General features: G+C 43.4%; 3 protein-coding genes and 1 pseudogene across 3 annotated transcripts; all 4 read left to right on the top strand.

Moving 5' to 3' along the window:
* Window positions 1-6315: 6315 nt before the first annotated feature.
* Window positions 6316-8481, top strand: LOC133378006 (disintegrin and metalloproteinase domain-containing protein 20-like; annotated as a pseudogene).
* A 6619-nt stretch (window positions 8482-15100) lies between these two features.
* On the top strand, window positions 15101-17185 carry LOC133378005 (disintegrin and metalloproteinase domain-containing protein 25-like). Its single transcript, XM_061612792.1, has one exon. The coding sequence runs from the start codon at window positions 15101-15103 to the stop codon at window positions 17183-17185; it is 2085 nt and encodes a 694-aa protein (XP_061468776.1).
* A 5831-nt stretch (window positions 17186-23016) lies between these two features.
* LOC133378004 (disintegrin and metalloproteinase domain-containing protein 20-like) lies at window positions 23017-25296 on the top strand. The gene has a single exon (XM_061612791.1). It carries the CDS (start codon window positions 23017-23019, stop codon window positions 25294-25296), a length of 2280 nt encoding a protein of 759 aa, XP_061468775.1.
* A 24064-nt stretch (window positions 25297-49360) lies between these two features.
* LOC133378003 (disintegrin and metalloproteinase domain-containing protein 20-like) lies at window positions 49361-51529 on the top strand. Its single transcript, XM_061612789.1, has one exon. The coding sequence runs from the start codon at window positions 49361-49363 to the stop codon at window positions 51527-51529; it is 2169 nt and encodes a 722-aa protein (XP_061468773.1).
* Window positions 51530-60948: the final 9419 nt, after the last annotated feature.

Here is a 60948-nt window from a genome sequence, read left to right as displayed (position 1 = left end):
GGTCTTGTTTGGTACCTTCAGATACATGCCACTTTGTGCATGGATGTACTCAGCAACCTGTGCTGACTGGTTCTGCTTGTGTCAAGAATAGCTAACTTTGGTCAAGCTAAAATGGTTCAACCAGAGGGAATTCTGGGAGCTTTGGGGATCCCTGGGACATTCGGCTGGGGAAATCCAAGGCTCAGTGCTAGACAGACAATTTACAAATGTCAGGAAGATGCAACTGAACCTTATCTGTTATCTCTTATCTCTTTCCTGCGATCAAAGTCAGGAAAAGTGGGCATTGCAGATCAGGACCCCTGGGGGTGGACTGTCTAGCCCCCCTTATCTTCAAAGAAGGTGCTCACAGAAGGGGCCTCAAGGATGGCTAATTGGCCCCCCTCCTTGTTGCCAGCAAAACTCCATAAAAATGAAGGGTGATCCTTCAGTTGGTTGTTCCCATTCTTGCTCCTGTCTCCATTTTTAATTCTACGTCCTGGACCTGCCTGACTTGCTGTTATGCTGTTAGGAACCCAGTGTTGCTGAAGTGAGTAGGGATAGATGTAAGTTTAATTGCTATTGTCTGTCTGTATCTCTCACTATTGTTATGCCTAAGTATCTCTTGTAGCCTGGCTAAGGGCAATTAGCTTTTAAGAAAACAAATGCTATTATCTTTTTGTATGTACCTTTCTTTTCTTTTAAATAAATTACTCTTTTCTTAATGATGTGCATTGCTTGGAGCTAATGATTCTAAAATCTAGTCCATGATTGCTGGATGCTACTGACTACTGTTGAGCAGAGGGTGTAACAATAGGTCTGCTCTAGGATCTCAGTTAGCACTCTGAGGTCCCCTTCCTCAGAACAGAGAACTACAAAGAGGGGTGGTGGCAGTTCTACCATAAACTAATCCTGGAAGAGGGACAGTTTGCCTGGGAAGCAGTGACCCACAGGAGTTGGGACTGTTCTCAGAAGCAAAGAACCCCCTTGGGGTGCTGAGGTCAAGGGACCCCAAGGGGGTGGTCTTTGACAGCTTGCACCACAACTTGCTGCACTTTCCCATCAAGGAACAAAAGTGTTTCTTGAAAGAACCAAGAAGACTACTTTTGGAGGAGTCAGAAAGCATGGCCTCTATGTCTTGTGTTGCCGCCAGGTTGAGGGTGTGGCTAGCACATCTCTGGTGTGGTGGTAAAAGAAAATCTTCTCCTGGGTCTGCAGCTTCTTCCTCTGCCTCAGGTCCTGTGTCCAGGATCTCACAGATGGGCATAAACTCCACTTCAGCCTCTTTCTCCTGGTTATCACCATCATAATTTGCGCTGGTGTCTGCAGCTTCTGCTGGTTCTTTGGCCATCAAAACTTTGAACGCTTTCACAAAATTGGAGCCATTGTCTGTAGTAGTGCACATAACTTTGTTGTGAATCCTGTACTGCATATGCACATCATGCAGTGCTTTTGCAAGGACATCATATGTATGGCACCCCTTCAGACGCTTGCAGGTCAAGGCCCCGACCTCACATTTCAGGGTATTTGGGTTGATCCAGTGGGCTGTTACCCCAAAGTAACTCTTCTTACCATTGGTCCAACAATCTGCAGTGGTTGTTATATATGCCATAGCATCCATTCAGTTTGCAAGAATTTATCTCATGTGGCATGCTCTCTTCTCAATTCTGACTCTCAGAGTCTTGGCACATGTGATGGTGAGATCTTTTGGGAGTCCAGTGCAAACCAGACTAATGAATGATGGTTTGTCTACAGTATGAAGTGGTAATGTCTCCTCTACAATGAAATCAATGAGTTTCCTGTCAAGATTGCTCTGGGTGACAGCCTCTCTGCTGGATCCCCACCTCTCAAAGGTTGTCTGCTGCTGCTTCAGCATTTTGGAAGGAGGGGTGTCATGCATTGGTTTAGGATGGCCACATCTCCTTGCCTTTATTGCATCTTCAATTGCTGTCAGCTCCTCAGGCTGAGAACAATTGAATATATATACCCTCTGAGGAAGAAGAAGATACACAAAGCATGAATCCAAGAAAAAATGGAAGAGGCACTTCACAATTTAAACATAAATAGACAATGGACATGCTTTGAGGACCAGCATAACAAAGACTCACCTCTAAATGTTTCTTCACATTGGATGTGGAGGAAATAGCTGGTCTCAGAGTTTTGATCCTTGGAAGGCAGTAATTGCATTGTACAATGGCATTTCTCCCACTCTGCCTCAGACAAGTACAAGCTTTCTCAAAGCCAAACCATGGAACTTGCTGTTCTGCAGATGTAGCTGTTGGCAACTGGCACTGCTTCATGTTGTCCTCCTCATGCACAGAGCCTCCCTTGTGAATGTCACTTTCTAGTTTTGCCACCTCAGGATCAACAAGCTGTGACTCAAGTGGCTGCATCAACTGGCTGTTGCTCTCAGCAACAACAACTGCAGCAGACTTGTCTGTAATAAATAAGAGAGATTTAGATAATGCTCCTATGTGGGTGAACTTCAGCTGTGATGCCATGTGCAGTGTCCCCCCCCATCTCTTCCCCATCCTGCAAGATCCCCCCAGTCAGAATGGAAGTAAGCAGGTTGATAGCACAATTAAAAGAGATCTTCTTTGCATAATTTTTGCTCACTGAATAACCCTGCCTGGGCCAGTCACTCAGCCTAACCTACTAGTGAGAATAAAATGGAGGGGGGGGGGAGAGCCATGTACAATGAATTGAGGTAGGATTTGAAGATGGTGATTATGATGATAATAAATATGCAGCATTTCAAATTAATTCTGCATGAGAAGCATTCCATGCCAAGCTTGGAACACCGAGGAGCTATAAAATGTAGGCAAAAATACTTTTAACAAAATGCCATTTATCCTTTATATCTATGTATCTATATATAATTAATAATATCTTTTCTTTTATATATATGATGTATGTAAAGCATTTTTGCTCTTTCCCTTTTCTTTTTTATTATTATTGTAGTACTACTTTGTCATTTTCTTTTCCTTAATAAACATTATTTTAAAATATTATTAATAATAATGATAATTAATTAATTCTGCACAAGCCTCTATGTACTATTACAAAATTGCCTATAGTGGTGGTGGTGGGGGCATGGATGGTTTGAAATGGGTTTGCTTTGGAACTTTGGAAGGAAGGAACTATATGGAACAAACTTCCCCTGCCAGCAACTAAAGCACTTGTGGGGCTTGCCTGCCCAAGGGAGGAGGGGAGGGGAGGGAGACAGAGACCACCACTCATAGCTTCCTGCCCCAAGCCAAATGCAACCTCCCTCCCTCTCTCAGCCAGCAAGCGTTGTCTCTCGCACTCTCACTGCAAATGCAGCAAAGTAGCCAGGAAGGTTGGCAGAAGCCGCGCTCAGTGCAAACACAGCATTAACATGAACACTCTCTCTCAGCCAGCAAGCATCGTCTCTCTCACAATTCAACCAGCTCCCAGACCCTGCCCTATCACCAATAAAGGCACATGTTCCCAAGCAAACATTTTCCCCTGGGATGCAAAAAAAGTTTAAACATTGCAAATGCAGCAAAGTAGCTAGGGAGGGGGGTGGAGGCTGCTTTGTGTGCTAAATGCAAAGAAAGTATATATATATATATATACACACACACACAGTCTCTCACCTCCACAGTTCTTTATCTCCATTCTGCTACCGCCTTCTTCTCCTCCTTCATCCACATCCTTGCCCTCTGGCTGCTTTCTCCTTCCACTCCATTCTTCTCCACCACCATCCATTTTTGAAACAATTTTAATTTTTCTCTCCACTCCACCTGCATCTTGCTCTCCACCTCCTTCCTCCTCGCCTCATGGTTTAAATGGCCTAATGTACCCATGATAAACCCCAGACTTCCATCTGCCTATTTTTTAAATACCTTGCTCACTGAAACTCAAACTCAGGACTGTAGATGCTGCACAAATTCCAAATGAGTGTGTCCCAAAGGACACCAATTGCCTTTAAAGCCTTCTTTACCACTGCCAAAATCTGAAATCAGGTAAGAGGTGCCTGAAAAGAATTCCCTCAGCAAGCCCTCTTAAGTGAATGTAAATTCCCAAGGACAAAGAGCTTCATCAGCACAGGGGACAAGCTAAATAACAGCTGGTCAGTCTTTGACTGATGCAGTTTAATTGAGATGCCTGCATCAGAAAAAGAAATGTCCTCAAAATTAAGGGCCCTACCACACCTGTCAAACGTAGAAGCAGCTAAAAACCCACAAATTCAAAAAGGCCCATAAAAAGCCAAAAAGAGCAGCTGATTTAAGCAGACTCACCTCAAATTTTGAGGAGCACAAAGCCCTTAAACTCTTGTGCGAGACAATAAAATCTCAGGGGGGACTGGCATCCTAGCATTAGGTTGCTGAGGGTTTTCCCTGGTTCACCCCTCCAGCTTTTTCTTGAGCCTGAACTCCCTAGATATAGAAAATCTAAACTTGGTTTTAGAAAGAAAAGCCAACTTATAAAGGGATCTGCTTGCCTTCTGCCTAAGCGCAACTACATAACGTACTTAGCAGAAATAGGCCAAGTGTCTGCCAAATCCTCCCTGCTCCTAAAGGCATTAAACTCAGTAACAGCCCTATTATAACTGGTAAGGATGACTGAGGCCCAGAGAAGCCTCGATAGCCCAGCATGCCTTGATAATCCAAGCTACCATAGACAGGCTGGCATGCTGTCTGGTTTGGCATTGGCCCCCAGTGCTAAAAGTTGAAAGTGCTCCACCTGAAAATGAGACAAAGAATCAGTAATCTGCTCCACCTGAAAATGAGACAATGAATCTGAGACCTGGCACAGGAGGAGTAACAAAAAGAATATTAGGGCTGTGTACTGGATTCATCCAAAGCCCAAAGTCAATCAGGCCACTTCAGGCAAAACCAGGCTTTGGCCAAGTTGGGTTGAGAGACAGCTCCGGATTGCCCCAGGATGGGCCATCAGAGTGATCCAGGACTATCAAAGATGTGGCAGGCAGCAGGAGGAAGAAGGAAGAGCAGGTGCTGTTTGCAAGATGGCTTTCAAACAGTCCACCACTGTGCTTTGGCTATATATGCTTCTTCCTGGCAGGGGAACGCATGCACACAGCCAGACTTAGCAGGACTAAGCATTGCTGTCTGCATGGATCTGCTTCGTCAGCCAGTTCCCCACAGGGAACATGCTGGGAAAGCAGACCCCTGCAGGTTGAACCCTCCACTCACCAGATGGTGAACAGAGAGTGCAATCCTGCTCAGGTCTGCTTCACCAGTGTGTTCCCCATAGGAAATGTGCTGGGGAAGTAGACCCCAGCAGGATCGAACCCTCTGCTCACGTTGAATAAAAGGTTCAATCCTGCTCTCTACAGTCTGGTGGCAGGGGGGAGGAGATAGAGTATCTTTTTCTTCACCTACGTTCCTCCTGAACGTATATTAGCATCACTCCCAAATCGTTTTGGGGCTGCATCCGGGTCAGGTTGGCCTGAATCAGGTTGGGGCAGATCTGAAGTCCTACAAGGAATGTGCTGGGGAAACACACTTTAGCAGGACTGGTGAATGGAGGGTTCAATCCTGCTAACTACAGGAGTCTGCTTTGTGAGTGCATTCCCCCCAAACCCCACATTCCTTCAAAAATCACATAACAACAATGGTGGTGGTGGTGGTGGTAATACTTCCTCTCAAGAAATATTAGTGGGGGAAACCTAGCAAGTAAAATAGCCCCCAAACCCCACAACCCTTCATACAACAACTCCTCTCAAATAGCCAACCCACCCCAACCCTGTTGCCAGTAAAGGGGGGATAGAAGGGTGCTACAGTACATACCCAATGGAGGGAGGTGTCCATACCAACCAACAGTGCTCATCCTAACAGGGCATGGGATCAGTGTGAGGTAAAGTTTATCCAACCAAACCCCCATAAAATAGCCCATAAAATGCAAGACCAAAATCCCAAAGACCCCAATGAAACTACAGCCAGGGAGTGTGTGAATTTGCCACCAGTATCATGGGTTCTTACTACCTCCAAATGGCTAACTCCACACCAAACTAAACCAACACAGCTAGGAACAAGCCAGCAAATGGAGAAACAGGAAGCCCTGACACCTCCACAGCTGACACGAGGAGGGATGAGCACAATAGTCTTTAGGGTTGTAATAACCACCTTGAAAACTTCAAATATCTTTCTATTCTTGGTTGACATGAATCATTTAGATCCATTCCAATCTGGGTTCAACACTTTGGAGACAGCCTGTCTCTCTATGGTCAGAATCCTCCTCCTTCTCTAACTAGCAGCCTTCTTCCCATGTATGGACCACAATTCGCTTCCCTGTCATGAATGATAGGAATAAATCCAGTGCTCTAGTGATTTCTTTCAGTTGCCAGACAAAATGACTAGTCCTGCATGGTTGCTGGTGTTGATCACATGGAATGTTTTGAGTGAGACTGCAGGTCAGAAACCACCACAAGGTTTTAGGTATGCATCTTACAAGGTGACCATCCCAAGGAAACTGGCCCCCAGATATGGACAACGAGAACCCCATGATGTCACCTACCTGCTGAAGATTGTGGGGAAGCGCCATGTGGTGCAGCTCAGGCAGAAGAGGGGCTTTGTCCCTAATCACTTTCCTGTCTTCACTTACAGTAAGGAGGGGGACCTCCAGGTGGACTATCCTTTCATCAGAGATGACTGTTTCTATTGTGGTTTTGTACAAGGCAAGCATTTCTCTCGGGTCACCCTCAGCACTTGCTCAGGGGGACTCAGGGGTGTGTTGCAATTAGAAAATGACACCTATGAAATTCAACCTTTGCCATCATCTACTAATTCTCAGCATGTGGTGTATAGGTTGGAAGAAAAGGAGGGTGCTCTCCGCATAAGTTGTGGACTAACAAAGGAAGAGCAACGTCATCAAATGGCCATGGTCAAAACCACAAAGATTATAGCAGTCCAAAGTACTGCTAGAAGAGATTGGTGGGCACACACCAGGTATGTGGATCTTGTAATTGTGATAGAACATGAACGATATGTCAGGTTTGGCAGAAATGAAAGTCATACTGCTATACAAGTTCTGGATGTCATCCACACTGCAAACTCACTATATGAGCCACTTTCTGTTGAGCTGTCTATAGCTGCCCTGGAGATATGGACAGAAAGGACCTCATAAAAGTTATTAACAGCATGGATGAGACACTTGAGAGTTTCAATTGTTGGAGAACACGCTCATTAGTTAAGACGTATACAGAATGATGCTGGTCACTTATTTTTTTATAAGAATTTTGGAGGTACGCTTGGATTAGCATACATAGGAACAGTGTGCAATAGGTATACGGCATCTGGTTTAGAAGCATATCTGACTTCCAGTTTGTTCCAGTTTTCTATTATATTTGCCCATGAATTAGGACATAATATTGGCATGCAACATGATGGAATATACTGTACTTGTGAACGGTATGAGTATATTATGGCTGCAGTTCAAGCAAACACGGATAAATTTAGTAATTGCAGTTATGATTACTTCAAGCTAAAGAACACTCTCTGTTTGCTAATTCCACCAGACCCTGATAAAATCTATAAATTTGCATACTGTGGCAACAAAGTAGTGGAAGCTGGAGAGCAATGTGACTGTGGTTCACTTGTTCAATGCAAGTTGGATCCATGTTGCCAATCTAATTGTATGTTGAGTCCAGGTGCCACTTGTGCTTTTGGACAGTGCTGTGCTAAGTGTCAGTATCTTCCAGCTCATTCTGTTTGCAGAGAGAAGGTTAGCAGATGTGATCTTCCTGAGTACTGCAATGGGACTTCAGAGTGGTGTCCTGAAGATGTTTATGTACAAGATGGCGCCCTGTGTAATGATGGTGCATACTGTTATCAGGGGAATTGCACAACACACAATGGGCAGTGCAAAATGATATTTGGCAAGAAAGCAACAGGTGCTTCAGAGATATGCTTCAGAGAGATGAATGCTCGGGGGGATCTCTTTGGCAACTGTGGCCTTAAACATGGAACCTATAAGCAATGTAATGCTGAGAATATTCTGTGTGGTCGAGTCCAGTATGAAAATGTTGATGAATTACCTCCTTTGCAAGAACATAGTACCATAGTTCAAATGAAAACTGAAAACAAGAAATGCTGGAGTACAGACTATGACAGTGGAATGGAGATACCCGATATTGGAGCAGTGAGAGATGGCACCCCTTGTGGCACTGACAGGTTGTGTATTAGTGGGGAATGCACAAGTGTGTCCCTCTTGAAATATGATTGCAATGTCACAAAGTGCCATAATAGGGGGATATGCAACACACAGAAACATTGTCACTGTGATTATGGCTGGGCCCCTCCTGACTGTCTCAAGGAAGGGTATGGGAGCAGCATTGACAGCGGCCCCGCACCATCACAGAAGATTTGGAGTCATAGTCCTGGCAGAGCAGGAATTACAGCAGTAATTGTAGTTGTCCTTTCTGTTGCTGGTGTTGGTGCTGGTCTGAGTATTTATTTTAGGAATAGACTGAGAATGCACCTTTTAAGTCTAAGCAGAAGAGTCCATCATACACAATAAATAAGAAAGTCTGGAGTGAATCACAGAAATAACCAATAGACAATGTGTCAGAATTAGAGGAAACAATTGACAGTATTATGCTGATACGTATTTGAGTCTCAAAGCCTTTGACTTTTTTAAAAATAGCTTTTTCAAATTAAAATTGTTTCCTAGGCACACCAGATTATGAAAATCTTAAATGCATCAAAAGGGAAGAACTATGGTATATGCTGAGACTTCCTCTGTCCTATAACAATGGATCCCAATTTTTTTCCTCCACAGACCATGAAAATTTCTGATGGTCTTTGCAGACAATGATTTTTCTGTCTGTTGTAGCTATTGTAATGTGCTGTGCATCATGCTGCATGATTTTTAATTATATTTTTATTGCTTCCTTTCTTTTTATAATGTATTTTATGACATTGCAATTTGTATTCCAGAGAACCTAAATGATAATACAATAAGATACAATATAAGAAATAAAAGAAGCAATAAAATACCTGTTTATGCTAAAAAACAAATAAAATAAAAGAGACATGAACATCTCTCAAGGCTTGTTAGAGATTAAGAACATAAGAAGAGCCTGCTGGATCAGGCCAGTGGCCATCTAGGCCAGCATCCTGTTGTCTCAGTGGCCAACCAGATGCCTGTGGGAACCCGCATGCACAACCTGAGCACAAGAGCACTCTTCCCTCTTGCAGTTTTCAGCAACCGGTATTCAGAACTAGGGTTGTGTTCTGTATTTGGCCAAGGCTGAGCCCTAAGCCAAACTGGGCCTCTTTGGAGGCTTTTGGGCCTCGGCCGAATCGGGTTCAGATAGCCCTGGATCACTATTGGTCAGTTACAGTGGCCCAGAGTGATCCAGAGCTATCGGTGCAGGGCACAGGGGGCTGTGAGTGACAATATCCAACAATGGACACCAGCCTCTGGAAGGAGGAGGCCGTGGAGCAGCTGCCAAAGAGCCCACTAACCAATACTGACCACTTACATGGCTCTGTGACAGTCTTCTCCTATGACGTCCTCTCTTCAAAGCCAGTGCATGAAAGAAGAGTCTGGTGTTAGGCAGGCCTAGGCCTTTTAAGGTCTGGCCTTGACTCCGTCCTGCTCAGGCTCTTGTGGGATCACCCAACATTGCTAATAATCCCATGACAGCAAGCACGGGGGGGGGAGGCAGGAGGAATCTCCCCCCATCACTCCAGGGGCTGCGCACAGCCCTACAAATGCACCTCGCACTGGGTGTGAAGTAGTTCTTCTGCAGTGCTGGTTGTACCTGCCTGCTCTTTGGGCAGGGGAAGAAGGAGACGTAGATTCTCCTCGCCCCCTTCTGACCATATGCTTAATTTTAAAAACCCTTAGCCCAGTCCCCCAAATAACTTTGGGGATGGATTCGGGGTAGGGTGAGTGGTCCCATCTTCAGGACAAGGCAGATTGCCCCTCCTTTGGGGCCCACAGATTCAGGCCACAGGGTAGATCAGGAGGACTGTACAAAGCCCTGCTCAGAAGCATATGGAGATTATGCATAATGGCATAAATGTGATTATGCATAATGGCCAGAAAACAAACAAAATTCAGTTGATATGTGCAGATTCCCCAAGGAGATTATGTACACTGACCAGGAAATAAGCAGAATTCTCTCTTCATTGACAAATTATGTGCACATTCCGCTTGAGGCCTGGGAAATATGCACAATGGCTAGTTATTATTCACATTAAATTATTCACGTGTATGGTTAGGGGTAATATTTGTTGTGTGGTTCATGAAGAGGAAATTGTGCACATTTTCTGACCACTGTACATAATCTCCAACAGGCTTTGGGGAATGTGCATATCACAACTGCATTTTGTACATTCTCCTAAGCACATTCTTCAGAGGATTGCAGGAAAAGGAGAGTTTTAAACTTTCTCTCCTTCTCCCAAGACCCAGATGAAAATGGCTTCCCCTGTCCCTGCTGTTATTTAGCTTAGGAAAGGGCTTAATAGCAGCGTGGGCTCAATTATTATTGGATTTGCAGGGAAGGCGAGAGTTACCCAGCAGAGGAAGAGTTACCTAGCAGGGAAAAGAAGTCTGGGAGTGAAAGAGTATGAAGTGCCTCTGCCCACTGCTGACTGATTACCTCCAGAGAAATTCAGTAGGGCTGTGTCTGCACCCCCAAACCTGATTCGGGGCCTAATCTGGTATTTTGAAGCAACCCTGATCAGACCTAGGTTGTTCCAGGGCCAACCCATACATGGGCCCCAAACCAATTTGGGGGCTTTGCACAGTGTTTAATGAGGGTTTAAAACCCTAATTAAAATGTACTTGGGAGGGGGAGGAGATATATGCTGGTTTCTCGCTGTGACGAATTTGCCACAGCTCGCTGTGACGAATTTGCCAACCACTTCCAGAATAAAATCTCTTGCATCCGTCAGGACTTAGACTCCAATGTTATAGCAGTGGAATCAAATGAGGTCTCCGGAGCACAGTCTGGTCATATTTTATTGGATGAGTTTCAATTGGTGCAGCTTGAGGACGTTGACAAGGTGCTTGGACAGGTGCGTGCAACCACTTCTGTGTTAGATCCTTGCCCCTCTTGGCTAATAAAAGCTAGCAGGGATGGCACTGCCGGCTGGGCCAGGGAAGTGATTAATGGCTCACTATGTGAGGGAGTGGTCCCGAACTGCCTCAAGGCGGCGGTGGTGAGACCACTTTTGAAGAAATCTTCCCTTGACCCAGATAATTTGAATAACTACAGGCCGGTGGCAAATGTGCCATTCCTGGGCAAGGTTCTGGAAAGGGTGGTTGCATCCCAGCTCCAGGCACTCTTGGATGAGATCGATTATCTGGATCCATTTCAATCGGGTTTCAGGCCCGGTTTTGGCACGGAGACGGCCTTGGTCGCCCTGTATGATGACCTTTGTCGGGAGAAAGACAGGGGGAGTGTAACCCTGTTGATTCTCTTTGATCTCTCAGCGGCTTTTGATACCATCGACCATGGCATCCTTCTGGGGAGGCTTGTGGATTTGGGAGTTGGAGGTACTGCTTGGCAGTGGTTCCGCTCCTATCTGGCAGGTCGTCTCCGGAAAGTAGTGCTTGGGGAGCACTACTCGATACCCTGGGCGCTCCAATATGGAGTTCCGCAGGGATCAGTTCTGTCCCCCATGCTCTTTAACATCTATATGAAGCCGCTGGGTGCTGTCATCAGGAGTTTTGGAGTACGTTCTCATCAGTACGCTGATGATACGCAGCTCTACTTCTCCTTTTCATCTTCTTCAGGTGAGGCTGTCAAGGTGCATTGATAATGGACTGGATGAGAGCGAACAAATTGAAGCTCAATCCAGACAAGACTGAGATGCTGTTAGTAAATGGATCCCCTGACCAGATGGATGTTCGACCTGTTCTGGATGAGGTTACACTCCCCCTGAAGGAGCAGGTGCGCAGCTTGGGAGTCCTTTTGGACCCGTCCTTGTCACTTGAGGCGCAGGTGGCCTCGGTGGCACGGAGTGCTTTTTACCAACTTAGGCTGGTAGCCCAGCTACGCCCGTATCTGGACAGGGAACACCTTGCTTCAGTTGTTCATGCTCTGGTAACCTCGAAATTGGACTACTGCAATGCACTATACGTGGGGCTACCCTTGAAGACGGTTCGGAAACTGCAGCTTGTGCAGAATGCAGCGGCCAGATTAATAACTGGGACCAAGCGGTTGGAACATGTGACACCGATTCTGGCCCGCTTGCACTGGCTGCCTATATGTTTCTGGGCCCGATTCAAGGTGCTGGTTTTAACCTATAAAGCCTTACACGGCATGGGCCCGCAATACCTGACGGAACGTCTCTCCCGATATGAACCTACCCGTATACTGCGCTCAACATCGAAGGCCCTCCTCCAGGTGCCTACTCAGAAAGACTCCCGGTAGGCGACTACAAGAAAGAGGGCCTTCTCAGTAGCGGCCCCCGAACTATGGAACACCCTTCCTGACGAGGTACGCCTGGCGCGTACATTACTATCCTTTCGGTGCCAGGTGAAAACCTTCCTCTTTACCCCGGCGTTTTAGTATTTTTAGTATTTTTAGTATTTTAATATTTTAGTATTTTGTATTTAATGTTGTAAAGTTAGTTATATGTTCATCTTTTTCTAATTACTTTTTGACTTGTATTTAATGGGTTTAATTATGTTAATCTTAGTTTTTGCTGTATGTTTAAATTGTTGATTTGATGACCAGGTGGTTTTAAATTGAATGTAAAGTGTTTTTATTTGATGTACACCACCCAGAGAGCTTTGCTATGGGCGGTATAAAAATTGAATTAAATAAATTAAATAAATAAATAAATTCTGCTTGCCACCAGACCTCCACCCCTTCTGACAGCTCTGGATAATTCTGGTGGACCCAATCCAGGGCAATGTAGAGCTATCTCAGCCCACTCCAGCCAAAACCCAGGTTAACCTGAATCAGTTCAGGATCCAGGATTCAGCCAGAGCCAGTGCACAGCCCTAGAATTCAGCTCTTGGTAGAAAAAAGGTTGTTCACTCCTGCTCTCATTACTGTAAGCATTTCAGTACTCTAGGACTGGATGTTGGCAGGTCAGAAGTATTGACTACTACCTCTGCAGATATTTAATTTCTCCCATTACTCTAGAGAGATGCACTTTATACGGAATACATAATATTGAGGAAAGCTCAACTCAAACTGCTTCAAAAACTCTTGTCTTTCAAAGGCTTATTCAGTCTCTAAAAATATTTAAGTCACTGGGATTTTAAACTTAAGCACTATTACATTCAGTGTTGTCATTCATTTTTTCATTGGCGATCACTTGTGGCCGAGTAAGATTGTCTTCCAAGATAAGGTCTTTAACAGTGGGTCCGTAAGTGACTGTGGAGGCCAATTCTGGATCCACACAGCCTCCCACAGTGAGGACGTAGGTTTCCAGATGGAAGATGGTCGCAATGAGGATTTGTTTGACGTGCCTTCCGCTTAGCTCGTTTGTTCTGTTCACCCAGTATTCGTGCTTCTTCAAAGTCCACAGCACCTTTGATAATGGCCGACCTCCATTTGGGATGTTCATGTTCATGATACATTTTTTTAGATTCGCTTTATGAACCTCTTTAAACCTCTGTTGCTGTCCACCGATGTTCCGTTTTCTATCCTTAAGTTGGGAGTAAAGTAGCTGCTTTGGACGACAGTGATTAGGCATTCGAACAACATGGCCAGTCCAGTGAAGTTGATGTTGAAGGATCATTGTTTCAACATTGGTAGTCTTTGTTTCTTCCAAAACGCTAACATTAGTCCGTCTGTCTTCCCAAGTAATTTGCAGAATTTTCCAGAGGCAGCGTTGGTGGAATCTTTCAAGAAATTGGGAGTGGCGTTTATAGATGGTTCATGTTTCACCGGCATACAGTCAGGTCGGTAGTACAATGGCTTTGTAAATAAGCATTTTGGTCTCCCTGTGAATATCCCGATCCTCGAACACTCTACGCTTCATTCGGGAGAATGCGGCACTCGCAGAGCTCAGACGATGTTGAATTTCAGCATCGATGTCAGCTTTTACAGAGAGATGGCTGCTGACATAGGGGAAGTGATCAACATTCTCCAATGTCGCACCATTAAGCTGGATCGATGGTGCTGCAGAGGGACTAGTTCGCACCTGTTGATGAAGCACTTTGGTTTTTTTAATATTGAGAGCCCAAGCTTTCCATATGCTTCTGCGAAGACATTTAGGATAGTTTGAAGATCTTTCTCTGAATGTGCAGAGACTACATTATCATCGGCATATTGAAGTTCTGTGACAGAGGTTGACATTACCTTTTTGCTTTCAGCCTACTGAGATTAAAAAGCTTTTCATCTGTTCAATATATGATTCAGTGTTGTACTACATTTATCATTAGTAAACATTGTGGTCCAAATCATGTTTGATCTTGATTAAGGTATTTGAAAGTAATTCCTACCTATACAAGACCACTGTTTTATCTGTATCTGGCTTCAGGATGAGTAGTATTCTACTTTCTAAACATGTTTGTGGAAAAATACCTTTTTCAAACATTAGCAAGAAAATATTTATAAGCACTAAATATCAAAATCCAGTTGCCAAATGTCAGCTGGCACCACTTACATTTGAGGTTGTTTCTCCAGTTTACCTTCTGTTATTATTTCATTTGCATCCGATATTCCTCTGACAAGAGGCGGAGTCGGCTTCTGTGCATGCGTCATATTTTCACCTCTCAGTGCTATAAGGAATGCTACAATGACTCCCAATATATTAAGTAACAAGCTTACAGGAACCTGCTCTAAATGCATGCCACATCTCTTTTGTTACTCTGTAGACAGAATTTTAATTATCTTTCACTTTCCTGACCTTTGGTCCTCAAATTTCTCTGTACACCTTTCTCTTCTTCCTGCAAGTGCGCTTTCAGCCAACCACCCTTCAAGCACCTTTTCCTTCCTACACATTCTCTGATATTATCTCCTCATTCTATTCCATCATTGATCCTCCAAGCTCCGCCCACATTCCAAAGGTAAATCTACTCACTGTTGCTATGGTCAGAATCCTCCTCCTTCTCTGTCTCACTTGCAGCTTCCTTCCCATCTTGCCACAGCTCCACCAGCAGCTATAGAAGAGTTAAGCAGCCATCTTACATAAGAAGCCAGAGTAGAGTGCTCTCAGCAGAAATGACTAGCAATTCTGCCAGCTTGCTGGTACTGATCTTATGGAGTACCCTGAATGAGAATAAAGGTCAGACACTGTCAAAAGGTTTTAGGTATGCCTCTTATGAAGTGATCATACCTAGAAAGCTGACTCCTGGATATGGACAACGAGAGCCCAGATATGTTACCTACCTTTTGCAGATTGAGGGAAAGGGCCATGTGGTGCATCTCAGGCAGAAGAAGAGCTTTGTCCCTAAAAACTTCCCTGTTTTCACTTACAGTAAGGAGGGGGACATCCAGGTGGACTATCCTTTCATCAGAGATGACTGTTTTTACCATGGCTTTGTACAAGGCAAACCTTTCTCTTCTATCACCCTCAGCACATGCTCAGGAGGACTCAGGGGTCTATTGCAATTAGAAAATGAGACCTATGAAATTGAGCCTGTGCAGGCATCTTCTACTTCTCAACATGTGGTGTATAGGCTGGAAGAAGAGGAAGGTGCTGTCCACATGAGGTGTGGGCTCACCAAGGAAGAGCAAAGTCATCAAGAGGCCATGATCCAAAACACAACGAATATATTGACCCAAAGTGCTGCTGCAAGACGTTGGTGGGGGGACACCAGATATGTGGATGTTGCAATTGTGATAGAACATGAACGATATGTCAAGCTTGACAGAAATGAAAGTCGTATTGCTATGCAAGTTCTGGATATTATCCACACTGCTAATTCACTCTATGAACCACTTTCTGTTGAGCTGTCTATAGCTGGACTGGAGATATGGTCAGAAAAGAATCTCATACAAATTCCTAACAGCATAAATGACACACTTAAGAATTTCAATCTTTGGCGAAGAGACTCACTGGCTAAACATATAAAGAATGATGCTGGTCACTTATTTCTGTATAAGAGTTTTGGCAGTACACTTGGATTAGCATACATAGCAACAGTATGTAGTACCCTTTGGGCATCTGGTGTTGAATCATACATGACTTCCAGTTTGTTCCAGTTTTCTAACCTATTTGCCCATGAATTAGGACATAATCTTGGCATGCAACATGATGGAATATACTGTACTTGTGATCGACGTGCCTGCATTATGGCTGCAGTTCAGACAAACACTGATAAGTTTAGTAACTGCAGTTATAAAGATTACTTCAAACTAAGGAATTCTCATTGCTTGTTAATTCCACTAGACCCTGATAAAATACATAAACTCACATCTTGTGGCAACCAAGTAGTGGATGATGGAGAGCAATGTGACTGTGGTTCAAAACTTCAGTGCAAGTCAGATCCATGTTGCCAATCTAATTGCATGTTGCATTCAGATGCTAGTTGTGCTTTTGGACTTTGCTGCGCTAAGTGTCAGTATCTTCCAGCTCATTCTGTTTGCAGAGAGAAGATTAGTATCTGTGATCTTCCTGAGTATTGCAATGGGACTTCAGAGTGGTGTCCCAAAGATGTTTATGTACAAGATGGTGCTCCATGCAGTGGTGGTGCATATTGTTATCATGGGAATTGCACAACTCACAATAGGCAGTGCAAAATGATCTTTGGTAAGAAAGCAACAGTTGCTTCAGAGGTTTGCTTCAGAGAGATGAATGCTCGAGGTGATCGTTTTGGCAACTGTGGCCTTAGCCATGGAACTTATAAGCGATGTAATGATAAGAATATCCTGTGTGGTCGAATCCAGTGTGATAACGTTCATAAATTACCTTCTTTGGAGGAACACAGCACCATAGTTCAGATACCCATTGGCAATAGGAAATGCTGGGGTACAGACTACCACAGTGGAATGGAGATACCTGATATTGGCGCAGTGAGAGACGGCACCCCTTGTGGCCCTCACACGATGTGTATTAATGGGCAGTGTATGAATGTGTCCCTCTTGAGGTATGATTGTAATGTCACAAAGTGCCATAATCGGGGGATATGTAACACTCATAAACATTGTCATTGTAATTATGGCTGGGCTCCTCCAGATTGTCTGAATAGAGGCTATGGTGGCAGCATTGACAGTGGGCCCCCTCCACCACGCAGGACTGGCTCGAAAGTGGGAATTATTATAGGAATTGTATCTGTCCTGTTTCTTCTGTTGGTGTTGGTTTAAGGAGAATGGACTGAGAGATTAGTTTAGAAGACTGAGTTGAAGACTCCATCAAGTTGAATCTACAGAGGAGTAAAATCCACAGTAGATTATGAAAGTGAACGATGCAAATTGTATCAATATTGTACAAAGGAAATAATGGATGTTATTTTGCCAAACATACCTTTTGAAACTGAAAGCTCTTGATTGTTATTTTTAATATTTTAATGCTTTTTATGATGTTAATCTCCTTTGCCCATCTGTTTATGAAAATTTTGGATTTATCCTTTTGCATTATATCAAGGGTACCTATTCTAATCCTTTGAAATGTATTCTACTAGTTCCCTGTGGGGGGAAACATCTGTTTTCTGAAATGGAAGACTGCACTTTGAGTGAAAGCCCAGTTTACAAGTATCACTCTGTTTCCACAGAAACCTTCTTAAATACTGATGCTATGGGAATAACCAAGACCCTATTCCCAAATTACGCTGGTAGACCAGGCGTAAGATCAAAAGCAAAATCCCATGTGCAAAACAAAGTTCTGCCGTTGCAGTGATACCATGCCGGTCTAATGCTTGCAATAATACTGATAAGTGGGACAGCTGAAACGTTAATGTTCTAATGACATAATGTAAAGGAGCTACAAGAGTACAAATCTGCAATTAACGAGTGCAAAAATATGGGCAGAACAATCCTGTACTCACATTAAACTAAGACCAGAAACACACTGTTGCTATACTGGTGAAATATTTGTCCTAACCAATACATACTCAGTTTAGGAGGAAGGGGAAAAGCACACCAGCAAGGGTTTTTTTTAGAGCTGTGCACCAGATTTGGCTAGGGTCCAAGCCAAATTGAGCTCATTTGGACATTTTCAGGCCTCGGCTGAGTTGAATTCTGACAGCCACAGATCTCTATGGGTTGGGGCATTAGGCAGGAAGAAGAGGCAGCCGTGGCTCTCCTTCCTGCCTGATGAACAGAGGCAGTGATCCTCCAGGGGTGCGTGTGCTGTTCTGTAAGGATCGCTCCTTCCTGCGTGATGCTGTCTTGCAGAGGGCTTTCCTACTTTGCAAAACAGCATCAAGAAGGATCACTCCCTCCACAAAGATTTGGCAGGGGAACAATTCTGTGGGGTGCTGTTTCATAAAGGGCTTTCCTGTAAGAAAGCCCTTTAGAGAACAGCATTTCATGGGCTAATCTGAACCCACTCTCGGTCAGGGGGGAAGGGAAGGAGATACAGTGTTTCGATATGTTTAATTGGGGGGGATTACCCTAATTAAACATGAGTCCAGCCCCCCAAACTTATTAGAGAGTGGCTCTGAGCTGGGGTCAGTAATCTACGGGTTGGCCTAGGGCAGGTCAGCCTGCTCTCTCCCTCCCCCTCCAGACTGGGGCCACAGAATGGATGGGGGGGACTGCACAGCCCTAGGTTTTTTTAATGCTAAAATAGCAGGCATGCCCCTGGGGAACACCGATCAGGGACTCTGCTGGTGATGACATCCATATGTTGCCCACACATGGAGGGCCAATGAAGTTATGACAGCAGAGACATCCCTCCCCTCAATACATGTCCTGCATCAAAACATGCACAAGATCACGCTAAAGTACCCCCATTCTATCAGCCCCAGTGCCACAGCCAACAATGATCCCATTACTCCAAGTCTTACAGGCAGGTGTTTGAATCTTACACACAGCCCTTCTGTGACAAAGGTTCAAGACTGACCCAAAGATTGAAAGGTTAGCAGCCAAGGGGAAGGGCCAGGACATGCAACAAAGGCAGCCATAAACAGAAAGTGACAGCAGCAGCCTCCAGTGGCTTACTCCACAGGGCAGTTGTGGGGAACCTGTGGCCCTCCAAATGTTATTAGACCGCCAACTCCTAGTCAAGGATGATGAGAGGTGTCGTCCAGGAACATCTGGAGCTCCCCATCTCTGCCGTAGAGCATGGCATTGAGAAGTAGGAGATGGGAGTTGGAGCCCCACCAGGAAAAAAATGGCCCAATCATCTTTTCCATGTCTTGTGCGCACGCACACACACAGAGCCATGTCAGAGGCAAAAGAGGAAGCTCCAAGATCTGAAACCCATTCTGCAAGTACCACAAAGTAATTCTCTAACCACTTAGCCACAGTAGTAGAAGGATATCCAAAACATCATGGAACATTTGCCTCTTCCCTCATACCACCTAACCATAGATCCCAGGAACTCAGGGGCTGCAGGAGGAGGCCTGGTCTGAGGAATTACTAATATTTTACATTGGGGTGGGGAACAGGATGTGGCCAGCAGGCCAGATGCTGAGCTCCTCCATGCCACTTGGGTTATTGTGACAGGTGGGGTGAGTAAGAGGGGGAGAGCCTCCCACACTCAAGTACATTTAAATGAATCAGGTGGAATACTGCATGAATTAATAGCCTGATCCCTGCAAACTCCTTTTGGTCGACCCCTCCCCCAGCAACCCATGTGACCAACTTTCCCTTGCTATTTTGCACAACAGGCCAGCCCTCATGGGTGGCATCCCAACAGATTTAAATGTTTCTCCTTTTCATCTTCTCTCTCCCTTCTTCCTCACACGCACCTCTTTGACATCTCACCTAGGATGTGATCCGGCAAGGCAATAGCAACGACGAGTGATTGACCAGCAGTGGAGTGTCTGGTCTTGACCAACAGAAAGCTTACGTGCCTATGGGGATGAGTGCCTCTTCTGTGGGTGGGAGACACTGCTTCCTACTGTTGAGGAAGAAGAGTGTTAGATCACTGAAGTTTAGGAAAGACACAGCATTCACATATGGCAAAGGAGATGGGGGGAGAGACCTCGCCAGGTATAAACATTATACACTTCAGACAGTGTGCAAAGATTTTTTAGTAAAACTTTTAGGGATCTTTCTTGATTTTGAAATGTTACTTGGGTCACACACTGTTGTGGCTATCTCTCAACAATGATTCCCCCTGTTTCTTATTTATTCTGTTTGAATTGATGATGGCACCTTTTGATATAGTGAGTTTATTTGTGATATTTGTCATTCAGTGATTTGAACAGTTTCTGTAAAGATTTTTTTATAAGAAATAAACACACATGTAAAAGCACTAACCCTCTAAATCCAGTTGTCACACATCAGCTATTTGATATTGCTTCTACAGTTTACCTGCCACTACTATATTAAATATTAGACAGGCACCATCTCTGTTACCTTTTCGGCACCTACTGAAAAACTTCCTCTTTCAACAAGCCTTTGAAGTAGAGACCTTATCCCAGTCTGCATCTGTGTTGGAATTGCTTTTTTAATGCATTTTTTAACTTTTTTTTTAAATGTCTTTAAAGCTTTTTTAAAAATGTTTTAAAGATGTTTTGTTTTAATAAGTTTTTAATGGTTGCTGTATTTTAATATATTTTGAAGTCTGTTTTTATGATGTTTTAAAGTGTTTTATGTCTTTTTGTTTGCCGCCCTGAGCTCCTACTGGGAGAAAGGGTGGGATATAAATCAAATAAATAAATAATAAAATCAATACTGTGCCTTGCATCCCACATCTCCCTGCTGGAGGCTATGCCAATGGGTGAAGCTTTAGAATGGGGGCGCTTTTTGGCTCCATGGGATAGATCCTTATCAGAATCGGCCTCCTGGGCCAAATTTGACAGGAGGTTGGGGCCATTTGTCTCTCAGTCAAATGATATCATTGTCTGGCAGGCTTTCTTCTGCTTTTTAGCCCAAATTTAAAAGGTGGGAGGGGCTATTCACCTGCCAATCACATGATGTAATTGTCCAGCAGGCTTTCTTCCATCGCTTAGCCCAGTAGTGTTGGTGACAGAGGGTCGGGTGGAACAAAGGGAACAAAGATGGTGACAGTGGTGACAGTGGGGAGGGTGGAGGAAGCAGAGAATTATTTCTACCTTCCCCACCACCACTGCTGCTGCTGATGAAGTAAGCATGTTGGGAGGAAGAAGAGGTTTCCATTCCCCCTCCTTGAGGAAGGCGCACTGCTACTAGCCATCAGCTGATGGGTGGTTGGAGGCATGCCTCCTTCTAGCAAAGAAGCAATTCAGAACCCACATTAAGCTCCTGATTGTTCCTTTCAAGCCCCATCCTTATCTGCCCTACATGTGACATTATGTGACTTCCCAAAAATGATCTCAGGAGTCAAATAGGGAGGCCTGGGGGGCACACTTGGTCCACAACCCAGAGGTTCCCCACCCCTGTTGAAGAGAAAAATAGAAGCCACCAAGTGCCTTGAGGAGTGCAAGGGGCTCAACTCTGACCAGGAAAGGAGATGAAAACTGTCTTCTTTTATGGAATAAAGACTGGTTGATTACTGTTAGATGAACTGTTGTTATGCTGTATGCTTGGAGATTTGTTAACTTCTGCAATAAAGATTCTATGCTGCAAGTTCTATTTGGCTAAAATCACTATAAGAGGGCACATTCTTCTTGACTGAAACATCTACTAAGATGGGAGGTTTCTGAGTCACATTAGCAGCTGGGATCTTCCCTGCATTTCCATCTGGGTGATGCCACAGAAACCTAAAGGAGCTACTACAGGAAGCTCTTTGCTGCCACTTCTTGTTTAGAATACAAATCTGCTGCTGTCACTGGTTGGCTGAAATATTTGCAATGTACCCAAATTCATACTGCCATTTGCTGCAGAGGAGTTTTTTAATCTTCTTGGAAGATCCAAGGAATCTCACCTCAGTGACTTCATCCTTGCATTAGCCACGAGTAAGGTGCCTTTCATTGGCACATGTAGACCTTGGGACGAGGTGGGCTGTTTTGAACTTGAGCATAACTTTTGTGATTTTGTCTCCCTTACAAGTCTCTTGTTTTTGTGGTTTGAATAAATATGGTTGTCAGGTGTATGTGTGTGGGGGGGAAAGGGGATTGCAACTGCAGAGAAACATCCATAGAGGAGTCCCATGTTTTCCTGGATGAAGGCCTGAGCTACAACTGAATACAAAAGGTAAATAACCCCTAGGTACTGATCCAAGAATCCAAAGGATGTGAAAGTTGGACAGTGAAAAAAGCGGGTAAGAGAAAAATCAACTCATTTGAAATGTGGTGTTGGAGGAGAGCTTTGCGCATACCATGGACTGCGAAAAAGACAAATAATTAGGTGTTAGAACAAATTAAAACAGAACTGTCACTAGAAGCTAAAATGATGAAACTGAGGTTATCCTGCTTTGGACACATCATGAGAAGACATGAATCACTGGAAAAGACAATAATGCTGGGAACAACAGAAGGGAGTAGAAAAAGAGAAAGATCAAACAAGAGATGGATTGATTCCATAAAGGAAGCTACAGACCTGAACTTACAAGATCTCAACAGGGTAGTTCATGACAGATGCTCTTGGAGGTCACAGATTCATAGGGTCGCCATAAGGCACATAACAACAACAAACTGATCCAAGAGTTAGATGTACATATTCCACATTTTCATTTACTCCAATGAAGAAAGTCCAAAGGAGGTACCCCCATATCAAACATATGCTGTACACATACTCCAAATCCTGCATGCCATTGCCACATATGCCTGCTATCTGCACTGTCAGTTTATTGGACTCTCTTCTATTTCTGCTCCTCCGCACCTCAAATCCAATTCCACTTACCTCTTCTTCCTGTAACCCTTTCACCCAGCCATCTTTATGGCTCCTTTACCTTTACACCACTCTCTTTCCCATTCTATTCCTTCTCTGATTCCCCACGCCCCGCCTACATTCTAAAGGTAACTGTAACAACTGTTACATGGACAGAATCCTCCCTTTCCTCGTCTATCTCACAGACAACCAGCTTCTTGTGTTCTTTCTGGTGTGCTATCAGCTCTGACAGGCTTTTCTGTCTGGGATAAGAAGCCAGAGCAGTGATCTGGAGAATGCTTTACCCATCAGGGAAAAAGACTAGCTATCATTTATGGCTGCTAGTGCTAATCTCGTGGAATGTTCTGACTGAGACTGCAGGTCAGAAACCACCACAGGGTTTTAGGTATGCCTCTTATGAGGTGACCATCCCAAGGAAACTGACCCCCAGATATGGACAACAAGAACCCGATGTCACCTACCTGTTGCAGATTGATGGGAAGGGCCATGTGGTGCATCTCAAACAGAAGAAAGGCTTTGTCTCTAAACACTTCCCTGTCTTCACTTACAGTAAGGAGGGGGACCTCCAGGTGGACTATCCTTTCATCAGAGATGACTGTTTCTACCGTGGCTTTATACAGGGCAAGCCTTTCTCTCTGGTCACTCTCAGCACTTGCTCAGGGGGACTCAGGGGTCTGCTGCGATTAGAAAATCAGACCTATGAAATTGTGCCTGTGCAGGCATCTGCTACTTCCCAACATGTGGTGTATAGGCTGGAAGAAAAGGGAGGTGCTGTCCGCATGAACTGTGGGCTAACAGAGGAAGAGCAAAGTCGTCAAGTGGCCATGATCCAGAAATCAGACAATATAGTGGCTAAGGATGCTCGGACAGGAGACTGGTGGACGCACACCCGGTATGCAGAGGTTGCAATTGTAGTGGATTATGAACGATATGACAGAATTGATAGAAATGAAACTGTTGCTGCCATGAATGTTCTGGATGTCATCCATGTTGCAAATTCATTATATGAGCCACTTAGTGTCCTTGTAACTTTAGCTGGATTAGAGATTTGGACAGAAAAGAACCTCATTGTTATTGATAACAACATCAATACCCTGCTTTCCACTTTCAATGATTGGAGAACAAACACCCTGAATAAACATCTAAAGAATGATGCTGGTCACTTATTTGTATATAAGAGTTTTGGACGTACGCGTGGGTTAGCATACTTAGGAACAATCTGTCGTACTGATCGGGCATCCGGTGTTGAATCGTATGTGGGTTATAGCTTGTCTGATTTTTCAAACACATTTGTCCATGAATTAGGGCATAATCTTGGCATGCAACATGATGGAAAATACTGTACTTGTGAACGACATGCCTGCATTATGGCTGCATCTCAGGCAAACACTGATAAGTTTAGCAATTGCAGTTATAATGATTATTTTGAGCTAAGGAACAGTCCATGTTTGCTAATTCCACCACACCCTGATAAAATGTATAAACTCAAGCGGTGTGGCAATAAAGTAGTGGAAGATGGAGAGCAATGTGACTGTGGCTCACCAGATCAATGTAAGTCGGACACATGTTGCCAGTCTAATTGCATGTTGCGTCCAGCTGCCATGTGTGCTTTTGGACAGTGCTGTGCTAAGTGTCAATATGTTCCAGCTCAATCTGTTTGCAGACAACAAATTAGCATCTGTGATCTTCCTGAGTACTGCAATGGGACTTCAGAGTGGTGTCCCGAAGATGTTTATGTACAAGATGGTGCCCCATGCAGTGATGGTGCATACTGTTATCATGGGAATTGCACGACACACAATGGGCAGTGCAAAATGATCTTTGGTAAGAAAGCAACAGTTGCTTCAAAGGCTTGCTTTATGGAAGTGAATGGTCGAGGTGATCGCTTTGGTAACTGTGGCTTATATAAGTTCCATGTGTCTTATAAAAAATGTAATGCTAAGAATATCCTGTGTGGCCGAATCCAGTGTGACAATGTTAACGAGTTACCTTCTTTGGAGGAACACAGCACCATAGTTCAAACATACTCTGGAAATAGGCAGTGCTGGGGAACTGACTACCACAGTGGAATGGAAATACCTGATATTGGAGCAGTGAGAGATGGTGTTCCTTGTGGCACTGATATGATGTGTATTGATGGGCAATGCATGAGTGTCTCTCTCTTAAAGTACGATTGTGATGTCAGAAAGTGCCATAATCGGGGAATATGTAACACCCACAGACATTGTCATTGTGATTATGGCTGGGCCCCTCCAGACTGTGTAAATGAAGGTTATGGTGGCAGTATTGACAGTGGGCCTCCTCCACCAAGCCCGGATATTGTCATTGCAGCAACTTCTGGAGGAATTGCATTTGTCATAACTGCTACAGGTGTTGTTTCCCTGTGTGTGTATTTCAGATATGGACTGATGCATCATTTGAGAAGACTGAGGGCAAGATTCCGTCCAACTGAATCAAAACAGGAAGAAAGTCCACAACAGATCACTGAACTGAACAATAGCAGAATATGTCAGAACCGTACACCAGAAATAATGGACAGTATAATGCAGAAATAGATTTTGACTTTGCAAAGTTGCTCTTAAACGTTGATTGCTTTTAAAAGTTGCTTTTAGAAGGAATTTGTCTGCTAGGCAAAGCAGCTTATGAAAATCTTGGGTGTGTCAACAGGAAATAAGTGAAGCCCCACAACAAAAGGTTGCAACTGATTGCTGATGTGCATGTTTCGCCTGATTGCCTGCAATACTGACAGTGGATTACAGTGCAGGGTTAATGGAAGTTATTCTCTCTTTTTAGCAGAGCCCCCACTCCACAAATAGGGGCATAACAATGAACCACAGCCCAGGATTGTTTCAAAAGACTGTTTCAAAAGACTGATTGTTTCAAAAGTCTGAACTGTCGTATTCAGTGTTAACTGCACTATAGGACTGTCAGCCCCTTTCAACCTGCATTATGAGAATAATGAACTGTTTATGTTTTAGAAAACTCATTAGCAGAGTTATGTTTAAAATGTTCCACACTAATAACCAAGATGAATCCTATTCAGGCGTTAGATAAATTTGGGTTTCAAAACTCATGTGAGGGGCTATTGGTGCCATCCTCACATCTCAACATCCCCATCAGCTTCACTTCTGACCTTCACATTTTCAGCTGAATGTGCTTAGAAGCCTACCTACATCCACAAACCCTCACCAGGGATGCTCTGATCACAGGGAGACTTTGCTGTGTGTTTGGTTGAATGTGGTTAGAAGCCCCCTTTACACCTTCATGCTGAAGGAAACAGCTGTGACTGGACATTGGGGGATGAGACATGTAGCCCTTCAGTCCTTATATGTGCTATTTAATCTCAGTTCTAACACTTAAAGGGGGCTATTGAAAAACCAGGGGTTCTGCTTTTTGCTGCTACCTCTTAAGGTCTTTTTTTAAAGAGGGTGGACACACTGGTGGCCCAATGCCAGCAATATAAACTTAGATTCTAGTTATTTGTGTGGGTAGCTCTCACTTCCATCCCTGCAGACATTTTAAAATAGTTTCTCAGTGTGAACCAGAAAATGACCTAGCCATACAATGGTTGTCTCTTCCAGGATACTCCATTCTGTCCCCCCTCCCCTCCATGATCAGACAGCATTCTATGGCCATTGAACACACACAAAAACCTTACCGGACTGTTTGGGGGGCATCCCCCCCAGCATTTCCCCCTAAATATTTTTTTGTATGTATGCAAAGCTTGTGATTCTCTTGATTCATCACCTATGCACACGAGGGAATTACTTCCCTCTGAAGACCAGAAATTTAATGGACAATATGCAGGTTAGAGGTGGGGCTCAAGTTTGTATTTTCCACTAATCAAATATCAGCTTAATTAACTGCTCCCTCGTAACCCAAATGTAGCATTTATTGCATGCAGGTGCTTTGTGCTCCACTGGCATGTATGTGTACCAGTTGCACTTTTAAATGTTTATTTTTTGGGAAAAAAAACATATTTCATACGGAATAAGAACTAGTTAAAAACAGCATGTGTACGGATCACTTTTGTTTTTTTATGGGGGGAGGAGAGGGAAAACACTGCTGCCCTGTTACACCTAATTAAAGCTTAGATTACTCCACCCCCCCCAATGGGCAGCTATAACTTCTGCCTTGGGAGACCAAAAACTGGCATCAAAAGAAGCCCAAAAGTTGGGTACTCATTTGAGGACCAAGCGAGACAATACAAGAAATTGTGTGATCACATGTCATGTGCTATCAAATGTGGCAAATGAGTTTCAGTGTAAACAAATGTAAAGTGATGCATATTGGGGCAAATAATCCTAATTTCACATATACGTTCATGGGGTCTGAACTGGCAGTGACTGACCAGGAATGAGACCTAGGAGTTGTAGTGGTTAGCTTGATGAAGAGGTTGACCTAGTATGTGGCAGCTGTGAAAAAGGCAAATTCCATGCTAACGATCATTAGGAAAGGGACTGAAAATAAAATTGCCGATACCATAATGCTGTTATACAAATCTATGGCGCAACCACACTTGAGATACAGTGTACAGTTCTGGTTGCCTCACCTCAAAAAGGATATTGTACAGCTGGAAAAGGTTAGAAAAGGGCAGCCAAAATTATAGAGGGGATAGAGCAACTCCCCTATGAGGAAAGGTTACATATCTGAGGTTTTTTTGTTTAGAAAAAAAAAGCAAGTACTGTATAGTGTAGAGAAAGCAGATAGAGAGAAGCTGTTCTCCCTTTCTTATAATACTAGAGCTCAGGGACATCCAATGAAGCTGAATGTTCAAAGAGTCAGGTCAGACAAAAGAAAGTGCTTCTTCACACAGCACATAGTTAAACTATGGAAGAGGTAGTGATGGCCACCGCCTTGGATGGCTTTAAAAGAGCAGCAGACAAATTCATGGAAGACAAGGCTATGTACTATATCCTCAGTCAGACACAGAATACTCTGAATACCAGTTGCTAGAAATCACAGGTGGGGGCTGGCCTATAGCCAGGAGGGGGCAAATGGGGGCACCCCCCCTAAAGCTGTGCTTTCCTTCCCTCAGATTATTTTTGGGGAAGAAATTGTCTTTTTAATGTATGACATGACAGACAAGGACAACCTCCATTTAAAGAATGATAGCTTGTTTTAGGAACAGGAGCAGTTGAAGAATATTTAGTAAAAAATTTAGTGAATAAGGCAGGGTGAGGGCACCTTATCTGGAAGAGCCCCCCAAAGTCTGGTCACTCAAGACTTTCCCTGACTAAGGGTGGTTTTGCATGATCACAATCAACCTATAACTACGTAAGTGATGCCTGTATACCCCCTGAAGAGTTAAATATTAGAACTATACAACACTGGTTACTAGTTCCCAGTTCTTTATTTGCTTGAAAGTTCAAAATACTAAAAAAGAAGAAAGGATCACAGGTATAGCAACTCCAAAGCAAAGTTAACATGTCTCTGAACCCCCAAATATATGTTGGGGTACCCCACATCATATGTCTTCATGATCTGGGGAATCTCCCCATCAAGAACAATAACAAATTTATTGGATCAAAATTATCAGGCTTCTGAAACACTCATTATTGCATATTGATGTCATAAAATCAAAAAATAAGTAACTGTGGGTGCCCCCCCCCAAATCTGCTCTAGGACAGGACATATCATACATCCCAGGAAAGGGGAGAGTGTCCACTATGAGATTCCAGTGCTTGTCGCCTGGCCCAGAGCTTCTGCTGGGTGCACGGCACAGATAGGGCATCTATGCACAACCAAAATAGACAAAAACATGCAGAAAAAGTAAGTAACCCGGGGTACCCACCCCAAAATCTGCTCTAGGCCAGGACAAATCATACATTCCAGTAAAGGGGAGGATGTCCTCTATGCTTCCTGTGCTTCCTGCTTGGCCCATTGCTTTTGCTGAGCACAGAGCACAGATAAGGGCATCTATGCACAACCAAAATAGACAAAACTGTGTAGACAAAATAAGTAACTGAGGGTCCCACTCCAAGTGCATCAATGCACAATCATAATAGAGAAAAACCTGCAGAAAAAAATAAGTAACTGGGGGTGCCCAACCCAAAATCTGCTCTGGGCCAGGACATATCATATACCCTAGGAAAGCGGAGGGTGTCCTCTATGAAATGCCAATACTTCCAGCCTGGCCCAGAGCTTCTGCTGGTCACAGGGCACGGATAAGAGCATCAATGCACAACCAAAGTAGACAAAAAGATGCAGAAAAAAATAAGCAACTGGGGGTGCCCACCCCAAACTTTGCAGGACAAAACATACACCCCAGGAAAGGGGAGAGTTTCCTCTATGAGATGCCAGTGCTTCCCACCTGACACAGATAAGGTATCTATTCACAACCAAAATAGACAAAATAAGTAACTGGGAGTGCCCACCTCAGAATTTGCTCTGGGCCAGGACAAATCATACATCCCAGGAAACAGGAGGTTGTTATCTCTGAGATACCAGTGCTTCCCTCCTGGCCCAGAGCTTTTACTGGGCGCAGGGCACAGATAAGGGCATCTATATACAACCAAAATAGACAAAAAGATGCAGGAAACAACAAGTAAGTGGGGGTGCCGGTCCCCCAATCTGCTCTGGGCCAGGACAAATCATACACCCCCCCAAAATGATAGGGTGTCCTTTTTGATGCTCCAGTGCTTATGGCCTGACCTAGAGCTTCTGATGGGTGCTAGGCATAGATACGTGTGTCTATGCACAACCCAAAGAGACACAAGCATGCAGAAATTGAGGGTGTCCACCTGAAAATCTGCATTGTGCCAGGACAAATTGTACATCCCAGGAAGGGGGAGGGTGTCCTCTATAAGATGCCTGTACTTCCCACCTGACCTATAGTTTCTGCTGGGCGCAGGGACTCCTAAGGGCATCTATGCAGAACTAAAATAATGAAGAGCACGTAGTGAAAAATATGGAATTTGGGATGACCACTTCAAAATCTGCTGTGGGCCATGAAACATCATTCACCTGAGCAAAGGGGAAAGTGTTCTCAACAAGATGCCACTGCATCCTGCCTGGCATGGATTTTCTTGTGGACACACAAAAGGGATATGGGCATCTATGCACAACAAGCAATGTAGAAAGTATATGAGGAACTGCAGGTTCCCACCCCAAAACATGCTTTGGGCACTACAAGTCATACATGCATGCATGTGGGAGAGGGTTCCCACCCAGTTCAGAGCTTCTTTTGCATGTACAGCATAGATAAGGGCATATATGTATTAGAAAAATAGCAAATTTGTAGAGGAAAGAAAATAAGAAACTGGAGTGCCCATCCTAAAAGATTATTTGGGGAACCACAAAACATACTTCCATGCATATGGGACAGTGTGTTCTATGAGATGCCATCCATGCATACTTTAGAGTGCCATCTATGAAATTACATCTTCTTCAAGAAATCATTGTTTATGGACGCTGCCACGAGTCCTTCTGTCACCAACACCAATGTCTTTTAAAAATAATAAGTGAGCTATAACAAGATAAGTAACAGGGAAGACCAATACAAAAATTAAACATTAAAAAAATCCACATAGATCATAAACACTGGCCATAAGCACTGAAGTATTATAGAGGACATCCTATCATTTTCTGGTGTATTTGATTTTTCTTGGCCCAGGGAAGATTTTGTGGTGAACACCCCAGATACTTATTTTTTCCTTCACTTTTTGTCTCTTTTGATTGTGCGCAGATGCCCTCATCATTGCCCTGTGACCAGCAAAAGCTCTGGGCCAGGTGGGAAACACTGGCATCTCGTAGATGACATCCCCCCCTTTCCTGGGGTGTATGATTTGTCCTGGCCCAGAACACATTTTGGGTGGGCACCCTCAGTTACTTCTTTTGTCTACACATTTTTGTCTATTTTGTTTGTTCATAGATGCCCTTATCCATGCCCTGCACCCACCAGAATGTCTGAGTCAGGTGGAAAACAGTGGAATCTCATAGAGGATACCCTCCCCTTTCCTAGGATGTATGATTTGTCTTGTTCCAGAGCAGATTTTGGTGCCGGCACCCCCAGTTATTAATTTTTTCTGTATCTTTTTGTCTATTTTGGTCGTGCATAGATGCCCTTATCTGTGCCCTGAACCCAGCACAAACTCTGGGCCAGGCAGGAAGCACTGACTTCTCATAGGGGACACCCTCCCCCTTCCTGGGGTTTATGATTTGCCCCAGCCCAGAGCAGCTTTTGGAGTGGGCATCCCCAGTTACTTATTTTCCCCTGGACATTTTTGTCTATTTTGCTTGTGCATTGATGCCCTTATCTGTGCCCTGCGCCCAGCAGAAGCTCTGGGCCAGGTGGGAAGCACTGGCATCTCATAGAGGACATCCTTTCCTTTCCTATGGTGTATGACTTATCCTGGCCCACCCTCAGTTTCTTATTTTTTTATGATTTTATGACATCCCTAAGTTACCATTTACTCTTTTAAAGCACTCACTGTACTCACAGTCACAGTGGCTATTTTTCCTTCATTTTCTTGACCAGTGGTGTAGCTAGCATATTTGACACCCAGAGCGGATCATTTTTTAATACCCCCCTCATCTATACGACAAAATTATTTTCAGTAATTATAATGAAATGAGACGAATAATAATAATGGCCAGAAAAGAAATGCAGACAGTGAAAATTTGAACTAAAATACGAAGTAAAATTTGCACTTACCAAACTATTACTGGTTGTATTGAAAATCAGAGTAAAGCTAAAGAAGAACAACAAAGCAATTATAATGCCAAAATACAATTTAAATAACATCCCAGAAGAATATAAAGATCAAATAAGGAACAGGTTTGAGGCTTTAAACTTAGTTGACAGAGATCCAGAAGAACTATGGAGTGAAGTCAGGTCAGAGACATTATCAGGGAAGAATGCAAAAAGACAATACCTCTAGTTAAAAAGAGAGCAAAACCTCAATGGATGACTGAAGAAACTCTTAAAATGGTTAAAGAGAGAAGGAAAGCAAAAGCAAAAGGAGATAGAAACACGGTCAGAACCCTAAATGCAACAATACAGTGACTAGTATGTAGGGACAAAGAGAACTATTACAATAGTTACTGTATAGAAATAGAAGAGGACAACAAAAAGGGTAGAACAAGAGCCCTATTCCAAAAGATTAGAGAAATGAAAGGGAAATTTAAACCAAGAGTGAGGATGTTGAATAATCAACAGGGAATACACTGACTGACCGAGATGAAATAAAAGGAAGATGGAAACAATACACTGAAGAACTCTATAAAAGAGATGCCAGGAAGACAGATTCATTCATGGAGGAACCGTATGATGAAGAACCAGAAATTTTAGAATGTGAGGTGAAAGCTGCTCTTAAAATACTTGGAAGAAACAAATCACTAGGAACAGATGGCATACCAATAGAGTTGCTACAAGCTACTGAGACTGAATATGTCCATATTTTGACAAAAATCTGTTAAGAAATATGGAAACTAAACAATGGCCCACAGACTGGAAGCATTCAATATGCATCCCTATTCCAAAGAAAGATCCCAGGGAATGCAGTAATTATCGACCTATTGCCTTAATATCTCATGCAACTAAAGTAATGCTCAAGATTCTACAACAACGGCTCTTACCATATATGGAGTAAGAAATGCCAGACGTCCAAGCTGGATTTAGAAAGGGAAGAGGCACCAGAGATCATATCGCAAACATACGTTGGATAATGGAACGGAGCAAGGAATTTCAGAAGAAAATCACCCTGTGCTTTATAGATTACAGCAAAGCCTTTGACTGTGTAGATCATGAAGAACTATGGAATGCTTTAAAAGAAATGGGGGTGCCACAGCATCTGATTATCCTGATGCACAACCTATACTCTGGACAGGAGGCTACTGTAAGGACAGAATATGGAGAAACCAATTGGTTCCCCATTGGAAAGGGTGTGAGACAGGGGTGTATTTTATCACCCTATTTGTTTAATCTATACGCAGAACATATCATACGGAAAGCAGGACTGGACCAAGATGAAGGAGGTGTGAAAATTGGAGGGAGAAATATCAATAATTTAAGATATGCAGACGATACCATACTACTAGCAGAAACCAGTAATGATTTGAAATGAGTGCTGATGAAAGTAAAAGAGGAAAGCACAAAAGCAGGACTACAGTTGAACATCAAGAAGACTAAAGTAATGACAACAGAAGATTTATGTAACTTTAAAGTTGACAACGAGGACACTGAATGTGTCAAAGATTATCAATACCTTGGCACAGTTATTAACCAAAATGGAGACAATAGTCAAGAAATCAGAAGAAGGCTAGGACTGGGGAGGGCAGCTTTGAGAGAACTAGAAAAGGTCCTCAGATGCAAAGATGTATCAACAACAATCTTTATTTACAGTTAACCGACCACAAATACAAAAACATGGTATTAAATATTAAAGATAAAAAGATAAAAATGCTTAAAATCAGAAACTAAAGCAGACAAAAAAACAATCCAATTGAGTTAGTTGCCATTTACAATCTTACAGGGTTTGATTAAAATGGCCAGGTTCAGACATTTTGCTACTTGCATGGTAATTGCCTTGTCAGAACCCTCAAGTAGAGCGATCAGAAGAGACTCAAGGGGGCGGCCAGGGAAGGACTGCATAATTGGATATATTAGATCTTTTCTGGGCCCTGCATAATATCTACAGTTGAACAAAACATGTAAGATAGACTCCACTTCGACGTTATTGCAGGGACAGCGTCTATTGTTGCTTGGGATTTTATTGTATCTGCCCTCCAAGAGTTTAGATGTTAGGGCATTAAATTGGGCCAATGAAAATGCCCTCCTATACTTGGGAACAGATAACCAGCTAAGATAGGGCATTCCATCTTTACAAGGAAGTCCAGATAGGCCCAATGTCAGGGAGGAGCAGGGGCCCTGGGCAGCTGCCAAGAGCTCTTGGGTGTCAATATCCGCTAGCCTCTGTTTAACTATTGCCTTAGCACTTCCAAGCTCCATAGAGAGCAAATCAGAGGGAGAGAGACCTACTGAGATAACTTTTTTGGCTACCGCCTTTGCCCAAGATGGCTCAAAGGAATCTCTCATTACCAGGGATGTAAAGGGGCTTTGAGTGTCTGCAAGGCAGCAGCGAAGCCAGTATTGAATAACACAAACCCAAGCTGAGCATTTCAGAGAGTTAAGGCCAGCCTCCAGATTGAGGGTAGCTCCAGAATCCCGTTCCGTGCCCGGTACTTGCCGGGCAAAGGGGCGAGTTTGCGGCCGCAGCCGAAGCCCAGGCCGCCATCAGGGGTGTGTGTGTGTGCACCCGGCACGCCAGCACACCATCGTGACACACAGAAAGGAGGCGGGGCAGCTGAAGGCCATTTAAGGCCACTCCACCAGCCTCCCGCCCTCCTTTGAATTTTGGCGGCGGCTGAGGCACGGTGCGGGGAGCCTTCCAGCACGAGCAAGGCGCGGGAGGCCTTCCAGCCCCAGCGAGGTCTTTGATGTGCCGGCCTTGCGGGGGCGGTGGCAGCGAGGCGCGGGAGGCCTTCCAGCCACGGTGAGGCACGGGAGGCCTTCCAGCCGCGGCGAGGCCTTTGATGTGCCGGCCTTGCTGCTGCGGCGGCGAGGCGCGGGAGGCCTTCCAGCGGCAGCGAGGCGCGGGAGGCCTTCCAGCCACGGCAAGGCCTTTGATGCGCTGGTTTTGCGGTGGCGGCAGCAGCAACAGGAGGCCTTGCGCGAGGCCTGGCTGAGGAGCCCTAGGGCGGCAGGGCCTTTCTGGGCCAGCAGTGGATGTGAGGAATCAAGGAGTCCTCGCTGCACAGGCGGGAGAAGCGACTCCGAGGCTTCGGGGGGGAAGCCGGTGGCTCAGTGAGGCCGGGCGGCGACAGCAGAAGCAGCCGTGATCCTGGCCAGGGAAGCGGCGTGGGACCCCATTGGGCGGCCAGGCCTTTGCGTGCAGCGGCGGCGATCCCTCATCTTTTCAGGAGAGGCGCAGTAGCGGCGGCGGCGAGGCACAGCAGCGACGGGGAGTGGCGCAGCAGGCACTCAGGCCAGGACATTTAAATTTGTTTTTGTGAGCTCTTGCTGGGGGGGGGGTGGCTAGCGCTAAGGGACGATCAAGCGGGTCTCAGGCCCCCACTGCCGACTTTAGCAGAATAGTAGAACAGGTAAAGCTGGGGTGGTGGTAACATAGGTAACGCCTGGGCAGTAACAGCGCAGGTAAAGCCTGGGCGGTAGCAGCGCAGGTACACAGGTACAGCTGGGTGGTGTGTGTGTGTTTGGTGCACTGAGTGGGGCAGCTACATGAAGTGGAATTTTATCCTACCTAAATGTCCCTTGTGTATGCCTCAAGGATGTACCTCGTACCTGTTTGCAGATGCCCAACAGTGGAACAGAGCCAATGCACTTCATGCGCTGGTATTGCTATGATTATTTCACCATTTACAGGGATCCCGGACCCTGGAGAGGGAGGATTGTAGCTCAGTAACAGATCACTTGCTTTGCATACAGAGGGTCCCCAGGTGCAGCCCTCAGCGCCTCCAGTTAGGGCCAGGAGATACTTCTGTTGGGGTCCCCTTCCCATTACAGAAAGCAAAATAGGAATAGACTCCTTTTCTTGATACTGAAGTGTATTTTTAGTTTAAACTAAAGGTTACTTTTCAGTTACCAATTACCTAGAGAGGTAATGGGCTATCTGACACTGGGGGCATTCCAAGGGCAGCTGGACAGCCATCTGTGGGGATGCTTTTATTAAGGGATGTACTGAGAAGGCCATTCCACTTCCACACTGTTTTTGCAAACCAGGAAAGTTCAGAGAAGGGGTTAGTCAATTAGGGAGAACTTGAGGAGATGAGAGGGGCAAAAATTTGCCTGCACTCCCGCACCCTCCTGCTGCCTGTGGCCACCACTTGTTTTGCAGAATAACCTAGAAAGATGCTCTGTCATAACGTAGCGGCCATTTGGATTGGAGCAATGCAATGTAATTACAAAGAGCAGAGGCTTTTTGAGGAGGGTGGGTGGCAGCTGGAGACAGAAAGGAGGCTGCAGGAGCCAGTAGGGATCCCAGTTAGTGCTGCAACCTCACCTCCAAAACTACCTCAACTCCAAAATGCAAAGGGAACTCATCCCCTCTTTTTCACTGTTAAGCTTCTCCTCCCCAAATACGTTCTTCAAAACCCAAGTAAAAATATACAAACCTTTCCATCAGTTAAGTCCCATAAACCTCTATCCTAAGACCCATTTAATCTGTGATATTCTGAGTAAACATACATAGGATTCTGCTGTATGTGTGCAATCACATGCACCCTTCCAGGGGAAGAAGTAACGATACACTCAGGGGGATTTTCTCATAAGTAAGTATGCATAGAATTGGTCCAATTCATATTTCTCTGAGTAAATTATTTAAACATAATGGAATTCTTTTCAGTAATCACGTGCAGGCTGCACATTTGCTTGCATCTTCTCTTTAGCTAGTTTACAAACTGGTCTGTAGATAAGGTGCCCACCTTTTTTACAGGCCTCTAGTCCTGTGCTTTTATGAGTCATTTGATCTGCAGACATTAGAAGATGACATTGCTCAACTCCGTGCCATCTAATAACTGCTGAATACAAACCTACTATTAAAGGCACAACAAGCAGCCAGAAGGATATGTGGGGACAGGGCCCATCAAGGGAGTGGGAAGCAGCCCCCAGCAGAGGCTGCTCAAGAAAAGTGTCCCTTCCCAGCTACGCTCGAGGGCTATGGACCTTGCTTGCAGACTGCCCAGTTATGGGGAGACTCATTTTATGATGTGGTTTTTCTTTATTATGCGGTTTTCTGGATCCTATGGATGCACTGGTCCAGAGGACAATTGATGAAGACATACTGCTCTCTCAGTGCCCTCCCGTATAGTGCCCAAAGTGGCAGTGGGCAAAGTCTACCTGATTCACCATCCGGCATACAAGTGGGGTCAGTCAGTGATGCCTTATGGGCAAGCGTGGCAGCTAATCTGCCTGCATTGCCAGCTGTTACACACGGTGGATTTTGAGCTGCTGAGTTTTGCCCTTTAAGTCAACTATGCAGCAGAGCATTACCTATGGGCTGCTGTATTCTTGCATGGAGCACTTCAGCCCCTTCTTGGAAGGGACAGTCAGGAGACGAGAGGGCTCAGAAGCAGTGGGGCACTACTTTCATGATTTACAGTTCATGGGTAGGGCAGACTTTGGATGCATGTTAGCACCTGATGGCACAGTTTATAGCGTAGCTATGAACTGGGGAGTTCCTTTGGCAGCTGGGGAAATGGAGGATCCTGCCCCAGTGTTCACCTTCCAGGGTATTAAGATTGACTTTTGGACCCAGGGCTGCAGGCTGCCTGGGAAAAGCTTGAACTGTTGCAGATCAAGATCCTGGAGTTTTCAGGGGCTGGGGAAGGTGTTTGCTTTCTGCCCTTCAGGTGTTGGGGGCCTTCTACGGTGGGGTTTATGGTGCCATAACAGGGATTTCACAGCCTTACCACAAGTTCAAAGTTTTTGGCTGCCTTATGCGCCAACCTGTGGTGTGGCCTCCTCCTTTCCTGCGGCGGTGTTTCAGTTAGAGGAAGGACCGACTCTGCTAGTCCCATACCGCATACTGGGAGATGGGGGAGGGGAGTCAAAGATGGCCATATGCCTATCTGCTGCCCCAGCATGCTCACCAGCTATCAGAGGGCAGGAGGGGATTCCTGGGAGTTAGGGGCTGGCAGGGGCTGTGCAAAGTGTGGCCTATTCCTATGAATCACGTGCTGGAATTCATCACAGATGGTAGGAGTGTAGCTTGTCTGTCAGTGTGTGGCAAGGTAGGCTGGCAGGGGGCCTTTAGGACCATTCAGATGTCTTGGGATATGTCATGTGCTGGCCAGCTGGCCCATGCACACCCCCATACCCCTTATCCTCATCCTCCATGTTCACCTGACCCGCCAGGGATTGTTGATCAGGGAGGTGCCCTGTGACCATCATGCTTCAAAGCTCATCAGTTGCATGTAGCGGCCCTCACACTTAATTTTGGAGCCTTCCGGATGGGGGGCGAGGGTGTTTGGGGGCCAGGTCAGACTTCCCTTCGAGCCATCCTGCGGTCCAAGGTTTGTTTCCAGGCAGACCAGGGGTACAAGAGTCACTCCACATTATTTTACCCTCCCCCTGGACTGGACACTTCCCCATAACGGCGTCATAGTGTTTTTGGCCTGAAGCTACAGGCCTGGTTGCCTGATATTCAGGGGGAGGGATCTTCCCTCATAAAGTTTCAGTCTAGTGTCGCAGTGCCTGGAAGCAGACCCATGGGAGTTTGAGGGACATGCTCCTCCGGAATTGGGGTTGCCTACCCGGCAGTGGAATTGCCTACCTGGGACGGTCTATTTGGTTTTGGTATATGCAGGTGCACACCGTCGGGAGGTGGAAGTAGGGGGCGCATGGAATACATTCACCCTGGGGGCGAGTCTGAAGGTCCACGACCCAACTGTTCATGATTGTTTCTGTTTTGGCAGGTTGCTGGATGGGGATGGAGCAGATGCGCAGCCTACTCTGCAGCCGTGGCATGATCTCATAGGCTGGCCTTGGGGCCGCAAACGCACATTGGTTCACAGCTGGGCCTCTGATGGTGGGCCACAGTTTGGTGGCTGGGTCGACAGAGTATGCACTGGAATGGTCTCCTACCCATGTTGTTCCAGCAGGGTTCAGGGCGGAAGGTTCTGCAGGTGGTGGTCATTCCCCTGGGTGGGAATTACCTTGGTTACTGAAGGGCAAGACATGTGAGGACATGCAGTTGAGGCCACAACAGCCTCTGGTCGTCTGCTGTGGTCAGACAGGAAGGGCAAGGCCCTCAGTGGCAGGCATGTGAGGACATGCAGTTGAGGCCTCGGTAGCCTTGGGTCGTCTGCTGTGGTCAGACATGGAGGGCAAGGCCCTCAGTAGCAGGCATGCGTGGACATGCAGTTTGTGGGGCAATGATGGCATCTTCCTGATGGACCTGCAGAGGGGTCTGCACGAGATTCTTATTGGGTGTGGGGTAAAGGGAGACTAAGCAGAGACTTGTCCCCCTTTTGTGGCAAAGAAGTGCGGGAAAAGGTTTAAAGGGAAAGGGCAGCTAGGTGACACCTTTAGGCACCTTTGGGGGCGATTGGCGGTCCGGGGGCCTGCAGCTCAGGGCTATATGGCCCAGGGGGCAGAACACGGGCCGCCTTTGGGGCCAACGTGCCTCATCCGCTCGGAGTTTCAGGGCTCCGGGGGCGGTGATGTGGGTTGGACCCCCTACACATCTTCAGGGTGTGGCCTGAGCTGGGGTCTGGCACAGGGCAGCCCCGGGCTCAGGCAAGGTTTAGTCTCCCTATGGCTGCAAGCAGGCTTTGCCTGGATCATCAGAATGCTCCCGCACTTGATTTCCCCTCTGCAGGTTCATTATTCTAATTGATTCCGTTTAATAAAGTGGCCCATGATTTAACCCAATGAATGGTGTTTGTGTTTTATTTCGGCAATAGGCCGCAAACACATCTTGGGACACCAAAAATGGACCTGAGGAAAAAAGACTGAATTCCTTCAAGTGAACCCTTGAGGTATGGGAACCAAATTGGTGCCCCGTAGAGAATCGAAGGGACTATCTTGGTTCTGTAAACACGGATGACTGCTGGCAAGAATGCAAAGATGTATCACTGAACACTAAAGTCAGGATCATTCAGACCATGGTATTTCCGATCTCTATGTATGGATGTGAAAGTTGGACAGTGAAAAAAGCGGATAAGAGAAAAATCAACTCATTTGAAATGTGGTGTTGGAGGAGAGCTTTGCGCATACCATGGACTGCAAAAAAGACAAATAATTGGGTGTTAGAACAAATTAAACCAGAACTGTCACTAGGTTATCATACTTTGGACACATAATGAGATGACGTGATTCACTGGAAAAGACAATAATGCTGGGAAAAACAGAAGGGAGTAGAAAAAGAGGGAGGCCAAACAAGAGATGGCTTGATTCCATAAAGGAAGCCACAGACCTGAACTTACAAGATCTGAACAGGGTAGTTCACGACAGATGCTGTTGGAGATCGCTGATTCATAGGGTTGCCATAACTCATAGTTGACTTGAAGGCACATAACAACAACAACAAAACAAAAATATTTCACCTCGCAGTTCACACTCTGTTTCACTGTTTTAAATTTTAAACACAAATAAAATCTCCAAGTAGTCACATAGAATGACAGAATTGAAGTAATTCAAGTTCTGTTTCTTCATCTTTACAATCACTGTGCTATCATTGTAAACCTTCATAAGATTGGGCTGCGCGAACTGCAAACTTCTTTGAAAGGGTTTCTCTAGCTTGGACACCCCCACGTGCCGACTAGAAGTTGATACGAGGGTTACCAGGTCAGAAGTATCCCAAACCCTGAGATTTTGGGGGCGGGCCCGAGTGATGTCATGGGCAGGTCCAAGTGATGCCATGGGGCAGGTCCAAGTGACATCATGGGGTGGGTCCAAGTGATGTCACAGGGTGGGTCCAGGTGACGTCATTAAGCATGGTACATTAAGCATCAACCACAGTTGCTTGGTGCATACAATGCATACAAAAACATTTATCTGATTGGAAATTAAGATAGAAATCTTAGCTAAAAGATGGAGCCTGGGTAGGGAACATTTAATCTAGCCAATTAGCTTCTGGCAAAAAGGGTTCAAGTGCCCTCAGGCCAGGCCAGGCCAGTCACCAGAAGGCCACTGTAGGAAGAAAGGAGCCTAGTGTTGTGGAGATGTTAGATGGGAGCACTCAGGAATAAAGATGGATGCCCCCGAAGAGCTGCAATTCTGAGCACACTTACTAAGGGACTAAGCCCCATAGAACTCAATAGGACTCATTTCTCAGTAGATATGGTTTAGATAGTGTTGTTGGTAAACCTTGACAAGGGATCCTCTGCATAGATATCCATATCCTATGAATGCCCTGCCTGGAATGCCCTGCACAGGAGGAGAGTGGGACCCCAGGGGAGATGCAGCATCCACTCTATTACATGATCAGGAAACACAAAGAAAACAGAAAAAGAAAAGGGAAAAATGTATAAATGTTGAAAACTAAGAAAATGAATGACACAAATTAGTAGAGCTATGCAAGGAACTTTTCCCAGAGTGTCTACTACTAATGCACTGTTGAAGTATTGAAGACTTCAGAAAGTACACTAATATGCGATGTACATGCAAAATACATTAAAAAAATAAGAACACCCTGGGCACCAGAAACACAGAAAATTTTGCTCCACTGCCACATTCATTTGCCCAAGGAAGGTGGTGAGGGTGGAGAGAGGTAATACAGAAAACCAAAAAGAAACAGCTGCCGGACTGGAAATGAAATGAAGCAGGTAAACAGTAGGTTTCTGCAGGTCACAAGCTGCAGTACACACCACCCAACTAACATTGTGCACCACCCACAGTAAAGCGTTTCCACTGGAGACTTCCGGGAAGGATTGCTTCGCTTGTGCCTGCCTCTGAGACGAGCTCTCATCTCAGAGGAAGCTTTTTCAGTTTTAAAACCAGTCAAAAGGTTTTTTTTGACTGGTAAAAACTTTCTCCCAGGCAAGGGAGAAACGAAGAGATCATCCACAAGCTTCGTTGTGTTTGTTGGGGGACTTGAATTCATTAGGATTGCCTATGAACGAAGGACCAGCCAGCAACATCGGACGAAGCCAAGGAATTTCAAGCAAGCTCAAACTGATTAAGCGAGACGTTTTTCTTTTCTTCAAAGAAAAACAGATTTAACAGGCAAGCATTCTTCTTTCTATCCTTATCATTTGGCTTAAATTGTTGCAGTAAAAGAGATTTGTTAAAAGAATCAGCAGTAAAGAATCCCTGGGTGAGTTATAACTTTTCTCTTTTATACACGGAATTAAGGCGGAAGGAAATCGAAATAGCTTATCTTTGTTTTTATTGCAAAAAGCTGGCCTGGAATTGAGAATTATAAAGATACAAACGGATGAGAGATATCTAATCTGAGGAGAAAAAAATTGATTTATATGAACTTTTGAGTATTATATGTCTGGGACTATTTTTTCTGGTCTACTTCATTTTGACGAATCTGCTTGTTCTTTATGCCACTAACTATTTGGATGCTGTGAACTAAATTTGTTTTGCATTCTTGGACACATAAGAGATAAGGCAGTTTGTGCTGTCTATATTATGATGTCATCAGGTTTGGAATATTAACTCCTTTGTTGCTGGAAAAAGAAATAAATTGCTCTTTGCTTGGGAATAGTGCTATATTGGAAATTGAAGGGTTTTTTTCTTCTTCTTGGTTTTAAAAATGACAATTAAGAAAGTGGCTGAGACCCTGGAAGTAAATATGTTTCAGAAAATAATGGATGAGATTGAGATAACGAAACAAGAACTTAGATATGGTAAACAAGAGATGAAAATTGAATTTGGCAAAATGAAGCAGGAGCTGAAAGAAATAGGGGGTTTTATGAGAGAGGAGGTTGATGAGATCAAAGATATAACTAGACAAGCAATAGAAGAAGAAAGAAAAATTAAAGGGAAGATGCAAGTCCTGGAGATTGGAACAGATATATCAAATGTGGAACTGGAAAAAGATTTGGAGTTTATGGACCTTAGATATAAAGATTACTGTTTGGAATTCAGCGTTGTCCCTGAAGAAATTGATGAAGATATCAGAGATAAAGCTATCAATGTTTCGAAAAAATTTCTGGACTGGAATGATGTGATGGAGCTTGAAATAGAGAAAATTATAGAATTAATTACAGATATGTGACAATGGAAAAACTCTCAAGAGATGTGCTAGTGCATTTCGTAAAAAAGAGGAACAGAGATATGACTTTACAACAACATTTCAGTAACACATTCAGAATTGATGGCAAGGAAATATTTGTGAGGAAGGAAATTCCCATCAGACTCTTATTATACGACTATGACTATGACAGCAAGATTATTATGGATGCAAGGATGGAAGATGGAAGATGGAATTAACACTGATAATGGAAGAATGGCTATTGAAATTACTGGACCTAGCAGACTTGATGAGATGGATTAATCGACATGTTTATTTGGAGAAAAATCGATGGATATATTTCTCAAGGACTGGAAACCTCTCTTTGACTTTTTGCGGAAAGAATAAAGTGATGTTAATGAGATTTGATGATTAATTAAGATAACTACTGGAGGAAAATGATTTTGTAATATATTAAGAGACAGGTTTGTTATATATTATAGACCTATAACTGATCTGCAACAAATCGGAAGTCAACATTTTATTTTATTGTATTAGTTATTAATTTGTTTTTGTTTTGTTTTGTTTTGTTTTTTGAAACTTTGAATAAAAAAATTAATGAAAAAAAAAGTTTTATAAAAAGGATCGTTGTAGAACATTCACCTCCTCAGCAAGGACGATTCGAAGCAGTGATTGCCAGCATTTAATTGGGTTTGGGGGCTTAGCAGGGTTTGTCTCTGTGTTCAGGACTTTCCCGTGGTATCACTCCCTGGCCTCTCTCTCCCTGTGTCTTGTCCTTCACTGCACCCTGGCCTGGCTTGCAGGACATCAACACACTCCTTAGTGCGAAATCCAGCATTTGGCTACTTGGAGAGACCATGTGTAGTGATGAGCAGAAGAATGTCTCCTGGCTAAGTGTTTTTGACTGAAACTGCCATAGACTGACAGAGAGATGTGTTTATGATGTGAGTGCCTTGTTCATGGAAGGTGTCTGTGATGTCAACACCTGTCCAGAAATGGGCTCATTTCACTTGCCTCACCAAGTCAGCAACATACTTTTTGTGATGAAGGTAACTCCTCTTTTAAATATATGCAAAATAGGTGATTTGTCTACTTCAGAATTGTACTGGTCTGGCTATTTGAGACTATTGTTGATATTTGCTAATTAAACAACAAATGTAAAAAAAAAAAAAAGTAAAGCGTTTCCACTAGACGCACAACAGACTAGGATGGATTAATTCAGCAAACAGTTCTGAAACAGGTATGAAGCAGAGTTCGAGAAAATACACATCCAACATTCAAAATCACAGATTGCGGATTAAAAATGGGCAGGGTTGACTAACCGTGCTCCCATTTTCAAAACACAGAGTTGGAAGACGCATGGAAAACCTTTTAAGCGCAAGTGTGTATCCACCCCTGGAAGTGGAATGGGTTGTTCTGCCAATCACTTGCAAAATCTCTTTGAAGCTGAATTAAATAACAAACACACTGAAGATGTTCCCACCAGGTTTTACAGTAAAAAGGGTCGGGGCATGTCTAACATTGTGTGCCAGCATTTTCAGGAGAGGTGGAGATGCACTGGAACCGGCAGAACAGTGAGTGTGTTTCTATCCTAAGAGGCAATAGTCTTGGTCAAAGATGCTGTCTCTTCCTGGTCTAACAAAAGGAAGCCCAAAAATTAACAGTAGCTGTGACCATACCTCTTGGTTACTTCTAAGCTGGGGACTTAATTTTCCAATTTAATAAGCAATCTAAGAAGCTAAGGATTAAATCAGAAAAACAATAAGCATGCCACAGGGGATGCTGACTGTGTGTCAGGAAGGCAGCATGTACATGAACAGATGTACACATTATACAATCTTGTAACGTCTACTAAAATGTAAGCCCAAAGTTTATTTCTTTGTTATATTTTTAAGCTTATATCCCATCCTTCCTCCCAGAGAGAGCCCAGGGTGGCAATTAAAAACACTAAAAGCACTTCAGAACAGCTTAAAAACAAAAGACTTTAAAACAGATCAAAACAACTTAAAAAAATTAAAACAAAACATATTTTAAAAACAACTTAAAACATCTTAAAAAGCAATTTCAACACAGACGTAGACTGGGATGTCTCAACTTCTTGAAAGAGGAAGGTCTTCAGTAGGTGCCAAAAAGATAACAGAGATGGCGCCTGTCTAATATTTAAGGGGGGAAAATTCCAAAGTGTCTGTGCCACAACACTAAAGGTCCGCTTCCTATGTTGTGCAGAATGGACTTCCTGATAAGATGGGATCTGCAAAAGGCCCTCACCTGCAGAGCACAGTGATCGACTGGGTATGTAAGGGGTAAGATGATCTTTCAGATATCCTGGTCCCACACTGCATAGGGCTTCGTACACCAAAACCAGAACCTTGAACTTGGCACGATAGCTACTGCGCAGCCCGTGCAATTCTTTCAGCAGCAGGGTAATATGTTGGCAATACCCTGCCCTACTGAGCAGTTGCACTGCCACATTTTGCACCACCTGCAGCTTCTGGACCAACCTCAAAGGGCAGCCCCACATAGAGCACATTAGAGTAATTCAGCCTGAAGGTTACCAGTGTATGGACAACAGTAGTCAGTCCAGTCCAGAAATGGCTGCAGCTGTCTTACCAGCCAAAGCTGGTAAAAGGCACTCCTAGCCACTGAGGTCACCTGGGCCCCTAGCATCAAATATGGATCTAGGAGCACCCCCAGACTACAAACCTGCTATTTTAGAGAGAGTACAACCCTATCCAAAGCAGGCTGTTGACCAATTAGCTGGACTCGGAAACCAGCAACCCGCAGCACCTCGGTTTTGCTAGAATTCAGACTCAGTTTATTGGCCCTCATCCAGCCCACCACCAAGTCCAGGCACTGGTTCAGGGCTTGCACGGCCTCTCCCAATTCAGATGTTACAGAGAAATAGAGCTGGGTATCAGTGTACTGCTGACACCTTGCCCCAAATCTCCTGATGACCGCTCCCAAGGGCTTCATTTAGATGTTAAACAGTATCGTGGACAATATGGTTCCTTGTGACACCCCACAGCACAACTGCCAGGGGGCTAAAATTTATTTATTTATTTATTTATTACATTTATATACCGCCCCATAGCCGAAGCTCTCTAGGCAGTTTACAGCAATTAAGACAATCATCCAACACTATAATCTGAAAATGACCCTAGAGATAGGATCAGAACCACTGTAAAGCGGTGCCTCCAATTCCTATCTCACCAAGTCAGCTCAGAAGGATACCATGGTCAATAGTATCAAACACCACTGACAAATCAAGTAAGAATAACAGGGTTGCACTCCCCTGTCCTTCTCCTGATAAAGGTCATCCATCAGGGTGACCAAGGCCGATTCAGTCCCATAACCACAATGTCCAGGCACTGGTTGGAATGGGTCGAGATAATCTGTTTCATCCAAGAGTACTTGCAATTGCTGCACTACAACCCTCTCAATCACCTTCCCTAAAAAGAGGGCATTTGCGACCAAGCAGTAGTTGTCACATACCAATGGGTTCAGAGTGGGCTTTTTCAGGAGCAGATGGATTACCACCTCTTTCTGGGTGGCTGGGACCACTCCCTCCCACAAAGATATATTGACCACACCCTGGATCCACTCGGTCAAGCTTTAATAAGTTAAGAAGAGCAAGGGTCGAACACATTGCTGGCCACATCATCACAAGTATCTTGTCCACGTCATCAGGCCACATCAACTGAAACTGATCCCAAGAAGCTGCAGCAGACATTGCATTGGACACCTCACTGGGGACTATAGTAGATGTGAATGGGGCATCAAGTTTGCTATGGAGACGATAAACTCTACAAACAATTCACAGTGGGCTTCAGAACACCACTCTGAAGTGCCATTGCAGTGGGCTTTCAAAGGGTCTAAAACACCATTCCTGGAGTTGATGTTAACAGACCCCAGCCAGTACAAAAAAGCTCCACTGAATGCGATGGAGGCAGAGAAGTGGGCCTTCTTCACCACCCTTACCGCCATACATGGTTATGATGTTTTACTTGTGCCCAATCAGCCTCACAGGACGTCTTTCAGCACTTGTGCTCTAGCTGCCATCCAGCCTGTTTAATTGCCCTTAGTTCAATGGTGTACCAAGGTGCAAACCAGGCTCCACAATGCCAACGAGGGCATTCAGGGGCAACTGCGTTAAGACCCTGACATGTCTCACTGTTCCACAGTGTGACAAGGGCTTCAGTAGGTTCACCTGCTCCATCTACTGGAAACTCCCCAAGGGCATTCAGGAATCCTGTGGATTCCATTAGTCTCCAGGGGCAGACCATCTTAATCTGTTCTAAACAAGTATAAGATTCATATATGTTTTAAAAAGGAAATACAATACAACCTCAAAATAGTGCATAATTTTTTTCCTTGTAACGGAATGGACTCAAGCACTGTGTAAAACTCTAGAAGTTTCTGAAATGTTGCTTCATGCAGACATAGATCCTCAGCCATGTCACTGCACAAAGACCATTAAGAAGAACTTGAGGATTTGGGTCTGAACAGGTGATAGGAAGTTATTTAAGAAGTGCAGAAAAAACAACTCATTTGATGTAAGTTAAACAAAAATGCTGCAGATACCCTTTTCCAAACCTCTTACAAGAAGTTTGGAGAACCTGGCTATTGTCCATGCTGGCCAAAACTGATGGGAGTTGTAATTCAACAACATCTGGAGTGCCAAAAGTTTCCCAGTCCTGCCTTACAAGTTCTCTCACTGAACCAGCTACCCTCTTTGTATCTCAGGTACAGTACATGAATGCAAGCAATTGGGAGGGGGGAGTCAAAAACATGGCAACAACTTTTTATTGGTTATAGTCATAATGGAGGTTGGTGTGGCATAGAGCTAAGGATCCTACTATTGGCAGTCCAATTGCTGGCTGATGTCACATCCCTCCTAGCCCGCCAGCTGGGGACCAGAAGAGAGTTGCTGAGGGATTTGGAGGCCCACTCTAGTATGGGCTGTTCCAGTGGGCTCCCCCACCCACAACCTGGGTGCATGACAGTCCGTCTCAGCCCCCTGAGCTGGAGCTGAGGCCTTTGAGAGGCTCCACCCAAGACCCTGTAACTGGGTCCTCTTATCTGAATATGGATTCTGCTAGGAAACTTAGAGCCAATAAACATGCAGTTGGGCTGGAAGGAGTTAGGAGGAAATATATGATTTATCCAGAATGTTTGCTTTGTCAATGGTATTTTTAATCATCAATGGTAATAGTTCATGGTTTTATAATTTTATCATTAGTTCATATCATCATTAATTATTAATTAGCTTATGCAAGTATATCACATTGCTTTAAGTTACTTTTTTAATCACTTTAATTCCAAGTCTTATATTTTATTTTCTATCAATACCATTAAGCTTTGTACAGCAATAAACCAGTGTATTCATTTCAGGTACAACTTGGAGTTTGTGGTTTTTCCATTGGCTATGCTTTGCTCCTTGTTTCACTGGGTTGCTGCTGAGTACATTGGATTGAAGGATCCAATGAAAGTTGATGCATAGGCCAGAATTTGGCATGGTGTGCATGACCCCTGATTGCATCTCCTGATTAATACCCAGTGCCACTTCCCTACACAAGAGATGGGAAGCTCAGCTGGCCAACTCATTACCAACTCCACTATGACTATAACCAATTTACTAGGCTGGCCTGTATGTCCCAACACTAAGCATCCATCCCTGTCTTTTTTAAAAAACTTTTTTGAATAGGTGTTTCTAGTCATAAAAAAATAACACATTTAGAAGGCTGGGGAAGGCTGAACTGCAGCAACCTGCATTTGATATAACTTCTGCAATTTACTTGCTATGATTGCTGCCTCTTGCATCCCATATCCTCCTGGCCGAGCCTACTCCTGTTCATGTCCCACATCCCAATTTCTTTGATGCTACCAGGAAACCAGTGTCTACTCCCAGTATGTTTAGCAATGTGCATACTGTAAAATGTGTCACCTGTTTTTTTTTTTAAGAGACATGGCTTATCTGTAGGGTAAACTTCCCTTCCCCCTGTTGGAACTGGCTAAAACCAGATGGTAGCTTTTCCTTTGTCTTAGTTTCCATCTCAGGGTAGAAACACACTGTCCTAATGGTTCCAGTGCATCTCCATCTCTCTCTTCTAAAAACTGGGGCACATGATGCTAGTCAACCTCACCCCTTTTTACTATAAAAACCTTGTGGGAGCAGCTTGAGTTTGCCTTTTATTTAATTCAACTTCAAAGAGATTTTGCAACTGATCGGCAGATCAAATCATTTCCCCCTCCAGGTATGGTTAATGGAAACACTTTGATCTGATGACTAGTACGTTCACAGCCTCAGTCTTCATCTGTGTGGTAAAGCTCAGTCCTAGCTACTATGCTATGCTGAGATGCTGTTCTGTTTAATATGAATAAATACATCCACTGAAGTTCTCCTGATGCTTGCTGTTTCTTTGTATTAGGACAGACCTGATGCAGGGTTTCTTCACACAGTGAGTACCTTTTCCCAAACTACGAGATAGTACACCTACAGCAGCCTTCTGTAAATTCATGATGATTATTCCAGGGTCCATTTCTTGGAATATTTCACATTTCCTTATCCCCTGCTTCTGACGTTTCCATCACACCTACCTTTGTTCCTGGAATGTTGTGAGCCAACCACCCTTCAGGCACCCTTTCCTTCTCATCCTATTGCCGTTTACCCTCCACTCCTTTCCATCCTTCACTCACCAAGCTCCACCCATATTCTAAAGAAAGCCTGTTCTCTCACCATTCTATTCTGCCCTTAATCAACAAGCTCCACCCACATTCTAAAGGTAAATCTATTGACTGCTTGCAAGGGACAGAATTTTTCTCCTCATCTGTCTCACATGCAGCCTCCTTCCTATTTTGCTTCTTATCCTATAGCGGCTATAGGGGGCTTTCCTAGACAGGATAAGACACCAGAGTAGGATACTCTGGAGGACTCTTTCCCCCGGTTGACAAAATGACTAGCAATTGTGTTTGGCTGGTACCAATGATCCTATGGAGTACACTCAGTGAGCCTGACAGTCAGATTCTGCCTTGGGGTTTTAGGTATGCCTCTTATGAGGTGACCATCCCAAGGAAACTGACCCCCAGATATGGGCAACAAGAACCGCAAGATATCACCTACCTGCTCAAGGTTGAAGGGAAGAGCCACATAGTGCAGCTCCGGCAAAAGAGGGGCTTTGTCCCTAAAAACTTCCCTGTTTTCACTTACAGTAAGGAGGGGGACCTCCAGGTGGACAATCCTTTCATCAGGGACGACTGTTTCTACCATGGTTTTGTACAGGGCCAACCCTCCTCTCTGGTCACCCTCAGCTTGTGCTCAGGGGGACTCAGGGGTCTGCTGCTATTAGAGAATAAGACCTATGAAATTGAACCGGTGCAGGAATATGCTGTCTTTCAACATGTGGTGTATCAGCTAGAACAAAAGGAAGTTGCTATTCACATGAGGTGTGGGCTGACAGAAAAAGAGAAAAGCCGCCAAGAAGCCATGATCCAGCAGAGACCATATTTATCAGCCAAAACTACTGGAGGAGACTGGTGGACACACTCCAGGTATGTAGAGGTTGCAATTGTAGTGGAACAAAAACTATATATCCAGCTTGGCAGAAATCAAACTTTGATTGGTATGCGTGTTCTAGAGATAATCCATATTGCAAATACATTCTATGAAGCTCTTGGTGTTGTTTTGTCTATAGCAGGCCTGGAGATATGGTCAGAACAGAACCTCATAGCAATTGCTGATGAAATGTCACCATTACTTGACAATTTCAATACTTGGAGAAAAAACACTCTAAATCAACATTTACCAAATGATGCTGGTCACTTATTTGTATATAAGTTTTATGGACAGACAGCCGGATTAGCATTCACAGCAACAATTTGTAACTCTCACTGGGCATCTGGTGTTGAGTCATTCGTGGGTTACAGTGTATCCTTTTTTTCTGTCCTTTTTGCCCATGAATTAGGACATAATTTGGGCATGAACCATGATGGAGAACACTGTAGCTGTAAACAAAAATCCTGCATCATGGCTCCTTTTCCAGAAGAAGTTGCTCTGTTTAGCAATTGCAGTTATAATGATTATTTCAAGCTAAGAAATTCTGAGTGCTTGTTAACTCCACCAAACCCTGATCAACTGTTTAAACTCAAATTCTGTGGCAATAAAATAGTGGAAGACGGCGAGCAATGTGACTGTGGTTCACCAGCTCAGTGTAACTCAGATCCATGTTGCCAGTCCAATTGTATGCTGCACTCAGGTGCCTCTTGTGCTTTTGGACAGTGCTGCGCTAAGTGTCAGTATCTCCCAGCTGGAACTGTTTGCAGAGAAGTGACTAGCACCTGTGATCTTCCTGAATACTGCAATGGGACTTCAGAGTGGTGTCCCGAAGATGTTTATGTAGAAGATGGTGCCCCATGTGACACTGGTGCACACTGTTATCATGGGAATTGTCCTACTCACAGGGGTCAGTGCAAAATGATATTTGGCAAGACAGCAACAGCTGCTCCATACAATTGCTTCCAAGTAATGAATGCTCGAGGTGATCGCTTTGGCAACTGTGGCCTTAGACATGGAACTTATAAAAAATGTAAGGCTGAGAATATCCTCTGTGGCCAAATCCAGTGTGCTAATGTGCAGAAATTACATTCTCTGGAAGAGCACAGAACCATAATCCAAACATTACTTAGCAGTACCCAATGTTGGGGTACAGACTACCATAGTGGAATGGAGAGCCCCAATGCTGGAGCAGTGAGAGATGGCACCCCTTGTGGCAATGACATGATGTGTATTAACAGGGAATGCACAAGTGTGTCCTTCAAGTATTATTGCAATGTCACAAAGTGCCATAATCGGGGGATATGCAACAACCACAAGAATTGTCATTGTGATTATGGCTGGGCCCCTCCTGATTGTCTCAAGAAAGGCTATGGTGGCAGCATTGACAGTGGACCAGTTTCACAAGACACAAGCACTATCTTTGTAGGAACTATTGTAGGAACTGTTTTTGTCATTTCTGCTGCTATTGGCTTGACTTTGTTTTACAGGGCTATACTGCTACAAGAGTTAAGAAGACTGATTTCAAATATCTATCCAACAAAATCAATGCAGGAAGCAAGCACATGGTAGATCAGAGAAGTGAACAATTCACTGTGCGTAAAAAATGGACACTGGAAATAATGGAGAAAAATGCACCAAAAATGGCATCTGCAAGCTTTTTGTTAACATTTTTTGATGCTGCTTTTTAATAGAATTTTTCTCCTGAAAAATCTTGTACTCATCCACAAGAAAAAATAAAATATTTTGCTATGTAGAGGTTGTCCCTATACCTGTAACTCCAGCATTAGGGGGGGGGGAAACCCTCTGAAATGGATACCCACAGCAAAACCACTGTTTTCAATAGGAAGATGCATACTCACGTCAGCCACATAAGCATGTTTTTTTTTTGAATGAGATCCTATTCCCACATTACCTTGGCTGTATCAGGATAGGATCTCAACCAAATCCCCAAAGGGCAGTGGACCAGAAAGTTTTGTTTAGTGAATACACAGCACTGCAAAAATCATACTGATAATAGCAATAGCAAAACACTAATTTTAAAATGACAAAATACAAAAAGCAGTCTACAAGAACAGAATTAACAAAACAAAAAGAAGAGAGCTTCAATACTGAAAGTATAAAAACAAATACATACCTAAAATATATACAACATATAACTTGAAAAATCACACTTTACAATTCATGGGAAATTACTCTTAAGTCCATTCTTGCAGATAAAATAGCTTAATATTCTGAATAATTCCTTCTGAAAAAATTCCACATGTTCTTTCAAATCATTTTGAAGGAATTTCAGAATGGACTCAGCCACCTGTTACTGGAGTACTGACAGCTGAAAGCAAACTGTGTAGCAATCAGAAAGGCAAAAATCTTTCCTGGGAGACCTGTCCTCCCTTTTAACAGAGAAATAAATGGTCCTTTTAGGAAAGGTTTCCATAGTGTAGTTGCATTACTTTGTTGCAGCAAAGCAGGGATTGCCAACTTTTTTGAGACCATGGGTACATTTAAATTGTGTGAGTGCCACGGACACAGCCTGCTCTGGTCATTTCTAATCATGAATTTGCATAAAAATTTGCATTAAAAAACCATCATTAAATGAAAGCTTATATTAATAAGCACAGTAAAAATCACTTATCAACCAGTAGGGTTGCCAGGTCAGAAGCATCCCAAAGCCTGAGATTTCAGGGGTGGGCCCTAGTCATGGGGACAGGCCATAATTATGTCATTAAGCATGATACATTACGCATCAACCACAGTTGCTTGGAGCATACAATTCACACAAAAACATTTCTCTGATTGGAAATTAAGATAGAAATCTTAGCTACAAGATAGAGCCTGGGTAGCGAACATTTAACCTAGCCTACTTGATTCTGGCAAAAAGGATTTAAGTGCCCTCAGCCCAGCCCAGTCAACAGAAGGCCATGGTAGGAAGAAAGGAGCCCAGTGCTGTGGAGATGTTAGATAGGAGCACTCAGGAGTAAAGATGGATGCTCCTAAAGGCTGCAATTCTAAACACACTAAGTCCCATAGAACTCAATAGGACTTACATCTGAGTAGATATGGTTTGGACTGTGCTGTTGGTAAAGCTTGACTAGCGATCTCTGCAAAGGTATCCATATTCAAGCAGGGTTGGCAACCCCCTGTCTGGAATGCCCTGCCCCTACCTTTTAACATGGCTGCTCCAATCGTCTTTACAGATTTGACTCTTCTCTTTCCAAAGAGGCCTGAGAAATAAATAAGAGTAAGAAAATTCTCTACCCTTTTCTGTCTACCTAGTGGGCTGCTATAAACTCACTTTGACAGCCAATCCAATTCCACTGAGTAATAACTGACAGAGAGAAAACACACATGGTTTGATCTATCTTCATAGACAGCTGCTTGGGAACAACAATTGCAGCCACACTTCCCAGTATGTGAATTCTCTTTTACCACTATTGGGCAAGAAGCAAACCATCATGCAACCAACAAGGTGAATCATCAGTGGGTTTATGGGGGTTGAGCTGAGCACATGGAACCACTGTTGTTGCTTCTGTGGATATAAGGGAGTGAGGTTAAAGGTAAATAAAATGCAAACAAAAAGAAAAACAAAAGACAGTGATGATTTCCTAAATGCAACACCGTATCAACCACAGCAAAATTCCTATGAGTAAAGCAGAAAACTCAGCATCCCACAACCAGTCAGCATTCCTAACCAAAAACCAAAACTAAAAAAATCCTGACAGCAGTCAGCCAAGATCACAGAAATCCCCATGCAGCACAACCTGACTTGGGGGTTGCAGTTAGTGCAGAATGCTATGACACAATTGCTGACAAGAGCGAGACCCTATCAGCACATAATACCTCTGCTCTGCAATCTGCACTGGTTTCCAATTTGCTACCAGGCCAAGTTCAAGGTGTGCTTTCCATGCTACGGGTGCCACATAGTACTTTTTCGGCTCTTGTAAGAAATCAGTCCTTTAGTCTGGCAGCACCTACGCTTTAAACTCCCTGCCTATTGACATTAGGCAGACACCTTCATTGTACTCTTTTCAGCATCTGCTAAAAACATTCTTGTTTAGACAAGCCTACCCAGGCAGATTGTTGGTTGCATGACAGTTTGTTAAAAAAGATTCATTGAGGTTTTTTACAATAAAGTGGTATATAAATGTTGTAAATACATAAATAAATTTTGGAGTCAATGTGGGCCTTGGGTCTCTTTCCTCAAAACAAAGGAATCTACCTTACACCAACTCAGGCCATTTGATACCATCTAGTTCAGTACTGATCACATGGACTAGCATTGGTTCTCCAGGATTCAAGGCAATAGTCTTTTCCAGAAATTGAATATTAGTCTTTGCATGCAAAGCATATGCCCTGCCACAGAGCTACAGCCCTTCCCGTTTAAAAAAGTATCTTTTAACATTGTTCTTTTCAATTCACTAATGAATGTACAGCATACATAGGGCAGATTCAACACACATTTGAAGCACATGAATCCCACCACAGAATCATGGGAACTGTAGTTTGTTAAGGGTGGTGGGAACAATAACTATGAGGGGGAAACTATACTTCCCAGGATTCTTTAGGGGAAGTCATGTGCTTTAAATGCATGTTGGATGTGCTTTAAATGTATTATGTGAATCTACTTAACAAACTTTGCCTGCCTGTAAATCGTTTTAATTAATTTTTTAAAATGGAAATGAGCTATAAAGTTTACTGGGTGATCATGGGCTACTCACCATCTCTCAGTCTAATATGCCCCTCAGAGTGAAAACAACAAAGGGGGACCATGACCACCCCAAGGAAAAGGGCACACTTAAAATATAGAGGATATAATAAAGTACAACCATAGTGTGAAATCAGATACTTATTGGGACATGGTATGAAGAAATAATTATATTTATATAAGCATGACTGTCAAAGATATTTATTATTTACGCAACCTGAAGATATTTATAGTGCAATCCTATGCATGCTTACTTGGAAGCAAGTCCCAATGTATTCAATGGGGCTTACTCAAACAGGGAAGTGTACAGAGAACTGCAATCTCAGATGATAAGGAATGTCACTCACCCAATCAAAAATTCAGAATCATGCCTATTTAAGCTATTTTGTAACTGTTTATATTAGTTTTTATGGTTATTGGATTTTAAAGGGATTCATTTCTTATTGTGAGCTGCCTTGGTTTCCAGTCTGCAACCCTACCTCACAGGGTTGTTGGAAAGACTCCATATATATATACACACACACTGGAGATGTGAAAATACATACACGCCATGTAATAGTTTATTGTCAAAACCAGTTGGTCATTGCATAACATTTTAAAAAATCAATATTAATTTCCTACAAAATAAAAGCAGTGATACCTAAATAAGCCCTGCCTAATTGCTTTAAAAAATAGGATTGCAGGGTGACAGAAAGATTTACAACACAAACACAATCCTTTGCTATATTCACTCAAAAGTTCCATTAAGTTACAGCACAATCCTAACCATATCTATTCAAAAGTAAGTCCTATGGAATTCAATGGGGTTTACTCCGGATATGTGGGATTAGCATTGCAGCTTTACTCCCAGAAAAGCAAGTATTGGATTAAAGCTTCATATTGGGAAGGTTTTCAAAATACTGCCCTCTTCAACAGCCCAGGAAAATTTAAACTTGTTTGACTCCTGCACACAAGAGAGAAAAAGACTGACAGCTATATATTCAATTTATGAGATTTTCAGATAAACAGGAAGAAAAAAAAGTTTTCTAACCTTGAAATAGGGCAGAGCTTGGAAAAGTTACTTTTTTAAACTACAACTCCCATCAGCCCCAGCCAGCATGGCCACTGGATTGGGCTGATGGGAGTTGTAGTTCAAAAAAAGTAACTTTTCCAAGCTCTGAAACAGGGTCTAGGTACTGTCTTGTCAATCACAAACTTGACTTCACTTATTAGCTACACACCTGAAAGGGCAGGGTTAGAGCAGCCAGCTAAGAACTCAGTCAAGAAATCAGAAGAAGGCTAGGACTGGGGAGGGCAGCTATGACAGAACTAGAAAAGGTCCTCAAATGCAAAGATGTATCACTGAACACTAATGTCAGGATCATTCAGACCATGGTATTCCTGATCTCTATGTATGGATGTGAAGGTTGGACAGTGAAAAAAGAGGATAAGAGAAAAATCAATTCATTTGAAATGTGGTGTCGGAGGAGAGTTTGTGCATACCATGGACTGAAAAAGACAAATAATTGGATGTTAGAACAAATTAAACCAGAACTGTCACTGGAAGCCAAAATGATGAATGAGAAGACATGATTTACTAGAAAAGACAATAATGCTGGGGAAAACAGAAGGGAGCAGAAAAAGAGGAAGGCTAAACAAGAGGTGGATTGATTCCATAAAAGAAGCCAGACCTGAATTTACAAGATCTGAATAGGGTCGTTTATAACAGATGCTATTGGAGGTTGATGATTCATAGGGTCGCCATAAGTCATAATTAACTTGAAGGCATATAACAACAAATATATGTTAACTGGCTTCTTGAATAAAAAGAATCTGAAATTTGAAATTGGGCATAAAAGTCTTTGAAGTTTTCATCTGCTAGCTTAGAGAGCCATCCTGCTACATTTCATGACAGGACCTTAATAGCTATGACACCATTGGAATGTGGAACAGAACAGTGGATAGTCAACACTGGCCTTCCTCTTTAAGCGGGCCACAAAAAGATCTGGGAACCAAAGTTCCTTGATAACAAACTCCTTTGCCCTTGCTTCTGTGATTCCCATAATTTAAAAGGCCCTGATAATGTAGAAACAGGAGGTGTTCACCTGAAGGGTCTAGTACTATCAGATGTTCCTCTGCAACTATACAGTTTGAGGCCGCATGGGATACAGTTTGTGCTTCTGACTGGGGAATAACCTTATTCCTCAAGGCTGGTACAGAAGATGAAGGTAATAAATTGATTTCTGCTACGACAGTTTGAACCTTGTTTTTAAAGTAGCCCAACTGGATTAAATCCAATTCTTTTACAGAAAAGGAGACTGGGGGAGCTAAAAGGTGTAAGAAGGGGGACAACTCAAGAGATTTCTCCTGAATAGCTGATGTAAGAGAGCTTCGGCTATGGGGTGGTATATAAATGTAATAAATAAATAAATAAATAATAATTACTGGGTGTTTGTTGACAACATTTTCCTTAGAAGGATTAAAAATAAAATGTCTCTGATGGTGTTTTAGATTTGGGATTAGAACCTTAGTAGATTCTAGGTGCAGGTTCTGACAAGTATCGTTATAGACTAACCTATTTAACAGTTTTTGCAGCCTAGCAATAATAAACTGTTGCTCCTCAACTGGAAGTGAATAAAACGTAGTAATTAGTGCTTCTTCTTCTGGTATTAAGGAGGTCAAAACTTGTTCAGAGGAAGAGTGTCTCTCTCATTTAGGTTTCTGGCGGGGATTCTTCTACTATCACAGGCAAAAAGTCATTACAAGGTGGTTTGCCAGCTTTAGATTTCATAGGGCTGATAGAGGTCAGGCCCATAGTTCTTACATCATTCATCTCTACATCTCAGATCTATAAATTCGTTTGAGGGCAAAGGTGGCTTACCACCAACTAATACGACCTCCTTCAAGTCCAACAGCTCCTCAGTAGGACAATTTAAAGACAAAAAATTATCTCTCCAAATGGGCACATGTCTTCTGATACGAGACACAGGATTCTTTAATTAGAGGTTGGATCAGAGTGTCTGTTCACCTCTGTTCCAAATTTTGCAAAGACTTCCCTGCATCTAAGGATATCATCTACAATGGAGGTTCTAGTAAAAGTTACTTTTAATCCAAAATTAGAGAGATCAAAAACAGATACTCAACTTCCTTTATATCTAGAATTGATAAATAAGTGACTCCTATGTCATAAAGTATCTGTATAAAATGAAGTTTCTTTCCATTCAATGTTGACTCATCATTTGGCCTAGGGAAGTTACAGAACACTAACTGGAGTATTACGAGTACCATTGTTGAAGCTGTTGAGAGAGATAAATTACTATTAGCAGGGGTCCCATTTATAACTGGGCTCTTAGATAGGAGTGAGACTTTAGCTGGTAATTTTAGACGGTCTGGCTCAACAGACAGGAGATCACTGATTGCGGCCTGAGGGTTAGAATCCTCTGCTATGGTGGGTAGAGAGGGGAGGCAGCAGAAACTGGCCCCCTTGCCTTGGATATTTGGAGATTGTTTAACTTTTTTAATAATAATAATAATAATAATAATAATAAATTTGTGTGTCGCCTATCTGGCAGATAGCCACTCTAGGCGACGTACATTAAAATGGGATAAAATACAATAGTATCAAATGCAGTCACATTAGTCTCAATAAATAAAATACTGGACAGTCATCAATACATTTATAAAACATTTACATTTACAGCATATAATAGATGACAAATCATGGAGATTAACCCATCCCCAGGATCTCAAAGGCCTGTTGAAATAGCCATGTCTTCAGGGCCTTGTGGAATACATCCAGGGAAGGATGTACTTGCATCTTTTTTCATTTTCTCAATTTTCAAGCTGATTGAACAATCTCTTAAAATTAAACTTAGTGCTGAGGGAATTTTTTTCTTTTTTCCTTTGATTGATTTTTTGGTCACTCCCTGCCTAGTTTGAGGTTTGTTTTCACCTCTGACACTCTTGAGCCTCCTCCCTTTTCCCCCTCTGCACCTGGAAATATCAGTATCCTTTTCTACCCTTAATTCAGTGGACCTCTTAAATCTCTCATTGCTTTGTTAAGTAATTCTGGACATTTGGGAGCTCAGTTTGAGAACTAACATTAATACAAATCTAATTCCTGGTTCCCATAGGTCTATGTAAATTGCAACTTCTAGTTCTTTCGCTCAGGAGAGGAAATTTTATTTGAAATGTATTGTTGTTCTTTTACTGTATGTTGTTGAACTGTGTTTTGTTGAACTATGACTTGTATTTTAATATGTTTTTGTATTTTCCTTTTACATGTGTTTAATTGTGGTAGCCGATGGCTCTAAGCAATAAAGATTAATTTCATTTCATTTCATGTTAACTGGCTTACCAAGGCCAGGAGGTCTGTGTTATCAAGAATTGTTCTGTGAATTACCACTGTTCAGTACATAATTTTCACTATGTGTACTTTCCTGCTTTTCATTTTCCTCTGACCTCACTTTTTACAACCTCCTCCTGCAAGAGAAACCCCTATTAATAACTCAAGATAACACTTCATGCATCTAATGAAATGAACAGTAGTTCATAAAAACTTATGCCATAATTAATGTGCTAGTCTTTAAGGTAACACAAGACTTTTTCAGTAGCAGAGTTCACCCTAAAACAGAGAGAACACTGAAATAATAAGCTATTTTTAACAGAAGGGGCGGTGGAAAGTCATACAAGGATTCTGAATTTCAACATTTTTCCAATTAATGATATATCCTAAAATCAACATTTCCCTTTTTTACTTTACTTTCATACATCTCAACCTTAAACATAGGTTTTCGATCACACAAATGAAACAGAGCTGAATATATAACAAAGTATAGTACAGTAGAGCCCCACTCATACAGCAGGTTATGTTCCAGAACCCCGCTGTAAAGCAAAAACCTTTGTAAAGCGGAACCCATTGACTAACATTGACCAAAATGGCGCCCGACAGCAAAAAAACACCGTAAAAGCGGAACAAGCGCTGAAAGAGCGGGGCCTTTCTGCAATTGACAACCGCTCCATTAGCGGAATGCTGTAAAGCAGGGCCCTACTGTATTAACAGTGTGGTCTCCAAAGTAATTCTCACTTAATTTCTTAGGACTTGCTCCCAGGTAAATGGAAATAGGATTGAAGGTTTGAGATTGTCAGTTTTATACAGCTGCCATGGTCTCCTATTTTTCCAAAATATAGGAAAAAAGAAACATTGTAATTTACCACCAGGAACCACTGGGATTCAGATGGATCTTCTGGGGGGTGTATTTTTTTCTCCTAAGGGATCTCAGTCACTGTCTCTAGCCTCCTACTGCTGTTGTCACGGTTCCTGTTATCAGCTCTATCAGCCGTTTCCGCCCAGACTGAGAAATCTAGATTCTCTCCTTCCTTCAGAGACCCACAGTCTGACTTGAGGATCCAATGGATAGGATCACTCCTCACTTAGTCTTCTACAGTATCTTAAAGTGCCTGCCAGCTTCCTCAAAGCAAGCCTCAACGGGCTCAATTACACCTTCAAGCGGTTGTTTAGCAGCTTACTCGGAGCCCGTCTAAAAGACGCTCGCTTGTACGCCGCTTTTCCTCACCTAAAAGCCCCTTGGTACAAAATAATTCAAGATAAACGAGGAGTTGACAAGGTGAACTCCCTAGCCCGGGTTTTTTCGCTTTTGCCTGCCCCACAGGGCACACAGCTGGGTCTTTGGTGAACCACTCTGGGGCTTCTTTCCAAACATTTTGGATTTTGATAGTGAAGCGCGATGAACGTGGCGGATTTAACAGTACTGCTTTTGATGGGTTAAAATTTTTACATTATTTATTTTATTTATTTATTTATTTATTTATTTTATTTTATTTATATACCGCCCTAAGCCAAAAAGGCTCTCTGGGTGGTGTACATAAGAGATAAAACAAGCACAATATATAAATACAATAAGTATAACAAAATCAAAGATCAAAACAAACAATAACAAAGAACCAACAACATCAAAATACAACAATAATGAAAATACTGATAAAATACACTATAAAATACAATTTAAAATACACTTTAAAATGCCTGGGAGTATAAAAAGGTTTTCACCTGGCGCCGAAAGGATAGCAGCATCGGCGCCAGGCGTACCTCATCGGGGAGACTATTCCACAGTTCGGGGGCCACTACCGAAAAGGCCCTAGCTCTAGTGAACAACATTGCTATACACCGCCCTGATTTTATGAAAGGAGGATATATAAATACTCTTATAAATATAGACAAATAAAAAAAGAGTCGCGCGAGTATGTAAACAGGACGCAGCAGTCAGCATCTCTCGCCTACGAACGA

Source organism: Rhineura floridana, chromosome 2 (genome assembly GCF_030035675.1).
Source record: "Rhineura floridana isolate rRhiFlo1 chromosome 2, rRhiFlo1.hap2, whole genome shotgun sequence".
NCBI lineage: Eukaryota > Metazoa > Chordata > Lepidosauria > Squamata > Rhineuridae > Rhineura > Rhineura floridana.
The sequence above is the reverse complement of the archived record's forward strand: the minus strand, read 5'-3'. Positions and strand labels throughout refer to the sequence as shown.

What these genes read in the sequence shown, in the direction of transcription:
- LOC133378004 (XM_061612791.1), top strand. Translation starts at nt 23,017, where the DNA reads ATGCTTTACCCATCAGGGAAAAAGACTAGCTATCATTTATGGCTGCTA.
- LOC133378005 (XM_061612792.1), top strand. Translation starts at nt 15,101, where the DNA reads ATGACTAGCAATTCTGCCAGCTTGCTGGTACTGATCTTATGGAGTACC.
- LOC133378003 (XM_061612789.1), top strand. Translation starts at nt 49,361, where the DNA reads ATGACTAGCAATTGTGTTTGGCTGGTACCAATGATCCTATGGAGTACA.